Source organism: Abramis brama (genome assembly GCF_963993115.1).
Source record: "Abramis brama genome assembly, chromosome: 20".
NCBI lineage: Eukaryota > Metazoa > Chordata > Actinopteri > Cypriniformes > Leuciscidae > Abramis > Abramis brama.
Genome location: NC_139982.1, coordinates 603,680 through 675,768, shown reverse-complemented (window position 1 = coordinate 675,768; position 72,089 = coordinate 603,680). Strand labels below are relative to the sequence as shown.

The 72,089-nt window shown below is 39.3% G+C and overlaps 3 protein-coding genes across 16 annotated transcripts in view; all 3 read left to right on the top strand.

Annotated features, from left to right (window-relative positions):
- The window catches only part of insc (INSC spindle orientation adaptor protein), a 96,382-nt gene extending 82,039 nt beyond the window's left edge, over positions 1 to 14,343 (top strand). For all 14 annotated transcript variants that reach the window (XM_084094914.1, XM_084094912.1, XM_084094921.1 and 11 more), the window contains 2 exons: positions 4,339 to 4,415; positions 12,035 to 14,343. In XM_084094914.1, coding sequence (XP_083951040.1) covers positions 4,339 to 4,415; positions 12,035 to 12,163 — 206 coding nt within the window. In that variant the 3' untranslated portion in view covers positions 12,164 to 14,343. The remainder of the gene's footprint in view (positions 1 to 4,338; positions 4,416 to 12,034) is intronic.
- A 3,773-nt stretch (positions 14,344 to 18,116) lies between these two features.
- On the top strand, positions 18,117 to 42,644 carry LOC311070541 (uncharacterized protein). Its single transcript, XM_084094452.1, has 3 exons — positions 18,117 to 18,182; positions 18,962 to 19,107; positions 37,363 to 42,644. The coding sequence occupies exons 2-3, from the start codon at positions 19,023 to 19,025 to the stop codon at positions 38,916 to 38,918; spliced, it is 1,641 nt and encodes a 546-aa protein (XP_083950578.1). The 5' UTR covers positions 18,117 to 18,182; positions 18,962 to 19,022; the 3' UTR covers positions 38,919 to 42,644.
- Positions 42,645 to 70,877: 28,233 nt separating this feature from the next.
- LOC311070404 (BEN domain-containing protein 6-like) overlaps positions 70,878 to 72,089 on the top strand; it is a gene marked incomplete at its 5' end in the record, with an annotated part of 10,701 nt that continues 9,489 nt past the window's right edge. The window contains 3 exons of the mRNA XM_084094229.1: positions 70,878 to 71,037; positions 71,412 to 71,551; positions 71,660 to 71,740. Of these exons, the coding sequence (XP_083950355.1) occupies positions 70,878 to 71,037; positions 71,412 to 71,551; positions 71,660 to 71,740 (381 nt within the window). The remainder of the gene's footprint in view (positions 71,038 to 71,411; positions 71,552 to 71,659; positions 71,741 to 72,089) is intronic.

Below are 72,089 nucleotides of genomic sequence, written 5' to 3'. Positions count from 1 at the left end.
CCTAACCACTAGACCATACCTGTACCTGACCACTAGACCATACCTGTACCTGACCACTAGACAACACCTGTACCTGACCACACCTCTACCTGACCACCAGACAACACCTGTAACTGACCACTAGACAACACCTGTACCTGACCACTAGACCATACCTCTACCTGACCACCAGACCATACCTGTACCTAACCACTAGACCATACCTGTACCTAACCACTAGACAACACTTGTACCTGACCACCAGACAACACCTGTTCCTGACCACTAGACCATACCTCTACCTGACCACCAGACCATACCTGTACCTAACCACTAGACAACACCTGTACCAGACCACCAGACAACACCTGTTCCTGACCACTAGACCATACTTCTACCTGACCACTAGACCATACCTGTACCTGACCACCACACAACGTCTGTACCTGACTACTATACAACACCTATACCTGACCATACCTTTACCTAACCACTAGACAACACCTGTACCTGACCACTAGACAACACCTGTACCTGACCACCACACAACGTCTGTACCTGACCACTAGACAACACCTGTACATGACCACACCTGTACCTGACCACCAGACAACACCTGTACCTGACCACTAGACAACACCTGTACCTGACCATACCTGTACCTGATCACCAGACAACACCTGTTCCTGACCACTAGACAACACCTGTACCTGACCATACCTGTACCTGACCACCAGACAACACCTGTTCCTGACCACTAGACAACACCTGTACCTGACCACTAGGCAACACCTGTACCTGACCACAGCTGTACCTGACCACTAGGCAACACCTGTACATGACCACACCTCTTCATTTATATAGCGCTTTTAACAATTTAGATTGTTTCAAAGCAGCTTTACAGAGATAAACGTATAATTTAAGGTAATTGTACAATAGAGATTGTTTTTGCTTTATAGTGGTTCTTTAGTAAAGTTATTTTTCCAGCTAAACCTGAACCTAAATTTTTCCACCTATACCTGACCAGCAGACAACACCAGTACCTGATCACAAGACAACACCTGTACCTGACCATCAGACAACACCTGTACCTGACCACAAGACAATACTTGTACCTTACCACCAGACAACACATGTACATGACCACACCTGACCACCAGACAACACCTGCACCTGACCACAAGACAACACCTGTACCTGACCAGAAGACAACACCTGTACCTGACCATCAGACAACACATGTACATGACCACACCTGACCACCAGACAACACCTGCACCTGACCACAAGACAACACCTGTACCTGACCATCAGACAACACCTGTACCTGACCACAAGACAACACTTGTACCTTACCACCAGACAACACTTGTACATGACCACACCTGACCACCAGACAACACCTGTACCTGACCATCAGACAACACCTGTACCTGACCACACCTGTACCTGACCACTAGACAACACCTGTACCTGACCACACCTGTACCTGACCACTAGACAACACCTGCACCTGACCACTAGACAACACCTGCACCTGACCACAAGACAACACCTGTACCTGACCAGAAGACAACACCTGTACCTGACCATCAGACAACACCTGTACCTGACCAGACCTGTACCTGACCATCAGACAACACCTGTACCTGACCATCAGACAACACCTGTACCTGACCAGACCTGTACCTGACCACAAGACAACACCTGTACCTGACCACAAGACAACACCTGTACCTGACCACTAGACAACACCTGCACCTGACCACAAGACAACACCTGTACCTGACCACAAGACAACACCTGCACCTGACCACAAGACAACACCTGTACCTGACCACACCTGTACCTGACCACAAGACAACACCTGTACCTGACCACTAGACAACACCTGCACCTGACCACAAGACAACACCTGCACCTGACCACAAGACAACACCTGTACATGACCACTAGATAACACCTGTACCTGACCATCAGACAACACCTGTACCTGACCAGACCTGTACCTGACCACAAGACAACACCTGTACCTGACCACACCTGTACCTGACCACAAGACAACACCTGTACCTGACCACTAGACAACACCTGCACCTGACCACAAGACAACACCTGTACCTGACCACTAGACAACACCTGCACCTGACCACAAGACAACACCTGTACATGACCACTAGATAACACCTGTACCTGACCATCAGACAACACCTGTACATGACCACACCTGTACCTGACCACCAGATAAAACCTGTACCTGACCACTAGACAACACCTGTACCTGACCACACCTGTACCTGACCACAAGACAACACCTGTACCTGACCACTAGACAACACCTGCACCTGACCACAAGACAACACCTGTACCTGACCACTAGACAACACCTGCACCTGACCACAAGACAACACCTGTACATGACCACTAGATAACACCTGTACCTGACCACCAGACAACACCTGTACATGACCACACCTGTACCTGACCACCAGATAAAACCTGTACCTGACCACTAGACAACACATGTACCTGACCATCAGACAACACCTGTACCTGACCTCACCTATACCTGACCACAAGACAACATTTGCATTTATTGATTACATTGTTGATAACAAGTGACTGTTACACAATTTATTTGATATTGAATAATTTATTCAAGAGAATGTAGTACTGTATGATGCTTCTGAAATAAAAGTCAGAAAGATGTGATGAATTGTTTTTGTAAATAGGACTCATCTTATACATCATGTACAGTCTATATGGGCCCTATTTTAACGATCTGAAATGCAAGTATCAAGTGCGAAACGCAAGTAACTTTGTGGGCGGGTCTTGGGCGCTGTTGCTATTATACCGGCGGGATAAATGACTCTTGCGCCCGACGCAAATCTAAAATGTGTTGGTCTGAAGTCTCTTCATTACTCATAGGTGTGGTTTGGACGTAACGTGAAATAAACCAATCAGAGCGACATCTCACATTCCCTTTAAGAGCAGGCGCGCTTGTTCCATGGCGGATCGCTATTATAACGGCGGATTTGCCAGACGCGCGCCAGGAGCGGTTCACAGCCGAGGAGACCGACGTTCTCGTCAGGGCCGTAAAACACAGAGAAGTGACATTGGGGATGGAGAAACACACCCAGATTAGCTTCGGTTAAACAGGCGTATAATAATTTGGGTAAATGTGTAAGCTAGATATATGCCTATTTTTTCACATCTTCATGGACACAACAATGATTTCCCTCATGTGGTAATATTGTTCCTTGTAATTATGTATGGTTTTCTAAAAATGAAAACTGCTGCGTCTGTGTGTAGATGAGAGAATCAAAGTGTGTGTGTGTTGTGCACACGCTACATTGATTATGGCCAAGCATGCGCCCTTAAAATAGCATATGAATAACATGTGCAACGTGCCACTGACTTTAGACGAGGTTTCTCCTGGTCTGTGGCGGAATTGTTTTCTAAACCTGCAAAATAGCACCAGGGAACGTTTGCGCTGGAACACGCCTCCTCTTTTCGCTGAACCGCCCCGGGGAGCACAAGTTAATTTCCTAATTTACCGATGTGCGTCTGTGGAGGGAAAAGTCCGCTGTGCGTGGGTGCAAAATAGGAATGATACATGCGTCGGTGTACAAAGTCAATTGCGCTGGGTGCAAGATAGGGCCCTATAAGTGTATTATTTAACTTTTCCCTATAGTTTAGAGTTTAAAAAAATAAAAATAAAAAAAATAAATAAATAGCAATACATATCGTATCAGCACCCAAGTATCATGATTGTATCGAATCGGGAGATAGGTGTATCGTCTCAGCCCTACTGACCACTGTCACTCACTCAACCTCAGTTTGAGACCGAGGACCGAGACTAGACACGCATCAGACACTGCACACGCTTACCTTAGGGACAAACTCTCACACAACCACATGTGTAGATCAGATTCTGTGCATGCGAGACAACTCAGTCAATAGTGCAATCAGTGAACTTATGATTTAAAGCAGCGGTGTGATATTTAGGTGTATTGGTAACACTTTACAATAAGGTTTCATTAGTTAACAATATTAATTGTTAATAAATAATGAACTAATAATGAACTCCACTTATATTGCATTTATAAATCTTTGTTAATGTTAATTTTAACTGTGAACTAACATGAACAAACAATGAACAGCTGGATTTTTATTAACTAACATTAACAAAGATTAATAAATACAGTAACAAATGTACTGCTCATGATTAGTTCATGTTAGTTAATACATTAACTAATGTTAGCTAATGAACCTTATTGTAAAGTGTTACCGGTGTATTTTTGAAGCTGGTTGGACTACACAGATTGTCAGCATTGAAACCCTTGTATTTTCCCTCAGCTGTTCCTCGTCTCATTGAGTTGTGTCGGTCGCCAGCGGAAAGGAACAACAGTGATTCAGTACTGGTGGCCTGTCTGGTAAATAAAGCTGTTGTTGTTTTTTAATGCATGTGTAAAATTGTGCTATATGAGCTAATATTCATACTGAGCAGAATGTGTTCTCTTTTGATATTTAAATATACAAGTATACTTGAGTATTCCTGCATGGACTACAGGTCATAGAGTTAAGCAGACGATCAAATTCAACTAAACACAACTATCCTTAAAGTGATAGTTCACCCAAAAATTAAAATTAACCCCAGGTTTTTCTCACCCTCAAACCATCTCAGGTGTGTTTGACATTCTTCTTTCAGACGAATAAAATCGGAGGTATATTAAAAAATGTCCTGGCTCTTCCAAGCTTTATAATGGCAGTGAATGGCCATATATTTTTTGAAGTCCACCAAAGTGCATCTATCGGTTGTTTCTGTTGTTTTTAATGTTGTTCTATCCTTTATTTTTTGCTGCTTTTAAATGTCTTATGTATCCCTGTACGGTGTCCTTGAGTGCCGAGAAAGGCGCCTTTAAATAAAATGTATTATTATTATGATTATTATTATTATTATTAAAAAATAAATATAAATGCAAGAGACAGTATACAAGACATACAATTATCACACACAATGTCATGGGATGCATGTTCATTTATAGATCAGTTTATCTATAAATTAATGCAGGAAAGTCTGTTTTAAGGGTTCTGCTGTCTTGCCTCTTTTGGGGGGATATTTCATTCCTAAGAGTGGGCTTTAAAGGGGTGGTTGATTATGATTTCCCTTTTCTAACTTTAGTTAGTGCAGGGTTCACCAATCTCGGTCCTGGAGGGCCGCTGTCCCTGCAGAGTTTAGCTCCAACCAGCTCCAACACACCTGTTTGAAAGTTTCTAGTATGCCTAGTGAGACCTTGATTAGCTGGTTCAGGTGTGTTTAATTGGGGTTGGAGCTAAACTCTGCAGGACAGCGGCCCTCCAGGACCGAGATTGGTGAACCCTGAGTTAGTGTGTAATGTTGCTGTTTGAGCATAAACAACATCTGCAAAGTTACAATGCTCAAAGTTCAAAGCAAAGGGAGATATTTGCTATTAAAAGTCCTTTTTAAGGACTACAACAAACGGCTGGTAGAGACTACACCACATTCCTCCCGGGGTTAGTGACATCACTAACCCTAACATTTACATAAACCCTGACCCTGGGAACGCGATTTATAGATTATCAAGACAGAATATTCAAATCAGTGGCTAGAAGATAACTACACATCAGCTGCATAAATTCACCAACTAACCATTCAGAAATGTCCTGTTGCTTCTACATGTTGTCACTTCTTCTTGAGTCTCTCCATCATTGTCTGACTTTTCAGTGCATGTCTTTGTGAGGTAAAAGGACACAAGCTGTTTGTGTACACACAGTTTTGTGTCTGTTCCTTAAATGCAAATGAGCTGCTGCTCTCGGCACAGGGGGCGGAGCTACAACACAATTTTTTTGGTCACCCTCAAAAAGTGACAATTTTAACATGCGATATAAAAATATCTGTGGGGTATTTTGATCTAAAACTTCACACACACACTCTGGGGACATCAGAGATGTATTTAACATCTTGTGAAAAGGGCATTATACCACCCCTTAAAAGCTTATTTGTTAAATGTAACAAATAGTTATATGTCTGATTGTCTCAGTCATTACACCAGTATGGTTTAAAAACATACATTAAAACAGATAAGAGGAATAAAATGGACTAAAATGACTAAGACAACATGTAAACCTATTAAAACTCTAATATACATATAATCATAATATATAGAGTGGTTAAAACATGTCATACGTGACAGTGTCACAATTTTAGTCGATACAGTTTTAAATATGGATATTTTTCTTACACAAACCCATCGCTGCACTTCAGAAGGCCTTTATTAACCCGCCAGAGCGTTTTTTTATGATGAACAGATGCACTTTTATCATCGATTGATGCACTTTTATGATGAACAGATGCACTTTTATCATCGATTGATGCACTTTTATGATGGACAGATGCACTTTTATGATGTACAGATGCACTTTTATGATGGACAGATGCACTTTTATCATGGACAGATGCACTTTTTATGATGGACAGATGCACTTATGATGGACAGATGCACTTTTATGATGGACAGATGCACTTTTATGATGGATAGATGCACTTTTATGATGGACATATGCACTTTTATGATGGACAGATGCACTTTTATGATGGACAAATGCACTTTTATGATGGACAGATCAGAGCATGTGAGCGGAGTGGAGCGGGAGCGAGCGGGGAGCGCGAGCGGGCGGGTCTTAGACTGAGCGCAGAGCGGCATTTTTAAAAGGACGGAGCGTCGCTCTATTTCCCGCTCCAATTTCGCTCCAATTTCGCTCCGCTCACCACGAGTCTGAAGCATGCTCAGTCAAGCCTGATCCAGAATCCATCTGTCTTTCACTGTCATCAACAGACTATTTTCATTCAAAACTCGGCTCAATAATGGAGCTCAAAAAGCACTTCAAAAAAGAAAACGAGAAATCATACAGGTGTACTATTAAAAAACTAACTAACAGTGACAATGTGGTACAAGAAAACGAATGTGGAGACATCGTTTCAGTAAGTAAAGGTTCCTTTTGGAATCTAAAAAGGCACATTTCCCGAAAGCATGAAAGTGTGCTACGTGAACACGCTGGGAAGGAAGCCAAAGCTTCCAAAGAAGGAAGACACGCTCATGCCACATGCTCTGGAAGAGATGGAAGCCAAACTGCGAGACCTACTGCAAAATGGTGATGGGCTCGTTCTGTCAGCGGACATTTGGACCAGTAGAAGAGGGCACAGCTTCCTTGGCATCGTGGCCAGTTTCATTGATGGGACGTTCCGGGGGCACACGGTTTTGTTGGGCTGTGAGCACATACAAGGGCACCACACCGCAGATCGTATTTATCAAAAGTATGAAAGTGTACTGAAATATTGGAACGTGCAACGACGTGTGATTCGTGTCGTCACTGACAGTGGCAGCAACATGATCAAGGCGTTTAACCTCCTCCCTGGCACTGAAGAGGAGGCGGAGGGTGAAGTGACCACGGATGCCAGCAGCAGCGCTGAACATGAAGAGGAGGATGAGGAACCACCGGCGCCCTCGCAAGTCCATGTGGAAGTGATAACAACTAATGTAGACACTATGATAAATCAGTACTTTACTGTGTCAAATTTACATCTGAGATGCCCCATTCACATGCTTCAGCTGGCGATCAAAGATAACGTTAACGAGCACGACAACATTAATAGGCTGTTAGTGAAAGTCGGCAAGCTGGTGAAAAGTGTACGCAAGAGCACCCTGAACACAGAGGAAACAGACCAATTAGGGGACCCACTCGATGGAGCAGCCAGCTTCGGATGATTCAGTCGGTCATCCGGCTGTTCCAAAAAGACCCGTTATGGCAAAACAAACTCAAGTCTAATGTTGCTAACATCACCCTGAATCAAGTACGCCAGCTGACGCACCTTGTCAGTGTGCTGACACCTCTGGCAGACCTCACAGAAAAAATGCAGAGGGAGCTGGGGAACCTGGGGATGATCCTCCCTGCTGTCACAGAAATAAAATCCCTGCTCACCGATGACACTCACGCTGCACTTCCAATGGGAATCGCTGCTTTTGCAGAAACATTGGCAAACAACGTGTCAACTCGCTATGGAATATACTATACTGATAAACATCTCATTTTAGCATCAGTGTTAGATCCCCGTTTCAAGACAGAATGGATAATCCGAGATGAGTCTGTATGCAACAAACTCGGGGAGATCCGTGACCTCCTCATAAAAGAAGCGGAGGAAATTAATGCTCCCAGTGGGACACCCGAGACCGACACACCACCCGCCGCTGACCTGAATCCCGAGCCTGAACCAAAAAGAGCTCGCCTCTTCGGGTCATACTTCAACGAGCAGCAACGCATTACCGGAGACGCCAAAGGTGAAGTTGAAAATTACCTCTCATCCCCGAGACAGAACCCGGACGCAGATGTCATTCGATTTTGGAAAGAAAACTCAACGTCTTTTCCCCGCCTGTCTAAAGTGGCTCGCATTGTGTTCAGCATCCCAAGCGGGTCTGCGAGCGCAGAGAGGGTTTTCTCCGCTGCTGGCTTGCTCTCAAGAAACCACCGCATGAGTCTGAAGCCTCAGACATTGTCCAAACTTGTGTTCTTGAAGGTGAACTCAAAAGAACTGTAGATAAGGAAAGCAATTCATTTTTTTATTTTTTTTTTAAGTTTGACAACAAAGCCAATTTAAATTGAAATCCACGTGCACTCTGCGCAAAAGTTCAGTTAAGAATTTTGGCCTAATAGTTCATTTTAAAACTTTGATGTAGGCCTATAGCCTGTATATTTTTATTTATATAATTAGGCCCATTAATTCGTTTAATTTTACAGCAGTTTTTTTGTACAATTGATATAAGCCAATTTAAATTTTAATCCTGCGTGCTGCGCAAAAGTTAGGGTTATAAGAATGTTGGCCTAATAGTTAATTTACTTTTAAAACGTTTATGTATATTTTTGTTTATATAATTTTTATTTATATTATTAGGCCCATTTATTCGTTTAATTTTACAGGAATTTTTGTGACTAATTTGTCATTTGTAATTTGAAATAAAACATTTCTATTTGAAAAATGTTGTTGTTGTTGCTCATTAGTTCTTTAGGAGGTAAGGCTGTGGTCTAAGCTAAAAGTCATATATAGATTTTTTTCTTTTTTGGAGCGAGCGGGGGGCGATTTGAGTGGAGCGCGAAGCAAACTGCGTTGAGCGCTGAGCGATAATGAGCGGAGCGGCCTGATGTAGCTTTGAGCGGGGGAGCGGAGGGGTGAACAGTTCCGTGAGTGATGAGCGGAGATTCTCACCGCTCCACTCCGCTCACATGCTCTGGTACAGATGCACTTTTATGATGTACAGATGCACTTTTATGATGGATAGATGCACTTTTATGACTGACAGATGCACTTTTATGATGGATAGATGCACTTTTATGATGGATAGATGCACTTTTATGACTGACAGATGCACTTTTATGATGGATAGATGCACTTTTATGATGGACAGATGCACTTTTATGATGGACAGATGCACTTTTATGATGGACAGATGCACTTTTATGATGGACAGATGCACTTTTATGATGGATAGATGCACATTTATGATGGACAGATGCATTTTTTATGATGGACAGATGCACTTTTTATGATGGACAGATGCACTTTTATGATGGATAGATGCACTTTTATGATGGATAGATGCACATTTATGATGGACAGATGCACTTTTTATGATGGATAGATGCACTTTTATGATGGATAGATGCACTTTTATGATGGATAGATGCACTTTTATGACTGACAGATGTACTTTTATGATGGACAGATGCACTTTTATGATGGACAGATGGACAGATGCACTTTTATGATGGATAGATGCACATTTATGATGGACAGATGCACTTTTTATGATGGACAGATGCACTTTTTATGATGGACAGATGCACTTTTATGATGGATAGATGCACTTTTATGATGGATAGATGCACTTTTATGATGGATAGATGCACATTTATGATGGACAGATGCACTTTTATGATGGACAGATGCACTTTTATGATGGACAGATGCACATTTATGATGGACAGATGCACTTTTATGATGGACAGATGCACTTTTATGATGGACAGATGCACTTTTATGATGGATAGATGCACTTTATGATGGATAGATGCACAGATGCACTTTTATGATGGACAGATGCACTTTTATGATGGACAGATGCACTTTTATGATGGATAGATGCACTTTATGATGGATAGATGCACAGATGCACTTTTATGATGGACAGATGCACTTTTATCATGGACATGCATTTTTATGATGGACAGATGCAGTTTTATGTTTGGTTAGATGCACATTTATGATGGACAGATGCACTTTTTATGATGGATAGATGCATTTTTATGCTGGACAGATGCACTTTTATGATGGATAGATGCACTTTTATGATGGACAGATGCACTTTTATGATGGATAGATGCAGTTTTATGTTTGGTTAGATGCACTTTTATGATGGACAGATGCACTTTTATCATGACATGCATTTTTATGATGGATAGATGCACTTTTTATGCTGGAGAGATGCAGTTTTATGTTTGGTTAGATGCACTTTTATGATGGACAGATGCACTTTTATCATGACATGCACTTTTATGATGGACAGATGCACTTTTATGATGGACAGATGCACTTTTATGATGGACAGATGCACTTTTTATGATGGACAGATGCACTTTTATGATGGATAGATGCACTTTTATGATGGATAGATGCACTTTTATGATGGATAGATGCACATTTATGATGGACAGATGCACTTTTATGATGGACAGATGCACTTTTATGATGGATAGATGCACTTTTATGATGGACAGATGCACTTTATGATGGATAGATGCACAGATGCACTTTTATGATGGACAGATGCACTTTTATGATGGACAGATGCACTTTTATGATGGATAGATGCACTTTATGATGGATAGATGCACAGATGCACTTTTATGATGGACAGATGCACTTTTATCATGGACATGCATTTTTATGATGGACAGATGCAGTTTTATGTTTGGTTAGATGCACATTTATGATGGACAGATGCACTTTTTATGATGGATAGATGCATTTTTATGCTGGACAGATGCACTTTTATGATGGATAGATGCACTTTTATGATGGACAGATGCACTTTTATGATGGATAGATGCAGTTTTATGTTTGGTTAGATGCACTTTTATGATGGACAGATGCACTTTTATCATGACATGCATTTTTATGATGGATAGATGCACTTTTTATGCTGGAGAGATGCAGTTTTATGTTTGGTTAGATGCACTTTTATGATGGACAGATGCACTTTTATCATGACATGCACTTTTATGATGGATAGATGCACTTTTATGATGGACAGATGCACTTTTATCATGACATGCACTTTTATGATGGATAGATGCACTTTTATGATGGACAGATGCACTTTTATCATGACATGCATTTTTATGATGGATAGATGCACTTTTTATGCTGGAGAGATGCAGTTTTATGTTTTGTTAGATGCACTTTTATGTTTGGTTAGATGCACTTTTATGATGGACAGATGCACTTTTATGATGGACAGATGCAGTTTTATGTTTGGTTAGATGCACTTTTATGATGGATAGATGCACTTTTATGATGGACAGATGCACTTTTATCATGACATGCATTTTTATGATGGACAGATGCACTTTTATGATGGACAGATGCACTTTTATGATGGACAGATGCACTTTTATGGACTTAAAGCTCGGAAGAGCCAGGACATTTTTTAATATAACTCATTTGTCTGAAAGAAAAGGATGACTTCAGGGTGAGTAAATCATGGGCTAATTTTAATTTTGGGTTAAACTATCCTATTAAAATTAATATTTTCATGTAAACTGTACTGCTTTAATATGTATGTAGAAAGATACATTTCATAATTTTGACATTTCTTAGTGCCCATAATATTAGTTTTTTCAAAGCTATAAAAGTGCACTTTCTGTTTGAGTGTAAGTGTAGAGTGTGTGTTGATGACCTTTGACCCCTGACCCCTGCCAGGCTGCACTGAGAAGGCTCGCGTCTGAGTGTCCGGACAGCATCGGGGTCTCGGACCATCAGCAGCTGATCAAGCCCAGACTGGTGGACTCGTTCCTGCTGTGTTCCAACATGGAGGAAAGCTTCGTCTGAATCACAACAACCTGTGACTTTCTCTCAAAGTATTTATTTGTTACGAAAGAACCAGCTTGGCTGAGCTGTACGTCTATATTCAACCTCCAGCCGTCTGGAAGAACATTAACATCAATCATGCATGACTGACATTTACTGACTGATGTAAAAAGCATTATTACAAGGATTTAGAAAAATGTAAAGTATCAACTAAGTTTAAACTCATATTCAGCTGCAGTTGTGCTTGAAGAGTCAAACAGACATTCAGATTTATCATGTGTATATTTCCTATTCAGATTAATGTAAATTGATGTTTGATACCACAGCCTATATAGTGCTGAAAATTAGCATGTCCTGAATAAAGCAAAACTCTATTGTGTCTGTGCTGAATGCTACTGTCGACGGACATGCCGAATGACGGTGTAAAACCTCTCTCTGACAGTAGGTGGCGCTAATGGAGCAGCAGAAATAGAGCTGTTTCCCTGGTGACCGCTGTAAACACAGCAGCGCTGCGCTCATAAACTACTTCATTAGGGCCTGTTCACATATCGCGTCTTTTGCGCGCTCAAGTTCGTTATTTCAAATGTAGTGCGGTATGCGACGCGCTCGTTTTTTCCAAGCGCGTCCGCGCCGCATCGAGATAAAAACATCTCAACTTTTCAGAATGCCGCAAGCGCACCGTAGGTCACGTGACAAGAACCACGCTTAGCGTTTTCTACGCGTTTTTAGGAGCGATATGTGAACGGCGCCTTAGGGGCCGATCACACCTGACGCGTTTTTTGCAGTGAGAGGCGCCTATTTTCAGTTGGTTTCCTATGGCAGCGAGCGTTCTGCGCGCTGTTTATGCGCCTCGCGTTTTTGAAGTTGAAAAAAAAGCAACTCCGAGCGGGAAAAGCGCCCGACGTCATCGCGTTTTTTTCCACTGTCCAATCAAATGAAGTGAGAGGCGGGCCTTCCGTTGGAGTGATGAAAGCTAGTTGCTTGAACGCCAGGAGAGTGCAATGATAGAGGATAAACTTGTGGTGCTCTCGCGGGTTACCAGGAGCTTAACGACTTCACGAACCGTAACTACCACAATGTTAACAGAAAGTAAATAAAGGTAATAAAAGGCTGATTTGACGTTTACCAGCACAGCTGTTTCATTGGTTGCCTAGAAACATAAAAAAACGCAGCGCACTGCTCGTTCTGTGTAATGTAAAGTGCTGTGCACCTGTCAGGTGTGATCGGCCCCTTAGGCAGTACACGGAGGGAAGAGGACTAAAGAAAGTACCATTGTGTGTATAATATGTGTGTGCGTATGTATAATATATGTGTGCATGTTTAATGTGTGTGCGTGTGTGAGTATATAATGTGTGTGAGTGTGATGGGTCGGGTTAGTGTGTGTGTGTGTGTTAGAGCATTTAACATTGTGCATGTTTCTGTGATTTTTATGACAAGTTATCGGTTTTATAGTCTTGTCCATTCATTTCCCATGGGTTCAAAAAGACCCCGAACATCCTGAGTGTGTCTTTTACAACATAAAGCCAGATATTTAATTTTTATTGAATTTTATTTTTAAATTTACAGTCATCCTTCAGCCGCTCTATTAGAAACACTGGACTGTTGCTTTATTTTTTCATTTAATGTGGGGGTACAATAACGCAAGGTATATTAGATGTATACATAACATTATTTTAATGGCTATAATTCATTATAAGCATGGTCTTCATAGAAAGTGTTACCATAAATGCCAATATCTAACCATTTATGCTGGGTTTCCAAAACTGTATAAGAAACACACAATTACATGAATGAACAGTGCAGGGTGGGGACAAAATAAAATAGTGTTTGAAGAAAATGAGTGGAGTTGCTGAGAGGGTTAAGATAAAAGGAACATTTGAATAGATTTATGGGTTAACTAAAAATAAGATTTTTAAAAAGGTTTGGGTTAGTGAAAAAATGGTTTGTGAGATGTTTTTATAAGTGGAGGAGGAGCTGATCCAGCTCTGGCTTTCAGACTGCAGTTCCACAGTCCAGGAGCTGGTCTCTAAAACTAAAGATCTAGGGGTCTGTAACTCTGCAGTGAATACCCCTGAGCCACACTGATGCTGCTCCGCTCATCACAGTTTAAAGGTGGCTTCCTTTCTCAAGCAAACATAGCAACTTAATTATATTTAAATTCTCCCCACATGCACCTTGACATTTACAGTTCATTGATTAAGACGCCCTACTGTACACACATGAAAATATGATAAAATCATTTTTGTATTAAATGTTTTTGTATTCAGCCTTTCATTTACATCATCGTTAACCAGATCATTCAGGGCTTAGTAGATATCAGAAGACTTTGTTTGTTTAATCTTGGACTTCTGCCCCCACACACACACCCACACACCCACACCCACACACCCACCCACCCACCCACACACACACCCACCCACCCACACACACACCCACCCACACACACACCCACCCACACACACACCCACCCACACACACACACACCCGCACACACGCACACCCGCACACACGCACACCCGCACACACGCACCCACGCACCCACGCATGCACGCACGCACGCACGCACGCACGCACGCACGCACGCACGCACGCACGCACGCACACACACCTATAACACACACACACACACACACACACACACCTATAACAAACTGATCAAACGTCTATCCGAACGTCTTGTGCTTTTGAGTGTCTTACAGTGTGGGTCACCCGTGACGTCAGCGTCTTGAAATTAGCAGTTTTTTAAGTATCCAAGCTGATGTGTAAAGACTATAAATGGACATTAAAGGCAATACATATAGATATTGTACACCTAGAACAACACTAAATGTTTTTTTCCTGAATCCTGTGCTTGTGAGTAGTGTTTTACTTTCAAAGATCAGACATACAGACATTCCATACGTCACGATCACACACACGGAAAGGTAAGATTTAAACGCAGTATTTAATAGGGTAATCCGTACTCACAATCCAGTCCAGGCAAAGGTCAAAATCCAAACAAGTCAATCCAAAAAACAAGACACAAACAGGCAAAAACAGACTTCCAGAAGTGTAGTGACGAAAAACAAGGACTCCATGACAATGACTAAACAGACAGGGTATATATACACACAGATACTAACAAGGTGACGGGAAACAGCTGAGTGCAATGATCAACGAGTGACAGAACAGGATGATGGGAAATGTAGTTATGAGTGAAAGACACCGTGGGGGAAGAGGACCTCTAGTGGTTACCCAGGGAACACAAACCACACACTGTGACACCATAGTCTTAATTTGACCAATATAATCATTTTAACTAGTTTTTATTGTTAATTTTATTGCCTACTGTACAATGTTCACACACTCTATAAAAACACTCCAAATTAATAAATATGTTATTATTTTGTGCTTTTTTTGCAATAATCTTTTTTAAAAATCATATAAAAATGTAATGTGTTCTATGTAGCGTTTAATACGTACGTGATGATGTAAACTGTGATGCGTGATGATGTAAACTGTGATGCGTGATGATGACGTAACGTGTACGAGAGAAGCACAGGGATAAAAGTAAGCATGGAGTTCAGAAGCAGCCTGCGTGTCGTCTGATTTGTTTAAGTAAAACAAACGATAATACTGTTATTACAATAATCTGTCATTCAGTTCTTATAGTAGTGTCACATAAATCATTTTATTATTACTATCAAAATTACCTTTTAGTGAAAATATCACACACAGGATTCATTCAAATGTGTTATTCAATAAAATATTTTGCCATTTAAAATGGATTAATAAAATGTAATTTTATTAATAAATGTAAAATATATACTCAGATCATCTAAAACAACAACAAGGATTGAGTCAAATCATCATCAGCTAATCCAGTGTTAGCTGTGAAACTAGCAAACGGTGAAATCATCATGTTACTCACGTCATGTGCTCGTCTCTCAGTGCTGTAATCAACTTCAGTGCTTCACTTTCATCAGAGCAAAGTGTGATGTGTCAATAGAGGATGTCAAACACTCACGAGTTTCATGAGCGACCCATGTGATCTACACCAGCGTACATTTTTACATTTTCAAAAAATATAATTTAGTATGTTTATTAACCCATTTCCCTCGTGGGGACCCTAACCCTAACCACTGGCTGGTCCCACAATGGAGGAGATCTCAGGTTTTACTATCCCTGTGGGGACATTTGGTTCCCACAATGTAATATAAACCAAACGCACACACACACACGCACACACACTTACTCAGTTGAAAAGGCCGGGCTAACTTTCAGTGGGAAACCTGAGCCTGAGATGATTCACATGTTTGTGTTCAGAGATGCGAGTTTTGAACACCATTACACGTCTGTGATTAACTCTGCATATCTTGAACTTTCCTGGTTGAGGAACATGTTTGAACTCTTCCCTCACTTCTTCTACACGAGGATGAAGTTGTCGCTCCAGAAATCTGTCCATGTTCTGCTGCACTACACACTGATGATTAAGGATAAAACACATCCGTTACGCACACTGGCGGTTTTCTGTCTGTGTCTTATTTATTACTTCAGACATCAGATATTTATCATATGAAATCTTTTATACACATTTTAGAAATGTTTGAAGGATTTTTGCCCGGCAACCCGATTGAGAAACACTGATCTTTACGATGACCTTTGACCTTCCTGAAAGCTGAGCCAATCACACTCGATTATGACCTCAGTATTCCCACATGTTAAGGAAACATGAAACTGGTGACGCGACGAAAAGCCGCTGTGGGTCATTGTGCCACGGGAACTCTCATCGTCGTTCAGGGAGAACTGGACAGTAATGCACTTCTCCGCCTGTTCTCCGGGTAATAACATCGGTTGAGGAGGTGACGGGGAAAAGCAGATCTAGTAATAATGTCACGGATTAAACCCACTGCCTATCACTCGATAAAATAATTACATTGCTCAGTGCTTTTGAAGGATCTGTATTTTGTTTGGTTTAAATAATTAACATGAGTATGACTCTCAATCGGTTTATGAATTAGCAGAACTTGCCACTTCAGAACTGTTCACGAGCTTCAGTGGATTTGATTTTGGTTGTCATTTCATTTGTTGAAATAAAAACAAAAAAACACAGCGTGTCGGTGTGTGTGACCCTCTCCGATTCTCCTCCGTATGGGAAAGGGAATATTTACAATGACAACAAAGAAATAGATCGACTTCTGTCAGCTTGAACATATCTTTACTATGACATTTTCACCATATGATGCCCAGCACCTCACACTGTTTCCACGGTAACCAGATCAACTGTTTCCACGGTAACCAGATCAACTGTTTCCACGGTAACCAGATCAACGTTGTGAACGCAATTCTACAAAACTTCAGTGAAAACATGAACATGCGATAAATGATCTTCTCTTCCCTGCAAACGATACCAAGAAGAATGTCAATATTTAACCTAGTCAAAAGCAAAACAAACGGTATTATGGTATGCGTATTAAGTTCAGTAAGCAGACTCAAAACGCCATTAAAGGCGATAACTTTTAATGTTAAAAAGTGATAAATGTTACGTAAACGATAAAAGCTCCTTGTGGTTTCTCGATTTGAGCTACAATAAAGAATGCTAAACAGGCATTTTGAGTTTGAAGAATGTAGAATTCCTTTGTAGAAAATCCCTTTGCTCATCTCTGCTAAATTAATTTAACATGTTTGTGATTTTTTTTTTTTATTGTTGTGTTTCAAGTTATACTTACAAAATGTGAAAATGTGTAAAAGAAATGTGTCAAGAACTTGATATTGAATTCTGTAATTTTGAAAATGCATTTCTTTTTAAAATCTGCATTTTGCACAACTTAAGTGACGTCATGTGCAAACATCCTATATGAACTCTGCTTTATTAAGTCATACACTTTTTCATACACTTTTTTTACAATGTATTGTTAACTTGTAAACCACATTTGCATCAAATGTACAGTATGTCATATAAAATACAGCAGTTAGTGAACGGGACTTTTATTTTGGTCTGGTGCGGTGACGTCATAAGGATGCGCCGCTCCTGCGTCTGTTGTGATTCTGCTGAAGAAAGGTTTGTGTTTTAAGCATTTAAAGTGTCTCAATCAATGCAAAATGTTCAGTCAATTCAATCGTTTTTACAATAAATTAACCATTCTTGAAAGTAACGTTGCAATGCTTTATTTAACATTAATGAACGTTATTTGTTTGGAGTGAATCGCCTCCACTCACGAGTAACCGAGAGGAGCGCCCCAGTTCCGTCTCTGTAACAGGGTTCACTCTGCATTCAGCGCGAGACTCGCGCGCAACTGACACTTTTTGCAACACATCCAATCCTTGTGTTAAGCAATAATACAAACAGTAGCCTAGCAGTCGTTGAACCATGTAAACATTTTAACACGTTGTCTCTAAACGTAATAAAATTCTGTTTAGTTACCAAATTTTTTGACAGTCATAATTACACTTATTGTGATGCAAGTTGTTTTTCTTTTTTCTTCCCCCCAATCCCCCAAAACACTCATTCATGTAGTGGAAAGAGGTGATGAGAGAAACTGAGCTTGTTGAAACTCCGAGTCAATTGAATCAAATGTTTCGTGAAATGATTCAGTGATTCGAATCTCCGCGCGCTGACGTCACCAGCTGCTTAAACAGCGTAAATAAACGAGAACAACAACCATTAATGTGTGATGACAACTTTTACAAACTAACTGCACACGTTTTAATGAAAGTGTTACATACTTGAATATGACATAAATCGTAAATATATGAACTTTCTGTGTTGTTTGTATTTTCTTTTAATCAGGTAATTAACTCTCACTCTGATTCTCTGTTAATCATTCTCATCTTAAACAGGACAAACACAGAACATCTCCCGGTGAAGCGACTGAGATCCACGTGACGCACTATTACAAAGATGGTGTTTATTAAAGAGGAGATTGAAGACATAAAGATTGAAGAAACATTCAGAGTGAAACATGAAGAAACGGAGGAACAAACAGGTTGGTTTCATTCTCAGAGCTGAACTCAGTCGCTTGATCCTTATTATAATGTCCCGCTCTACAGAAATGAATGATGTTGTTGAAGAATGTCATTGAGTGTCCTAATAAAACCGGATTTATTTGACATGGAGCGGGTCGCCTCATGTGGGCAGACGTTTTCCCAGCTGACAAACAAATGTCCCCTGGACGTCTTTAGGGGCTTCGCACCGGCAACTCAGTTATAGGCAGTGGTTAAAGGAGCATTTCACCCATGGGAGCATTGATTACTTTACATTATTGAAAGTGGGTCATATATGTAGTCGAAATGTAAAATAAATTTTGAATTTGGTGCCTTCTTGACCGAGGAAAGACAGAAAGTAACTTCAGGACGCATTTGTATGAAAGACAACAACTCCCACAATGCACCACAATGCACAGCTCCGCAAGCCACTCCCACATGAGGTATCCGCCTATCGGAGAAATCACTCCTCCGTCTACAAGGCTAGCTACCGCCCGAGCTTGAAATTCATTTCACACCAAGTGTCTAGTAGGGCTGTGTATCACCAACAATGTCACGATACGATACGCATCACGATACTAAAGCCACAATACGATACGCATCACGATACTAAAGCCACGATACGATACGCATCACGATACTAAAGCCACGATACGATACGCATCACGATACTAAAGCCACGATACGATACGCATCACGATACTAAAGCCACGATACGATACGCATCACGATACTAAAGCCACGATACGATACGCATCACGATACTAAAGCCACGATACGATACGTATCACGATACTAAAGCCACGATACGATACGCATCACGATACTAAAGCCACGATACGATACGCATCACGATACTAAAGCCACGATACGATACGTATCACGATACTAAAGCCACGATACGATACGCATCACGATACTAAAGCCACAATACGATACGCATCACGATACTAAAGCCACGATACGATACGCATCACGATACTAAAGCCACGATACGATACGCATCACGATACTAAAGCCACGATACGATACATATCACGATATGGATCAATTTGGAATTTCAGAGTTTAGTAACATTAATATGTTTATTGTATAACCAGTGTTATAACAGTTGTGATCACTGAAAAACTATTTCGTTTTTGTCATAAAAAAACGAAGAGTTAAATGAAATAAAAAACTTGTCACAAAAAAGCTTAAAATGGCTCTTCCTTCAGTAGCGCAAATAAATACAATAGAATAAAGATAGCCTACCAGAAAAGAGAAAACTTTTTGAATAGGTCTAGCACTAATATTCAGAAACTAGAAACTGAATAAAGTAGTCAAATGCAAAATAACACTGGGTAGTATTTTAGTCCTGACTAAATTAAATACATAGGCTATTAATCCAAATTCTTCAAATTAAAACTATCTTTTGTTGTTTTGACAACAATATTAATGACAGACACATTATGGCTTCTGTCCCTTTAAGAGCTAACGCTAGTGCACGGATCCTGATTTCATTATACTGTCCCATCATGCGTTTTATGCTGAAGACATAACCGACTGTGTTTAGAGGATACTCAACAAGACCGAAATGTTTGACATAATTTTGCGTGTTTTTGTTTGTTAAACTGATATAATCCGCGAAAAATAACTTTTGTTACTCGCGAGCTGTTTGTGAGCGCGTCGAGTATAAACACCTCGTCCGTTTGGGGAGGTGCGCGCGCAGGCAGCGGAGACTCGCGCTGTGGAGCCAGGCGGAAGTACAAACAAGGCTTCACGCTCTTTGTGAAATTGCGTCTCGCAGAAAGTTTTAAAATGACTGATCTGATTGTCTGTTGTGTCTGTCTGTCTGATTGTCTGAAATGATAGTCTGTGTGGATTAATTTACTCATACAATACATGCTAAAGTGCAGGAATGATTAAAATTATGCGCAATACCCGCGCCGAAATTCGAGCCCTGAATTGGCTACATAAGCACAACAGTATCGATACGGAAGCTGCTGTATCGATACGCGCATCGTCAGGAGTTCATGACGATGTATCGTTGTATCGATATTCTGAGCACAGCCCTAGTGTCTAGTTAGTTGGCGAACTCATTAGTGCATTACTCCTCGTTTGTATTTCTTTCGAAATGGTGAATTATTGCACGGTACCGGCCGGGATGTTCAATCAGAGCATATGCGGTGCGAAACTAGGAGTGTCCTCGTCTGATTCAGAGATTTCGTCCAGGAGAAATTGTCATCGTTGAAATTCTTTGCAGCAGACGAACTCTATCTCTGTGTCCGGAGTCGCACAGTGAGATCACCGGCGCCACCAGTCCGCCCTAACTCGAGCCAGTCCGGGCTCCTCGTCCGCCACAGTCTTCTTCCTCCTGTTCCTCCATCAGCCTCCGCTGCTCTTCGCTATATTGCGGCTCGTAAAGGTAGCCACTAACACCTGATTCGAGCATCAGACTTTCGAAATCCTCTTCTTCCATATCATATTGAGTACCTTCCGCCATTGTCGTAACTTCACATCTGGCTCCACAGCGCCTGTTAGCTTAGCTTCAAACAAGATGGTGGATATTGCTTTCAGTTTCAGAAAGTGAAGTCCCACCCCCTGATCTGTGATAGGTCTGTAGCGTGAGTGGGTCCCGCCCCCTGATCTGTGATAGGTCTGTAGCGTGAGTGGGTCCCGCCCCCTGATCTGTGATAGGTCTGTAGCGTGAGTGGGTCCCGCCCCCTGATCTGTGATAGGTCTGTAGCGTGAGTGGGTCCCGCCCCCTGATCTGTGATAGGTCTGTAGCATGAGTGGGACGATTTTTAGATCATTGTAAGCAGTAGGGCTGGGCAGTATGACGGTATATATCGTTACCGCGGAAGAAAATGTCAACCGTAACAGATTTTTTTATTCCGTGTATACCGCGACATGCAAAAAAGTGGGTGTGGTTAACTCACGTGCAGCGTGCGTGAGACTGAGCGAGACGCTGCACATGAGACTGATCAAGAAGCTGCGAGTTTGCACGTGAACGAGCAGCACATGAGGAGAACCCACAAAGCAATCCCGTGCAGGAGGAGGAACTTGTTATTAAAAGAGGTGCGACATCTGTGGTGTGGACATGGTTTGGGTTTGCAAAATCTGACAAAGACCAGAAAAGCGTGATTTGCAAACTATGTAGAGCTAATGTGCCCACTAGCAGCGGTAGCACAAGTAATTTGTTTCATCACCTCAAAATGAAACACGCACGTGAATATCATGAAAGCCAAAAGATGCGCCAAACATCAAGCGGTCCGTCAACCTCCGATGCTAAAACCAAAACAATGCAGTCACCTCAGATTCAAACTAGTTTGGCCGAATCTTTTACTAAAGGCATCGCGTATGAAAAAAGCTCAAAGAGATGGAAAGAAATAACACAGGCCATTACGATGTATATCTGTAAAGACATGATACCAGTTTACACTGTGGAAAAGAAGGGGTTCCGAGACTTGATCTAAACCCTTGATCCGAGATATGCGATACCGAGCCGCAAGCACTTTAGCGAAGTTGAGTTGCCGCGATTGTACGGAGAATGCCGAGGGAAACTTGAACAGGAACTTGGCAATGTTTTATACTTCGCAACGACAACCGATTTGTGGACGAGCCGAACTACACAGCCGTATATGAGCTTAACAATCCACTTCATCAGTGACTGGACATTGTGCAGTAGATGTCTGCAGACTTCTTACTTCCCCGAAGATCTCACTGGAGAGATGATAGCGCAAAGCTTAAAGGAAGCGCTTCAGTCATGGGGATTGCTAGAGGAGCGTCAGGTCTGTGTCACCGCTGATAATGCCACAAACAACATCAAAGCGCTGCAACTAAATGACTGGACGAGGTTACAGTGAGATTCTCAAAGCACATTACAACTTACAAATCATGACGAAGTAAAAATTATTATTTCCTTATAAATAAATATTTCCTTATTTATTTATTGAAGTGTTTATTTATTTATTTTGCTGCAAAAAGATTTTACATTTTTATACTTTCAGCAAGAAGTGATTACTTTGTTTTAATATTTTATACAAGACGTGTTTATGTTTGTTATTTTTTTGGGGAAAATATCGTTTTCTTTACAAGTCTTTACATATTTATATTTTCTGCAGTATTTTTTCCCCGTTACTTAAGTGTTATTTATTTTATAGCTGTGAGAAGATTACTTGAGGAAAGTTATAGTAATAAGATCTGTCCACATCAAACTGTGAAATTTGTTATATTATGGTTCATCTAAATGTTGAGTTTTTCATTTACTATATTTATCAAGTTCCAAATAAAAGAAAGTAATCAAACAAGGTGAAGTTTTTTTCATTTAAGTTTACTTAATATATAAAGCTCTATTTGTCGAATTTTCAGAAAAACAACAAATAAATAACTATATCGTGATATATATCGTTACCGTGAAATAAAATCACTCATACCGTGAAATAGAATTTTGGTCATACCGCCCACCCCTAGTAAGCAGGAACTGCAACACTAAAATCCTTATTTCTCCCGTCTCTGGGGAAAATGAGGGAATAATACACGACCATTCAAAAATATGACTGGGTTTCTAACGATACAAGGCTTGATGCAAATGGGTAAAGTGTCCCTTTAAAGTTTTGTGTAGGTGCAACAGGGAAAAATGACTCACGTGGGACAACATATTGAGTATTGTGGTATAGCAATACGTTTTGGGACAAGATTGTCACTGTGGCACAATACTTATTTAATACTTATTTTAATGTTTTTATTTTATTCCATCTACATCTACACTGATATGATGAAGGTACTATGTTAAAATTGCTGAACACCACGAAATGGAACAAAACCTTGTTTTTCACAATGTAAATTTAAACATAAAAATGGGAAGTCAAAACTGACTCAAATGTGCGGTAGTTAGGGGGGTTTGGGGGAAAACTTGGATTTCTCTGACCTACAAATGTGCAATTTAGGGCTTTTGAAGGCCAAAAAATAAAAAGTAAGAAATAGCTTTAAAACTTTGTCATTAGATATTTGTCAACACCTGCTCTCTCCTCATCTTCATCTTTCTTATTCTCTCAGTCTCCTTATCCTGCCCTGTTTCTTCCCCTCCTAAAGCTGAACTTTGACTGATAGTCTTTTCATTTTCGTCTGTGTCAGTGAAGAAAGTAAACATAGGCTCAAATTATGTTTTATGAATCATTTTCTGAGACAAGTTAATTTACTCAAGGCTACTAGCTGTAGCCTAAGTCAGTATTGCCAATAGGAACCTTCTACAAGCTGTGTAATTTGAAAACGTCTGTTTTTAAATGTTAAAAGTAATTTTAAATAATACAAATGATAGTCTACGTTTACCGCAGTTGGTGTAATTGGCAGACGTTCCCTTAGGCATCATGCGCTGTGGAAATGCGTCAAAGCATTCTCTCAGGTATAAATATAATATAATATATATATATATAATAATAAATAATAAAATATATTACAAGGGATAACAAATGTCCAGCGAATATCGAACCTAAAACTAACTGTAGCGCGCTCAACCACCGTGAGTGCATTCACGCATTAGTAATCGCTGGCGTTCAGCGGGGAGGGGAGGCGTGAACCGGTGCAGATGCACTCAAAGCAGACAGGAGAACCGTGGCTGAGAACGTAACGTCGGGAAGCGTGTTTGTGAAGGCGGGGCCAGGAGGTGATATTACGTTTTGATTTGATGAATGATGAGAATCATTGAATTTGATGAGAATGATTTGATTTGATTTGATTTGAATCTATTTATTTATTAACCCTCAGACGGTCCTCGGTCATTTCTGACCGAAACATTTTCTGTTTTGAATTTCTAAAAATCACATCTTCATCGGAATGTTCAAGTATATATTTGTATAGCGCTTTTCACAATACAGATTGTATCAAAGCAGCTTCACAGTATTAAAATAAAATAATACAACAAAGTTTGTTTCTAGTGGAATTTATTGATTGATAGAATAAAATTAAATATCCCCAAAATATCCCCAACTGAGCAAGCCAAAGGCAACAGTGGCAAGGAACCGAAAAAACTCCATCAAGCGGCCTAATGGTGTCCTAAAACTCCATCAGGTGACCCAATGGAGAAAAAAAAAAACCTTGGGAGAACCCAGGCTCAGTCGGGGGCCAGTTCTCCTCTGGCATTTATGAACTAGAGGCCGGATTGTAGTTTGAAACTGTGAGATTAACAATATTATATGAATGCCTGGCTGAAAAGATGCGTCTTTAATCTAGTTTTAAACTGGGAGAGTGAGTCCGAGCAACGAACAGTATCAGGAAGGCTATTCCAGAGTTTTGGAGCCAAATGTGAAAATGCTCTCCCTCCTTTGGTGGATCTGGATATCCTAGGTATGACCAAAAGCCTCGAATTTATTGATCTTAAGGAGCGCGATGGATTATAGGGTGATAGAAGATCCGCTAAATAGACGGGAGCTAAGCCGTTTAGGGCTTTATAAGTCAGTAGCAATACCTTATAATTAATACGGAACTTTATAGGTAGCCAATGTAGTGATGATAAAATCGGTGTTATATGATCATATTTTCTTGATCTAGTAAGAACTCTAGCGGCTGCATTTTGGACTAACTGTAGCTTGTTTATTGAGGATGCAGGACAACCGGCTAATAAAGCATTACAGTAATCTAGTCTCGAGGTCATGAATGCATGAACTAACTTTTCTGCATCAGAAACTGATAGCATATTACGTAGCTTAGCAATGTTTCTAAGGTGGAAAAAGGCTGTTTTTGTAACATACGAAATATGATTTTCAAAAGACAGGTTACAATCGAGTATAACACCCAGGTCTTTTACTGTAGAGGATAAAGTAACAGGACATCCTACGATGTCAAAGTTGTATTGTGAGAGGTTCTGTGGGCGGTTTTTTGAACCGATAAGTATTACCTCTGTCTTGTCTGGATTTAATAATAGAAAATTACGCGTCATCCAATCTTTTATATCTTTAACACACTCTGTCAATTTGGATAATTTAGCGTTTTCATCCGGCCGTGACGAAATATATATTTGAGTGTCATCAGCATAACAATGGAAACTAATTCCATGTTTCCTTATAATATTTCCAAGTGGCAGCATATATATTGAGAATAATAGAGGGCCCAACACAGATCCCTGCGGCACTCCATAGTTTACTGGAGTTATGATCGATTTTTCTCCATTTAAATAGACAAAATGGTAGCGGTCAGATAAGTATGATCTAAACCAGCTTAATGCTTGTCCTTGAACACCAGTATAATTTTGTAGTCGATCTAAGAGTATTGTATGATCTATAGTATCGAACGCAGCACTTAGATCAAGTAAAACTAGTATTGAGATGCAGCCTTGGTCAGAAGCTAAGAGTAAATCATTTGTGATTTTAACGAGCTTAAATGTTGTGAAACTTGGTGACTTTTATGGCATTAGGTATGTGAATACAAAAAAAAAAATTGGGGTCATGATCCAAGCATGCTAAGTGGTCGTAAAAAAAATAGTAACGATTTTGGTCTTCGGTCAAAAATGACCGACCCATAGGAAATGAATGGGAAATCGACAAAAAAATAAAAATTCTCCGAATTTTTGTGTGTACAATCTACAAATCGGCCACAATCCTAAAAAAAAGTACACAGCTGTAACGGGGTGACACTCTTCAACATCAAGAGTGCAAAAAAGACACACCCACCCACAAACACACTTTTATACACATACACACCAATACATTTTGATTACAAAAAATCTGTTTTGAATTTTTAAAAATCACAGCTTCATCGGAATGTTACGAAACTTGGTGACTTTTATGGCATTAGACATACATATCATATCACAGACAGACACAACATATCAAAGGTTGGCTTGCTCATCCTAAAGTTTAGGACCAAAAAGTCATGGTGATGTTTGGCGAACTTCGCATAGGCTATATCACAAAGCTAGCATCAAGCATATTTCATGTTCGTCCGTCTGTGCAAGAACCCCCTTGAAGCATGCGCGATGTTTCAGATAGTATGGCAAGTGTAAACGCATGAGTCGGATATGGGTCACAGTTGAAAGAACGTGTAAACGGACGGTCAAAAAAATCGGATAAAGGTAACCAGTCAGAATTGGGCATCAAGACCTGCAGTGCGAACGAGGCCTAACAGTCCTGTCTAATATGTTATTAGATAAAACTGTTATAGAAAGTAGACAGTAATAAAAAGTTATTAGCATATGGCGTGTGGTTTATATCTAGTGTTGCTGAGCATTAATACATAATCATGTTTCTTTCAGTCTCAAAGTTGCGTTGGGTTTTCTCCTCAGTGTGAAGGTTAGGAGCTTCATCTATCACAGTTTTTCATGTTCGTAGAGTTAGTTTGTGGAGTAAATATATAGGCTATAACGTGTGTGTTTACACAGCTTTTTTATTAATGGCGTGTGCTTGTGTTTCGCGTGTGTTCGGCCAATCAGAGAACACTAACGACTCTTGAGGAGGAGTAAATTAGTGAATTATTGAAAAGGTTCCTCCGGTGCGAACGCCCCTTCAGTGTAGGGTTCTCAGGCATGAAAACTCCTCACCTTTCGGCGAAATTCGCCGTTTTAAAACCTAAAAGGGTCACCTACGTGATTTGTGCAGATCCGATGAGAAAATATTTATTGGGGGGGGGGGGGGGGAAGTTAGTTTACAATGTTAACTGTCCTGTCAGATACAGACAGCGATGTTGCCAATGTCATTATTTTTAATTTTGACAGAAGTGGGCGAGATGATAGCGGGCGCGGGCGCCGTGAGCGCTGAGCGAGCAGGAACAACAGTTAGTGCAGTGTTATTCATTGCGCGGCTCGCGAGGCGGTAAATAATATGGTGATATGATAATGCATTCACTAGAGATATTTCATAAAAACATTAATAACAAGTACATAACCCGTTAAAAACTTAAAGTGTCAGCTCTATTACAAATAATTTCGATTGGATTGAAAGGGGTGGTTTATAGAGAGAACGTGAAAAAACTTGATCGATTGAAAACCGAAACTGAAAGGACGACGTATGACGCGCGGAACGAGCTGTTCTCCTGATGAATAAAGTGTCATATAAATGAGTATCCTTTCATTCTATAATTCTCCTTTCACTCAGCATCTGTGAAGTGAAGCAGGACAACGGCTCACCAGTCCTTGTTTCAGATTATCATACAGACGACTGGTTTGGGGCATTTTTAATGCGTGATAAATAGTAGTAGTAAATAGTTTTTTTTCTCTGACACCCGAAGAAACACGTAGATCAGCGGCCCATTGGTTCTTTTCTTGATTTACACTGGGCTAGCCCAATCACATCTTTAATGTGAAGTATAGAAATATACTCTTTCAAGTATAGAAATTAGTACAAAACTAATTATGAAAGTTTCCTCTTTTTCAGTGCATTTGTTTTACAATATATGGCTATTACTATCATGGGATTAATATTATAACTATTATTGTAGCAGTAATGTAGACAGACACTGAAACTAAGTAAGTATTTGCACTAGATTGATGAATTTAACATTAAAAAGCACAACATTTTCTTACAGGGGAGCATGCCCCCGAACCCCCCTAGAGTGGCAAAGGTCCACTCATCACAGTGATCCAAAAATCCTGTGAGAAACACTGGTAATACTATGCCAATGCAGCTTACAGGGGTTTGGGGGGCATTCATCACTGTGGAGTATAGTTAAATTATATTAATAAGTGAGAATTTCATCTGTTCGTGTTAACTCTTACGCGTTACTCACTCATTACATTTTTTGAGTGGGGGGGGAATTATATATGCCGCATCCTTCTCACCTTTTTTACCCCTGACCTGTTTTCATGCCTGGGTTCTTTAAGCGTTCGCTGGTCCTGAACGCCCCTTCAGTGTAGGGTTCTTTAAGCGTTCGCTGGTCCTGAACGCCCCTTCAGTGTAGGGTTCTTTAAGCGTTCTGTGTCCCGAACGCCCCTTCAGTGTAGGGTTCTTTAAGCGTTCGCTGGTCCTGAACGCCCCTTCAGTGTAGGGTTCTTTAAGCGTTCTGTGTCCCGAACGCCCCTTCAGTGTAGGGTTCTTTAAGCGTTCGCTGGTCCTGAACGCCCCTTCAGTGTAGGGTTCTTTAAGCGTTCGCTGGTCCCGAACGCCCCTTCAGTGTAGGGTTCTTTAAGCGTTCGCTGGTCCTGAACGCCCCTTCAGTGTAGGGTTCTTTAAGCATTCTGGGTCCCGAACGACCCTTCAGTGTAGGGTTCTTTAAGCGTTCTGGGTCCCGAACGCCCCTTCAGTGTAGGGTTCTTTAAGCGTTCGCTGGTCCTGAACGCCCCTTCAGTGTAGGGTTCTTTAAGCGTTCGCTGGTCCTGAACGCCCCTTCAGTGTAGGGTTCTTTAAGCGTTCGCTGGTCCTGAACGCCCCTTCAGTGTAGGGTTCTTTAAGCGTTCTGTGTCCCGAACGCCCCTTCAGTGTAGGGTTCTTTAAGCGTTCGCTGGTCCTGAACGCCCCTTCAGTGTAGGGTTCTTTAAGCGTTCGCTGGTCCCGAACGCCCCTTCAGTGTAGGGTTCTTTAAGCGTTCGCTGGTCCTGAACGCCCCTTCAGTGTAGGGTTCTTTAAGCGTTCGCTGGTCCTGAACGCCCCTTCAGTGTAGGGTTCTTTAAGCATTCTGGGTCCCGAACACCCCTTCAGTGTAGGGTTCTTTAAGCGTTCTGGGTCCCGAACGCCCCTTCAGTGTAGGGTTCTTTAAGCGTTCGCTGGTCCTGAACGCCCCTTCAGTGTAGGGTTCTTTAAGCGTTCGCTGGTCCTGAACGCCCCTTCAGTGTAGGGTTCTTTACCCATTCACCCATTGCAACGCTCTCAATCTTCACAGCCTCTGGATTATTTTACGGCTGGAGCGGCGCTACTGAACTGCAGGTCCGTGTCTAACAAGTCCTTCATCTTAAATTACTTTTTTATCAAACGTGATCTGGACATGTTATTTTTAACGGAGACATGGATTGGCTCCGGTGCTGATGAAACATCTGTTTTTGGCGAACTTTGCCCTACAAACTGTTCATTCATAAGTACGCCAAGGAGATCGGGGAGAGGAGGAGGAGTGGCTTTGATTTTTAAAAATCGACTCAAGGTACAAACACTCCCTGCTGATAGTTTTACCTCCTTTGAAGTACAATGTGTAAAAATGGAATCTGCTACTACTCCATTGATATGTGCACTTGTTTACAGGCCTCCTAAATCAGACAAACATTTCATAAAAGAATTCTCAGACTTCTTATCTCATTATGCAACATCTTATGACCGTTTGTTGATTCTGGGTGATTTTAACATTCATGTCTGTTGCCCGGGTAAACCCTTGGTTAATGAACTCTGTCATTTAATGGAGTCATTTGGCCTTATCCAGCACATAGATCAAGTAACCCATGTTCAGGGGCACACTCTAGATCTGATTATGTCGCATGGGTTCTCTATTGAGAACATAAGCTTTGAGGATGCATCCTTCTCTGACCATATGCCTGTTATGTTCAATGTTAAACTATTTAACTCACTATATTCAGCCAGATCTTCTGGCCACTACTTCCATCATATTAACTCCTCTACTGCTATTGAGTTTTCTGAATGTTATTTGAGAGATGCAGGCAATGCCTCTATCACTGCACATGAACACCTCTTGAGCCCTGATGAGCTAATATCCTCTTTCAATGCTTCTTGCTCAGCTATCCTTGATATTGTGGCCCCTCTGAAATTTAAACGCCCTAATTTCAAATCCCAACCGTGGATGGATGATTCCACTCGCCACCTCAGGCAGATTTCTCGAAGAGCGGAGCGTAAATGGAAAAAAGACCAAATCAAATCAAATCAAGTATATTTGTATAGCGCTTTTCACGATACAGATTGTATCAAAGCAGCTTCACAGTATTAAATTAAAATAAAATAATACAACAAAGATTGTTTCTAGTGGAATTTATTGATTGATAGAATAAAATTAAATATCCCCAAAATATCCCCAACTGAGCAAGCCAAAGGCAACATGACCACCTCCAAGTCTCTTTAGAAATATTTAAAAACTCTCTGGCCAATTACCAAAGTGCAGCAAAAAAAGCCAGGGCTAAGCATTTTTCGTATATTATCACTAGACATTCTCATCACCCTAGAATTTTATTTAATACTATTAACTCAATAGTTAACCCACAAGTCTATCCAGAAATTGAGGCATCTATTAATAATTGTGAAGAGTTCGTGAAGTTTTTTACTCTGAAAATTGACCACATCAGAGCACAGTTTGCTCATGTTGTTTCTGACACCATACCACTCCACCCTATAACTACAGCTACACTTGATCAATTTCAAAGAGTGTCCTACAATGAGCTATGGAACATTGTTAAACACATGAAAATATCAACAACCCCACACGATCCCATTCCACCACAGATCATCAAGGATGCCTTTGATGTTGTTGGTCCCTCTATTCTAGTTATCCTTAATTCTAGCCTTGCCTCAGGCACTGTTCCCACATATCTTAAGCATGCGGTTGTCCAGCCCATGCTAAAGAAACATAATCTAGATGCAAAATGTCACAATAATTTCCGGCCCATATCCAAACTGCCATTTATTTCAAAAATCTTGGAGAAAGTGGTGTTAACGCAGCTGCTCTCATATCTCAATTCCACAGAGACCCTTGAGCCATTTCAGTCCGGGTTCAGAACTCGCCATAGCACAGAGACAGCCCTGCTAAAGGTGACAAATGACCTCTTGCTCACCCTTGACTCAGGTAATAATGCCATCTTAGTCTTGTTGGATCTTAGTGCTGCATTTGACACTGTAGACCATGGTACACTACTAGAGCGTCTTGAACAGTGGGTTGGCATCAAGGGTACTGCTCTAAACTGGTTTCACTCTTATCTCCATCAAAGAACTTACTCAGTTAACATAGGCCAGTATTCTTCATCCCCTGCACCTGTGCTTCATGGTGTCCCCCAGGGATCCAATTTGGGTCCAGTACTCTTCTGCCTCTACATGCTCCCCCTTGGAAAAATTATTAGAAAATGTAATATCGCTTTCCATTTTATGCAGATGATTCACAACTGTACATCCCACTAAAATCAAGCAACTCAATGCAACCTCTTTTAGACTGCTTAAAAGAAATCAAAATCTGGATGAGTAATAATTTTCTTCAGTTGAATGAGAACAAAACTGAAGTTATCATCTTTGGCCCCTCAAGATCCAAAACTGCCACCACCGCTGACCTTGGTCCCCTTGCACCGTACGTTAAAACTCACGTACGTAACTTAGGCGTTATTTTTGATTTTTGAACTCAATTTGGAAAAACAAGTATCGTCTGTAGTGAAATCCAGTTTTTATCAGTTGAGAATAATTTCCAAACTCAAGCCTGTCCTGTCATTCAAAGATTTGGAAAAAGTCATCCATGCCTTCATAACCTCCCGTTTAGACTATTGTAATTCTCTATACTTTGGTCTCCCTCTGACTCTAGTGGCACGGCTTCAGATGGTTCAAAACGCAGCGGCCAGACTGCTCACAAACGTGAACATATTACACCCGTCCTAGCCTCCTTGCACTGGCTTCCTGTCCAGTCTAGGATACAATTTAAAATACTGCTAATGGTTTTTAAATCTCTACACGCACTGGCCCCAAGCTACTTAGCAGATACCATTCAGCCCCAAGCAGCTCCCAGAGCCCTCAGATCTTCCAGTCAGGGCCTGCTGCATGTCCCACGGTCCTGGCTTAAGCGAAAAGGTGACAGAGCCTTCTCTGTTGCTGGCCCTCAGCTGTGGAACCGATTGCCACCTGACATCAGAAATGCCCCTCATATTGATATTTTAAAGTTAGACTTAAAACCCACCTTTTTACATTGGCCTTTTAGGCATCTTAAATGTTTTTCCTGCTTAGTGTGTTTTCAACCTGCCGTTTCTCTGTAAATGTTGTTTTAGCCTAAACTAAATTTATTTGTAAATGTATTTCTATTACATGTGTTTTTATTACCCTGTGGTCAATACAATTATGTACAGCACTTTGGTCAGCGCAAACTGTTTTAAATGTGCTATAGAAATAAACTTTACTTACTTACTTGCTTACTTTAAGCGTTCGCTGGTCCCGGACGCCCTTTCAGTGTAGGGTTCTTTAAGTGTTCGCTGGTCCCGAACGCCCCTTCAGTGTAGGGTTCTTTAAGCGTTCGCTGGTCCCAAACGCCCCTTCAGTGTAGGGTTCTTTAAGCGTTCGCTGGTCCCGGACGCCCCTTCAGTGTAGGGTTCTTTAAGCGTTCTGTGTCCCGAACGCCCCTTCATTGTAGGGTTCTTTAAGCGTTCGCTGGTCCCGGACGCCCCTTCAGTGTAGGGTTCTTTAAGCGTTCGCTGGTCCCGAATGCCCATTCTGTGTAGGGTTCTTTAAGCGTTCTGTGTCCCGAACGCCCCTTCAGTGTAGGGTTCTTTAACCCTCTGAGGTCTGAGCTGTTTTCTGGGCCCTGGAGGTGTTCTGACATGCTCTGACATTTCTGGTTATTTCTGTTACTTGTGACATTTTCATGGCTAAAGTCTAATTACACTGTATTCAGCACAAACTCTGCTACAATAATATATCAGCAGCATGTATGTAAAAGTTTGTAGTTGTGACATTTATGCGTGGTTTGTGAAAATACAAAAAACAATTCTCACTGAAATAAGGCCATGAAACCCATACTGATTATTTATTCACAAGACTTTTGAAAATTGTATGACGTAGCCTAGAATATTTGCTCTAAAACTATGTGAAAATCACCCTGACTGCTCATTCAGATAAGACAATATATTGATTTAAAAATTTTACGATGGGTTTTGTGTGAGAAAGCTCTATGCGGAAGGTCATTAATATGTAAGCTTTTCACACCTGAGAAAGACAAAGACCCTCCCCTAACGGCCCTATTAGGAGCTATCAGGCCCTGTCATTCTGAGCAACCTTGCACAATACTGTAAATGAGGAGATTTAAAAAAGAATGGCTTTTAAATCGTTTGGATTTATTTACAACACAACATAATCCAAAGATACACAACAAATGCCAAAAAAGCACTTATTGAAAACAATGATCCAAAGACAGAGACCTTTGTGCCATTCCTAAAATGGAATTCCTTGTACATACCTTTCATTTCCAAGGTGTTTGATTTTCACTTTACCATGTTCATGTACAGAGACTCATGTGAATGTTGAAGTCCTCAGTGGCATCTGGGCCCTGAAAAAAAAAAGTGAACATCCTGATATCAAGAGAAAGGCCTGCACGATTTTGGAAATAAATATTAGATTTTTCTGGTTAAAATTGCTTTTTAAAATTCACAGAATACACACACACACAAATGTTTCCAACAATATATAATATAATGAACACCAGGTTTGTTGTGCCTTGTAGGCATAAGCTATGCGCTGTGCTGGATAAAATAATAATAACAATAACCTATAGCAGTATAAATCTTCCAAAAGATTTCAGTAACAACTAAGCTAGAGAAAAATATATTGATTATCATGTTACTTCAAATGTTTCCATTCGTTATGATGATATGAAATGAGATAATAGTAAAAACATGAAGCCGTTTGGTGCGTTTTGCTTTCATCCAAAATATGATACATTCAAACGCGATCGCGCTGCAAAATATGATACATTCAAACGCGATCACGATCCAAAATATGATACATTCAAACGCGATCGCGCTCAAATATAAAACATTATGGTTACCATATACATATCTATGTTTCAGCAGATATCCACAAACACAGTAACAGTAAACACGGGTCTAAATATTACAATATTCCCCATATATCTAGCAACAGTTCAACTGCAACGTGACATTTATGCAACAATAACAAACTAATATGTGAGAATTTCTTACCTTACATCTTTCTTGTCTTCAAATCGCGTTCTTCTTCTGAGGTAAATCCAATGTAAGCTCAGGCGCGTCTTTCAAACTCGACGAAAAGTGAAGTGAAGTGTTTTGGTGTTTTGTTGTTGAGGTAATGAGCGAGTTCCATGTGGAGATTTGCATGTGAATATCTTCTGTGCGAGTGGGCGTGGCCAAATTAAATATAATGAGCAAGCGTTTGAGAAGCTGGACATCTTGTTGGTTTTATACAAATTACTTAAACAGAGAATATTTGTTTTCGTTTTGAATCCGATCATTTAAAAGTACACACTTAAATGTTTATAAAGGTATATGGCTCATAAATGTGTGACAAGTATTCGCTGAGTTTTGTTTCAGTTTATAGACGTGCTCAAGAAAAAAAAGTTCACCGCGACGGAGAGGCAGAACGCACACCCTGTTTATTTTCTTTATTTTACAAAAGCACAATGTTTTGATTTGATTGTAAGTGGACACATACAAAAGTAGAAATATCACAGATTCTTTTTTTATATTTCTTTTTTCTGTATGACCATAAATGACGGAGTAATTTAAGTTTATAGTGCTACAATGTGGAGAAAATCCAGCAATACGCGCCCGCGCGTTTGCCGACCTCAGAGGGTTAAGTGTTCGCTGGTCCCGAACGCCCCTTCAGTGTAGGGTTCTTTAAGCGTTCTGGGTCCCGAACGCCCCTTCAGTGTAGGGTTCTTTAAGCGTAGGGTTCTTTAAGCGTTCTGGGTCCCGAACGCCCCTTCAGTGTAGGGTTCTTTAAGCGTTCTGTGTCCCGAACGCCCCTTCAGTGTAGGGTTCTTTAAGCGTTCGCTGGTCCTGAACGTAGGGTTCTTTAAGCGTTCTGTGTCCCGAACGCCCCTTCAGTGTAGGGTTCTTTAAGTGTTCGCTGGTCCCGAACGCCCCTTCAGTGTAGGGTTCTTTAAACGTTCTGTGTCCCGAACGCCCCTTCAGTGTAGGGTTCTTTAAGCGTTCGCTGGTCCTGAACGTAGGGTTCTTTAAGCGTTCTGTGTCCCGAACGCCCCTTCAGTGTAGGGTTCTTTAAGCGTTCTGTGTCCCGAACGCCCCTTCAGTGTAGGGTTCTTTAAGTGTTCGCTGGTCCCGAACGCCCCTTCAGTGTAGGGTTCTTTAAGCGTTCTGTGTCCCGAACGCCCCTTCAGTGTAGGGTTCTTTAAGCGTTCGCTGGTCCTGAACGTAGGGTTCTTTAAGCGTTCTGTGTCCCGAACGCCCCTTCAGTGTAGGGTTCTTTAAGCGTTCTGTGTCCCGAACGCCCCTTCAGTGTAGGGTTCTTTAAGTGTTCGCTGGTCCCGAACGCCCCTTCAGTGTAGGGTTCTTTAAGCGTTCTGTGTCCCGAACGCCCCTTCAGTGTAGGGTTCTTTAAGCGTTCGCTGGTCCTGAACGTAGGGTTCTTTAAGCGTTCTGTGTCCCGAACGCCCCTTCAGTGTAGGGTTCTTTAAGCGTTCTGTGTCCCGAACGCCCCTTCAGTGTAGGGTTCTTTAAGTGTTCGCTGGTCCCGAACGCCCCTTCAGTGTAGGGTTCTTTAAGCGTTCTGTGTCCCGAACGCCCCTTCAGTGTAGGGTTCTTTAAGCGTTCGCTGGTCCCGGATGCCCCTTCAGTGTAGGGTTCTTTACCTACCCAAATTTGAACCACTGAATTTGAAAAGCGAAATATAATAGACAAAAAATTGCCTGTTGGATATTATTATATATGATATTATTAATAAATCATTGCACAAATTAATATTTTGCTAATTAATTCTGTCAAGTTAATATGGATTATTTAAAAAAAAAAATGTAATTAAATTGCGTGTGAAATGTTTAACAGATTACATACACAACCATGTCCAACTTCAGCCCCCCAAAATGCAAGCACCTATAATACAATGCTTTTTTTTTGTGCAAATCAACATGCTCAACATTCTTTTGTGTTTCAAAGACGTCATTATTTTACTTTGTTACACAATCAGATGGTAAAAGCAGGTAATTTCTAACTTCAACAAGCAGTTTCTTTGCAATGATGGGGCTTTAATCCTGATTGAAATTCTTCACAAATACTGTTTCTCTGGTTCAGAAGACACTATTGTTCTGATATTTAGACATTAAATTGTATTACAAAGATTGTTTCGTTTTTCTCGTTTTGATCTGCTGTGGTCTCTCGCTTGCATCTGTGAGTGTTTTGGTTTCAGGTTTGGTCGATTGGGGAGTTGTAACTCCACTTGGCAGCAATGGGTTATTCCAAAATTATAACAAACATATTCTGCGTGCTCCCTGACAAAAGTAAAGTATGAGATTGAGATCAGTCTGTAATTTTTTAATTAAGGGTTTAACTGCCAACTGGGTTTAAGATGGCTTTGATGGTTAAATGGGTTTTGATACTTTACATGTATAAATTATTGGATGTCTGTTGCTTTGTGCCATTAAACTGGGGTTAACTATTTTTTTTTCCTCTTTTTTCGCCTTAGACCTGATGGCACTGAAAGAGGAGAGTGAAGTACTGAAGGAAATGGAAGAGAAAGATCAATATAACAATCATCATTATTTCATTGCTGGAGAAAATTCCTCACGAAATATAGCGCAAAAGACAGGTCCTATAAGTCCTTTCAGCTACAAACTGTGTGGAAACAGATTCAATCAAAAAGGACACCTTGAAGACCACATGAAAATTCACACTGAGAAGCCTTACACATGTCCTCAGTGTGGAAAGTGTTTCAATCAGAAAGGACACCTTGAAGACCACATGAGAATTCACACTGGAGAGAAGCCTTTCACCTGCCAACAATGTGGGAAAAGTTTCAACCAAAAAGGAATCCTTAACAGGCACATGAGAATTCACAATAAAGAGAAACCTTACACTTGCCAAATGTGTGTAAAAAGTTTCAACCAAAAAGGAGTCCTTAACAGGCACATGAAAATTCACACTGGAGAGAAGCCTTATACATACTCTCAGTGTGGAAAGACTATTGCTCAAGACAGGAACCTTAAAGTTCACAAGAGAGTTAACACTGGAGAGAGCCCTTACACTTGCCCACAGTTTGGGAAGAGTTTTGATCAACATGTACACCTTAAAGTCCACATGAAAATCCTCACTGGAGAGAAGCCTAACACCTGCCAACAGTGTGGAAAAAGTTTCACCCGAAAAGGAAACCTTAATTACCACATGAAAATTCACACTGGAGAGAAGCCTTTCACCTGCCTAAGGTGTGGAAAAGGTTTCAACCAAAAAGGAATCCTTAACAGGCATATGAGAATTCACTCTGGAGAGAAGCCTTATACATGCCCTCAGTGTGGGAAGAGTTTTGATCAACATGTACACCTTAAAGTCCACATGAAAATCCACTCTGGAGAGAAGCCTTACACCTGCCAACAGTGTGGAAAAAGTTTCACCCGTAAAGGAAACCTTAATTACCACATGAAAATTCACACTGGAGAGAAGCCTTTCACCTGCCTAAGGTGTGGAAAAGGTTTCAACCAAAAAGGAATCCTTAACAGGCATATGAGAATTCACTCTGGAGAGAAGCCTTATACATGCCCTCAGTGTGGGAAGAGTTTTGATCAACATGTACACCTTAAAGTCCACATGAGAATCCACACTGGAGAGAAGCCTAACACCTGCCAACAGTGTGGAAAAAGTTTCACCCGAAAAAGAAACCTTAAATACCACATGAGAATTCACACTGGAGAGAGTACTTTCACCTGCCAACAGTGTGGAAAAAGTTTCAACCAAAAAGGAAACCTTAATTACCACATGAGAATTCACACTGGAGAGAAGCCTTTCACCTGCCAACAGTGTGGAAAAAGTTTCAATCATAAAGGAATCCTAAACAGGCACATGAGAATTCACACTGGAGAGAAGCCTTATACATGCCCTCAGTGTGGAAAAAGTTTTTATCAACATGTACACCTTAAAGTCCACATGAGAATCCACACTGGAGAGAAGCCTTACACCTGTCAACAGTGTGGAAAAAGTTTCACTCGGCAAAGAAACCTTAATTACCACATGAGAATTCACACTGAATGATTTTTACGATATTTACACTTAACAGATATTAAATATGTCAGGCTAGAAACATTACATACATAATCTTTCAATGTCAACATCAACATTGAGCTTTAACTAGTAGTAAAGAGGAAGAAATTATCGGTTCACGTGCTGCTTGAAATGTTGCGCTACAGCGAACTGTCACCACACATTAAAGAGCCACACTTTTTTTTAAATTAGTGATAAAATTGATAGAATTTGAAAGCTGGGATTTTGATTACATTTAATCATTTAGCAGATGCTTTTATCCAAAGCGACTTACAAATGAGGAGAGCAATAGAAGCAATCAAATTAACAATAGGGCAACAATATGCAATAGGATTTTTTTCATAATAGATCTGTAATAGAAAGTGATTAGTATTGAGTCAAATGTTGGCAAAAAATATGCATCTTTAGCAGTTTCTTGATAATTGCTAGAGACTCAGCAGCTCGGGTTGAGTTAGGCAGGTCATTCCACCAGCACCGGTCCGTGAAAGTGATTTTGTGCCTCTTTGAGATGGTACCACAAGGCACCGTTCACTTGCAGAGCGCAAGCTTCTGGAAGGGACCTAGGTCTAGGTAATGCGTTTAGGTATAGAGGTGCAGAGCCAGTGGTTGTTCTGTAGGCAAACATCAGTGCCTTGAATTTGATGCAAGCGGCAACTGGCAACCAGTGCAATTTTATGAGGAGAGGTGTGATGTACGCTCTCTTCAACTCATTAAAACCCACTCTTGCTGTAGCATACTGGATCAGTTGCAGAAGATTGACAGTACATGCTGGAAGGCCTGCAAAGAGAGCATTACAATAGGCCTGGTCTGGATATAACAAGAGCTTGGACTTGTGTAGTTGTGTAGCATGCTCCGATAGGAAGGGCCTGATCCTCCTAATGTTGTATAAGGCAAATCTACAGGACCGGGCAGTTCTAGCAATGTGGTCTTTGAAGTTCAACTGATCATCGATCACAACTCCAAGGTTCCTGGGTGTCCTGGATAGAGTTATGGTTGATGAACCGAGCTGAATGGAGAAATTGTGGTGTAGTGTTGGGTTGGCCGAGACCACAAGCAGCTCTGTCTTCGCAAGGTTTAGTTGAAGGTGGTGGTCCTTCATCCAGCAAGAAATGTCTGTCAGGCAGGCTGAGATGTGAGCAGCAACTGTCGGATCCCCTAGTTGGAATGAGAGGTAGAGTTGTGTGTCATCAGCACAGCAGTTATAGGAAAAACCAGCAACTAAAAAACATTTCTAAATGACAGATCCTAGTGATGACATGTAGATGGAGAGGAGAAGTGGTCCCAGCACTGAGCCCTGAGGCACCCCAGTAGATAGAAGTTACGACTTAGACAGATCATCTGAGAGGTAAGACTTGAACCATTGGAGTGGGGCTCCTGCGATGCCCTTTGTCTTGAGGGTTGACAGGAGGATCTGGTGGTTAACTGTGTCAATAGCAGGAGACAGATCCAGCAGGAGGAGCACTGAAGATTTGGAAGTTGCCCTTGCCAGTCTCAGAACTTCAGTAACCGAGAGCAGGGCAGTCTTAGTTGAGTGTCTGCTTTTGGGACCAGACTGGTTGTTGTCCAGGAGGTTGTTCTGTGCAAGAAAGGAAGAGACTTGGTTGAAAACGACTCGTTCAAGACTTTTAGCAAGGAATGGAAGAAGGGATAAAGTGCTGGATTTAGAGGGAGTTTCTTAAGCAGTGGGATTACCCTAGCCTCTTAAATGCTGTGGGAAAGGTAGCAGTGTGAAGAGGGTTGTTGATGATCTGAGTGAGTGCGGGTACAACTGAGGAAGAAATGGCTTGAAAGAGATGAGTGGGGATAGGATCAAGCGGGCAGGTAGCAGGGTGATTGGAAATAGTTTGGAGACCTCTGCCTCTGAGAGTCGCGAGAATGTGTGTGTTAGCTGTTAAGATGTGCATGTCAAATTGTGGTGTGGAAAATTGGCTGCTTAAGGTGGTGGTTTTATTTATGAAGAATGTGGCAAAGTCATCATCTGTAAGGGTTGATGGAGTAGGAGGAGGAGGGTTAAAAAGAGAGAAGGTTTTGAAAAGCATGCGATAATCAGAACAATTGTTAATTTTAAGATAGTAAGTAATTTTAGCAGTAGAGATATTAGCAGAGAAGGAAGAGAGGAGGGATTTATAAAGACCAAGGTCAGTAGGATCTTTCGATTTGCGCCACTTCCTTTCTGCACCCCTGAGTTTAGAACGATGTTCACGGAGAACATCAGATAACCAGGGGGCAGAGGGTGTGGGGCGGGCTGGCCTGGAGGAAAGGGGGCAGACGTTGTCCAAGCAGGATGTTAGAGTGGAGAAAAGAGTATCAGTTGCACTGTTAGTCTCTAGTGTTGAGAGCTGATTAGGGGGAGGAAGTGTGGATGAGACCAGAGAGGATAGGTGAGAGGGTGAGAGTGAGCGTAGGTTTCGCCGAAAGGTGACCCGTGGAGGGGTGTGTGTTGTGTTCTGAGGCAGATGACCCATGGAGGAGTGTGTGTTGTGTTCTGAGGCAGGTTGAGGTTGAGAGTGAGGAGGAAGTGATCTGAGGTGTGCAGTGGAGTGGCCAGTGTATGGTCAGTGGAGCAGTAGCATGTGTGAATATGGTCCAGTTGGTTACCTGATTTGTCAGTAGCCTCAGTAGATACTAGCTTGAGGTCGAATGAGGTAAGCAGAGTATGGAAATCAGAAGCCTGAGGATTTTCTAGGTGGATGTTGAAGTCTCCAAGAATTACCAGAGGAGTACCATCCTCAGGGAAGAAATTGTCAAGCTGACTTGGAGGACGATAAACAACTACAAAATGGATTTTAATAGGACTGGTAATAGTAATTGCATGCAATTCAAATAAGCTCTTGTCACACAGAGATGGTAAAGGATTACATTTCCATTCATTGGAGAAGAGCAGACCAGTACCCCCATCCCTCCCAGTCAGGCGAGGGGTGTGTGAGAAAGGGAAGTTAGTGGAGAGGGCAGCCGGTGGGGCAGTGTCCTCTGGTCTGATCCAGGTCTCAGTCAGGACCAATAGGCTGAGACCTGAATGACTAGAAATAGATGTAATGAAGTCTGCTTTGTTTACAGCAGACTGGCAATTGCAGAGGCCAACAGGAAAAATAAAGTAATGTACTAGAAGACACAGGGAAAGTATGCTTTTTGTTAGGTTGTTAGTTTTGTGCTGGCTCTTACGTGAGACGTGATTTACGAGTGTTAATAATAGTAGGGATTTGGAAGCACGTAGTGAAAACAGGTAACTAAAACAAACAGATGATACCATGCTGTATAAAAGTAAAGAAAACAATACTCAAGAGCCTTGTCCTTGCTCGGTGGAGTTGGGCAGGTAGAGTCGCCGGTCTTTACACTCTTCGGTCTTCACACGAAGGCTGCTGCAGTATACTAATCGATTATATACTGGCCAACAAAAATGTTGTTATTGAATTCAACTGGCCACACCACACTACTGGAGCTGTTTACAAACGAGAGCAAACGCGACTACAGCACGTGGACACAGTAAACAAACAATTTTTCCTAGTAACGACAACTGCACTAAAATCAAATAAGATTAAGACAAACCACTAACCGTTCATGTCTCCTCCTGTTGATCAGACTGTTGGACTGTTCTTTACGAAGTTCTTAATTAAGTTCACATCTCCCTCAGTTTAAATGTAAACGTCTGTGTCATGTAAACATTGTTTTTTTAAACATAGTTATGTATTTTATTGCAATAGATTCTTGACCTATGTAGCTGCCTTTGCATACTTTGATGTCATATGTAAATGTTATGAATTTGCAGTATATTTGTAAAAAGAATGGTTTTCATAATCTTACTGTCTTCAGAATATGATTTGCAAATTAATGGTAGTGTACATAATTCACTTGACAACTTGAAATACATTTGAAAGTGGTATTATACATATGTATATGTATTATATTAATCTTTTTTTAAACTACCAAGACAAAATATATTTACTGTTCGTATAAAACATATTAAAAAAAAAGGTTGCTGTTTGAATTTAAATAGGTAAATACTTAGCTGTCTATGATTTTATCATTGTTGCAGTGATTATTATGTTTCTAGCATGTTAGATGTTTGGCAACAGTTATTTTAACCCTTACTGATGTGAGCTTTTCATTTCTTAAACAACCATATAAGAAGACGTTTCATGGCCAAATTTCCAGATGACAATGCCAAGATTAATCAGGCTCAAATATTTGAAGAGTGGTTCAGGGAGCATAAAGAATGCTGAGTCCTGACCTTAGCCTCAGTGAAAGTCTTCTGGAGGAGACTTTACAGAGTGCTCGACTCTTGCATTGTCAATTCAAGATCTTGAACAAAAATTGATGCACCTCTTGATGGAAATAAATGTTGTGATGTTGCATAAGGCAGTACAATGAAATATTAGTGTGTGCAACATGTATACATATACAGGACTGGAAATGGCTGAGATTCACTGGGGGTTCTCTATTCTGGAAGATCATTTTATTATTTCAGTCAGTACCACATTTGAGAATAATACATTTATTGGCAATTATTGGATTTGGCGAAAGGTTTAGGATCTAAGGAGCTCAGCTGCCATATTAGACAGTTTGATGTATACATCCTTGAGACATAAATCCTCCTAGCCTGACAATATCCAAATGTTTCTGAGCTACATACACAGTGCAGAAAGAGATACAATAATTGCAAATAAAGATAGTGAACAATAGTAGTCCAGTCAAAATACGCTCTATTATGGAGATGTTAGGAGGTGAAGGGGTGGAGGTGGTGCAGATGTCTGAGTACACACTGAGAGGCATGCGTTTTGAGTAGGCTTAAATACTGTAGTTGACTAGAGTAGGTGGAGGAACGGATCAGCTGATAGTGTTAGTGATCTGCGGTCTGCCTGATATATGTTTTAATTCCATTAGATCACTGAAGCTTTTTTTTTTTTTTTTTACTTTCAATGACTTCTCAGATGTATATAAATATAAAATGTTCTTTAATCTATAATAACATTAAACATATTTCATGTATCTTCCAAACAATGTTTTCTTCAGTAACAAGACAGGCACATGAAAGGTCAACGAACAACATGAATTGAATTGTGCATGGCACAAAAAAAGTTCATTCAACAGAATCTCTGCTTTGGGATAATTATCTTTTTAATTTTGGCCAAATTAAAGATACATCATGTAGGAATCTGCATATGTGGTGCATGCAGAATATAACAGGTCACAAACCTTTAAATGTATTTGTCCTCAGGTTATAGAAAACTGCAGAATGTTTTATATGGTTCCTCTCAGTTTACTGCTTTGAAAATTAACAAGTATTAACCCTCTGGGGTCTTCTGTGTTTTTGGGGTCCTTGAGATGTTTTGACATATAAACATATTAATGGCAAAGGTGTCATTACACTCTATTCAGCACAAACAGGGCTACCATAATATATGAGCAACATGTTTTTTTTTTTGAGAGAATAATGTTTATGCATGGTTATTGAAAAAAACAAGGCCACAAAACATACTAAATATGTGTCCACAATACTTTTCACTAATGGATGTTGTTGCCTAGAGTTTTTGCTTCAAAATGATCTGAAAATCATCCTGCCTAATCATAAAAAAAAATCTGATTTAAATTTTGCAAAACACTTTTTGTTTGGAAAGGCAATATGCGTGTGGGCGTCAATGATCAGGTTCACACCTGAGAAGACAATGACCTGCATTATGAGCTGCATAATGAGCCTTTCATTCAAGTGTGTCACACAAGAAAGAATGCTCCTCACATTATAATTTTGATGATTATGGCTTACAGCTTATGAAACCCACGAAATCAAAATCCCAGAAAATTAGAATATTACATGAAATCATACAGTGATACCATGGTCATTGAACCAGGTTTTGGTTATTTTGGCAGTGTGGGCAGGTGCAAATCCTGCTGGAAAATGAAGGAAGCCTCTCCATAAAGCTTGTCTGCTGAAGGAAGCATGAAGTGCTCTGGAAATGTCCTGGTAGACGGCTGCATTGACTCTGGATTTAATAAAGCACAGTGGACTCTTTTCTGATGAGAGCAAATTTTGCATCTCATTTGGAAACCAAGGTCCCAGAGTCTGGAGGAAGAGAGGCACACAATCCAAGATGATTGAAGTCCAGTGTGAATTTTCCACAGTCTGTGTTGGTTTGGGGAGCCATGTCATCGGCTGGTGCTGGTCCACTGTGCTGTCCACTCAATGCAGCCGTCTACCAGGACATGTTCAGAGCACTTCATGCTTCCTTCATTTTCTAGCAGGATTTGCACCTGCCCACACTGCCAAAAGAACCAAAACCTGGTTCAATGACCATAGTATCACTGTGTAATTACTGTGTGATTTCATGTAATATTCGAATTTTCTGGGATTTTGATTTCGTGGGTTTCATAAGCTGTAAGCCATAATCATCAAAATTATAACAAATAAAGGCTTGAAATATCTCACTTTGCATGTAATGAGTCTATATAATATATTAGTTTCACCTGTTAAGTTGAATTCTTGAAATAAATCAACTTTTTGATGATATTCTAATTTTATGACCAGCACCTGTATATATATGTGTGTGTCAAGTCAAGTATATTTGTATAGCGCTTTTCACAATACAGATTGTATCAAAGCAGCTTCACAGTATTAAATTAAAATAATACAACAAGGTTTGTTTCTAGTGGAATTTATTGATGATAAAATTAAATTAAATATCCCCAAAATATCCCCAACTGAGCAAGCCAAAGGCAACAGTGGCAAGGAACCGAAAAACTCCATCAAGTGACCTAATGGTGTCCTAAAACTCCACCAACTCGTGTGTGTGTGTGTATATAAAATCAAAATATAAATGAAAGTCAAAAGCAGATTTTTAGTACATAGTCATACCTGGAAACAAATCCTGTTAAAATAGGCTATATGGGCCAGTCTACAGAATTGGTTCAAAGTTAGAGTTGGAAACATCTTGATTTTTTTTTTAGGGGTTCAAGCACGAAGTGCTGAAACCCTATTGTAATTGTACTGATTTTTATTATTATTATTATTATTATTATTATTATTCTGCCGTAAAACGCATCTTGCAGCCCAAACCGTAAGTGCTGGAACCTTGAAACTTTGCCAGATGGTAGTACAAAAATCGAGGAGAGGTTATCAAAATATGACCCCGATTGGCCCATAGGTGGCTCTATAATGACCAAATTTACTAAATTGCTCATAACTCCTAGACAGTTTGTCCTAGAGTCTCAATTTTAGCATCACTGTGATCCCTGGCTCCAGATGGAAAAAATGTCTATCCAAATTCACATTGGGGCCAAAAATTGTATGGGCAATTTTGTTCCAAACCTACTTTGGCCAACTAGTCCCTGGTTTTTCGCCCAATCGGAACCAGACCAGTCTAGGACAATTCTTTGGACTCTAGATCAATAATTATTGAAAAAAAGTTGAACTTTTGCATTTGCCTGGCTGTAACAGGGTCATTTAGGAATGGGGCGGGACAAAAAAAACATTCAAAAGCCTAAGATAGGTTAATCTTCTAGACATGCGGTATGATATAGGCATGCGTTGGAATCTGCCCTTTCCTTTGACTCCCTACTTCAAACTTCTCTAGATGGGTTCTAGGTTGGGGAGCTGTTGTAATTTTCCCAAACCTAACCTAACAGTCTAACACTAATATTCTAAAGAGAGTTAGTTGACATGTAGTTACCAATTAATGAGATTAAGTTGACGAGAGTAAGTTGACATGCAGATGCAAGTTACTTTAGTAGAATGTCTAAAGTGGACTACTGAATTAAAGTAACCCATCAGTTTATACATAATTTTATGACATTTTGCATATGTATATGACGTCACTTCCATTTCATGAATGCCAGAGTATGAGCTATTTGAAATCTTCTTTAACATATCCATTGAGGCTTTTTCTGAAAGTAAGGGCTGATAAAGAGCCTGAAGTCTGTTATTACGCTAATGGCAGTTTTTCGTGATGTTGGCAGGGCCTCCACAGGCAGGTTTTTCACTATGCTAGAATGATACTATGACATATTATAGCTGAAGGGCAGAGGTGCATGATAAATGAGCAATGTATCTGCCTTTAAAAAACTAAATAAATGAACACATTAGTCATTGCAGAGATTTAAAGGTCAAACAGAGTATTGATTAAGTGCTTGCAACTTCATTTTAATTGAAAAGATTCTGTATTTTAGAAACTGACACTATTCTTACAGTTTATTTTGCAATGAAAAAAAAAAGGACTTCAGTTAACCCCCTGGGGTCGGCGGTATCGCCGGCGATACCAGCTCACTTTTGTTCTTATTGACTCAAATAACTCCGTCGATTTTTGTCATACAGGCAAGTGTTGTACATCATTTAAAACTGTTAAATGTCTTCTTTTATTTGTGTACACTCATAATAAAAACAAAATGTTGTGTTAATAAACATAAACAGTAAAAAAGTAAAGAAAATAAACATGATGCGCGTTCTGCCGTCTCTCTCAATGTGAAACTCATTCTGAAACGCGGCAGAAAATGACCTGTAACTCAGCGAATGTTTGTCACACAGACTTGAAACACATGTCTATACAACGCTTGGAGTCTCTATTTTTAAAGTATGTATATTATATAAAAAACAAATATTCTCTTTTTAAAGGGACAATATGTATCTTTTTAGGTATTTTATTATCTAAAATCAATATTTTTATTCATAAATATGTCCTCAATGGTGTCCAAATACCTCTGCCAATGATCTGACTTATCCTCGTAAACGAAGAATTTATTATCTTTATATACATGGGACGGGTAGGTACACGGAGGCTTCCCAAGGGGGCAGGGATTTGTATTATTTTGAAGGTACCCCCGGACGCCGACATTGGCTAACGGAACCCCACCTGCAGTTAGCATCCCATTGACTCCCATTCATTTTGGCGTCACTTTGACAGCGAATAACTTCACATCTGAGGCGTTTAAAGACTCCATTTGTCCATTATTTATTTCTAAAGAAACACGACAATGTATAAAATGCTCCATTACCTTGTAGCTTATGTTATGGCCCTGTAGAAGCAGTTTTTGTAAAAGTAGGCTAATAATTGCGTCATAGCCACGCGACTCTCTGTCGCACAGTAAGAAATTACCGTATGGACAGGAGGAGAAGCTCGCGCGCAATCGGGAGGACCTGGAGGCAAAATGACAAAGTAATTAATCAGAACACCTACTAAAAGTTTTTCCTGCTCCTCGCTTATGGACAGCTCCTACTCACGCTCTCCGTCTCTGCAAGTTTCGGAAGGGAATGATTCAGATTTCCTTTGGCACAGCTACTAGAAGACAGACGGTTTGCTCACGTCACATCTACGTCGTCAAGCTCAGTTTGAGTCTGCGCAGTACGCTGGACCCCCAGGAAGTAAGAGTTTCTAATGGGCTTCACTTTGTCTCCGTTGAATCCAATGGGGTCGCTGTGTCCATTTCTTTTACTGTCTATGAGGCTTCCATGTAGTTCCGCCATCTTGAAAAACTATAATAGCAGAGAGGGACAAAAAGTACTACAAGGCCAACGCGTTTCCACAACGCGTTTTCGTTCAGAGCCCGCGTCACGTGACTGAAACCAGCAGAAACGGAGCAGAGCAGTGAGAGGCGCTTGTCACTGCCCCGGCAAGTTTAAAAGGCTGCACTGCACGGTTAAGTCACAGGATAACGAGTCCTCTTCGTCGAAAAAGTCCAAAATAAGACCGTAAAAGGAAACGTGACCGGAGATTACAAAAACAAGGGTTAATGTCGGGATAGCTAATGTAGGAGAAAGCTTTCAAAAGAGACGCTGGAGTTGCCTGCTTTCTTCTCGACAGGTAAGTCAATGTTACCCCAGTCAGCAAATTACCTTTGGCAAAGATGTGGGCCAGATAAACAGCTGAGCTGTGGCCCAGATTAGTTTGTGTTTGCCGGCCCAGATATGGCCCACATCTCCTTTGCCAGAACTGAACCAAAGGACTGCCATAACTCCACCAAGCATGAGCCAAATACTACAATTTCATGTGGCCCATATGTGGGCCTGGTATGCAACTTTAGTATGGTTGAGTTCTGTTAAAATCTAACGGCCCTTATGTGGCCCACATGCAGCTGACAGTATTTAAAGTCTTATTAACTCACAGGTAAATTAAACACTCAACAACAAATGTACTCAAAACTATTTATTTTGACAAGCATTTAAATAATTACAGCTAAAGTGTTGTACTTAATTACAGTAGTATTCAGTTGAAAACATTTCATAAAAATAAATATAATTACAGCAAAAGTTGAATAATAATTACAGTAGTATTCAGTTGAAAACATTTATCAAAATAAATATAATTACAGCAACAGAGTTGAATTTAATAATTACAGTAGTATTCAGTTGAAAACATTTAAGAATACATAATTACAGCTACTCAGTTGTACTTATTTTAAGTAGAATTCAGTTGAAAACATTTAAGAATACAAATTAATAATATAAATAGCATTCAAAGCTAATTTTTTACACCAAAGTTCAAAACACTCGATCAAAGCGTGTATTAATGTTATGTTTAATTAGTCTAATGAGAGTAATACAAATAAATCACAGTTGGTAAAGAGAACTTTAAAGAGAAATTGAGAAAGTTAAAGCAAACTTGAAAGGTAAAGAGTTGTTGATGAGAAGTGTGTTGATGTGCAGAGAAGTCTCCAATGAGGGTCGGCATCGGCAATGTGTTGACCTTTTCCAGTAAGGGGATTCTGCCTGACTGCACCTGCAATAAAGAAGAATTTAAATAATGTTAGCAGCAATACAACCTGGAAGCTAGAGCTGCAGTAGAATGAAGAAAAAAATCGTTAATGTAAATATCCTTTAATATTTTAATTGCAATTATTAACAAATTAAACACCTCTGAATTACCAGTGTATGAAAGTTTTTTTCCAGTAAATTTTCAAAAGGAATTGCAAATTGTATTTTTCAATATGTGGGCAAGAATTATACCGTAATTCCTTATGACAAATTATTTCAATTTTTAGAATACTTTTGCACCAACAACCGGTTAAAATTTACAGCACTGCATGCATTCTGCTTCTTTTTTAAAAAAAAGACATGCACACTCTAATGTAAAAACACACCAACACAGATAGCATTAATGTCATGTTTTAGTCCAAAGACAGAGTCTAAAATAAGTGTTTTTACTAACACAAAATAAACTCAAGATAATCTGCAATGAATGCGAGACAATTTGGAAGCAGAAACACACAAACAATAATGGGCCAAGTACTGAATGCAAGGAGGAACATAAAGGGTTAGTTCACCCAAAAATGAAAATTCTATCTGTAATTACCCTCAAGTTTTTCCAACTTCTGGGTTGTACGTCAGAGCGTAGACTCACTATTGGCCGACGCTGGTCATGTGTGGGATGCTGGCCAATCGTGAGCCTACGTTCTGACGTACAACACAGAAGCGCTGTGCTGTTACACTACGTTGAATAAAGTCTTTATTTTAGCTTATTTTGCGCACAAAAAACCCATAAGAAAATTTTTAAATAAATAATTTATTTTCGACACTTGATAAACTTAAGGTTCAGCCATTGTATTCTTGGACTATTTTAACAATGTCTTTACTAACTTTCTGGGCTGGCAAGTTTCAATAACAGAGAAGCCTATGGAGGAGTGAGGCAGCTCTCAGATTTCATCATATATATCTTAATTTGTGTTCCGAAGATGAACGAAGGTCTTACGGGGGTGGAACAACATGGGTGAGTAATTACTGACAGAATTTTCATTTTTGGGTAAACTAACCTTTTAAATACACAGTGATAATGAACTAAATACAGATAGTTGTAGGCATGCGCTGGTATGAGACTTTGACAGAATGATAATCTTATATTGTGATTACAGCTTTAAAATGTATAATTGAAACGATATGATTCGCAATATATAAAAAATAACTTTCTTTAAAAACAAAACATAAAACTTCTAAATAAAAAATGCAGTCACTTAAATGAGCCACGGATGTGATCAGGTAATGACAAAAAAAAGTTGTTTGGTTCGATACTGAGATAACAGAAATAAAAATACAATGTTCTAAAGCGGTTTTGAAAAGTTGTGTATTGTGCAAAGTGCTATACAAATAAAAGTGACTTCTAAAAAAGGTCTCACCAATGACAACTTCCTTTACGACCAGGCGTTGGACACCAATCTTCCCATTGACTTCTCTCCAATTCATAACGTGCTGCAGCAGTTGTAAAAGTGGCTTTCAGCACTCTCCACACGGTGTCTTTCAGGTCAAAGCCACCAACCAGACCCAGACAGGTAATCTGATAGGAAAAAAAAACATTGTGTAAGTGGTTGAAATATGCATTTAAATAGACCACCCTAAAATGAAAGTGCTTTTATATTAAAAAATGAACTATAAACTATTACTTACTCCATCTGAAACCATATTTTCTATTTTAATATGGAAATTATTGTCATTGCCCCACCCATACCGCACATTAGGGCTGGGTGGTATGACAGTATACCATAGCATGGTATATAATCTCTATCGTTAGAAATCAGAGTAATTATAAAAATGTCCTGCCTCTTCCAAGCTTTATAATGCCAGTGAATGGCTGCTCAATTAATTGATAGTTAACAGAAATACAGCAATTCATTGTTTGTTCATGTTAGTTCACAGTGCATACTAAAGTTAACAAGTACAATTTTTTTATATTGAATGTGTTAGTAAATGTTGAAATTAACATTAACACATTAATAAATGCAGTAGAAGTGCAGTTCATTATTAGTTCATGTTAATGTTCAGGTTTTGTATCGAAAGTCATAATTTTGGTATTGTGACTTGACACTAATTATAGCCTAACGTTAACATTAAAACTTTAATTTTAAAGAGGGAAAAGTCATGAGAAAAAGTCTTGGTTGAATATCATTTCAGAGTTAAATAAAGATACATACAATAATGCACACATATTAATGTGTTTATTCTTGGCATTTTTATATTATTATGATTAGTTGAATGATTGTGAACACAAATTAGGATTTAGGTTTTTTGACAAACAGTAACACCGACATTGGACCGCGTCACCTGCACGTTAATTCACAAATAGGCTACTACACAATGACAAACTACGGTATACTATTTTATTGTGTACGACAGTGAGCTGTTGATTTATAAACAAAAACATCTTAATTTAAAACGACAAACCAGCGAACTGCTATAGCCTAAGTTAACGGTTAAGTTACATTAAACTTTATTGTAAGTTATAGCAGTAAACTGAGGGAAATATTAGCTAGTTCAACCCCTTCCTCGATGGAACGAATAACTAAACGCATAATAACATGCAATATTGACAAATAATGCTGCATATTTCATTTATATGACTTTAAAATGCCAAAACATCACTTACCTAACCTGAATGTACACAGTCGTGAGGAAAGCAGAGTAAATGGCGTCAGCTGCCCAGCGTCTCAGTCAAACTCGCGCCGTAGTAAAAAAAAAAAAAACTCGCGCCGTAGTCTCTCCACCAATAGGAGGGAAGATGCAGAGCAACCTGAGGTGTGGAACGGCGGATGTTTGCCGCACTTGATTTCAGGATTCCTGTGTTTTTCCACGTATAAGCCAAATGTTTACCACAAGTCGGTGTTTCTCACTGTGTGCCATAGCTCAACCACATATGGTCCTCATGTGTTCGTTGTTATCTGGGCCATATACCTCAAAATAAGTTGTGAACCAAGACAGCATTTCCCGCAGATTTTAAAGTTATGGCAAAACAAATATGGCTACGATTTGGCCCATATCTGTTCAGCCATGCCACATCTAGGCCATATGTGCCAGATAATACCCACATGTGGCCCAAATGTAATTGCTATCTGGGACGGTCTTAATTACAGGCTTTTTATTTTTTTTATTAGCCTATATAGACCAGCGTTTCCCAGCGGGGTGACGCGGCACCCTGGGGTGCTTCTGGCGAGAGCAGGGGTGCTGTGTAAAAAAACAATTTTTTACCATCAATCTCGGATCGTCGGAAGTCTCTAATAACAACAAATAATGCGCACAAATTTATAATAAAAATGCAAATCATAAGTTTTCGGCGTTGAATTGCGGAGGTTGCGCTTGCGTGTGATTTTATTCCCGTGCCTTATTCCCAGTGCGTCCACATAAAGCTGCCTATTTTTCATTGATGCGCTTACAGTCAAATACACACGAAAACATTGTCACAACGTCCGTCTTGCCGCGTATTCACATAAACACATCGGTTATGTCCGTGCTGCTGTCAACGCAACGCGTGCGATTAATGTTATTCAGTTTAACACGTTAAAAATATTTAACGCAATTAAAGCAGCATTTTTTTCTGTCATCCTTTGGCTAGCGTTACATTATATAATCACGTTCTTCTTCATGCAAATGCTTCTAACCATGCAAGCAAGAAAATACAAAAGAGAATGCGCTGTCTGTGATGCTGACACGACGCGCGCCATACTCGACTTCTCTTTCGCGCTTTCGCTTTGAGTATCCTCATCAGAGCAGTCTTAAATTAGTTAAATAAAGTCTTAAATGAACGTTAAGAGTTGTGAGAAAATGGGACGCGTGTGGGATCCACATGTGACAGTGCAGCAGTGACATCAGAATCAAATAACTCTTCATTCATAAAAATATGCCATTAAACAATTATTTGAAATATACTGTCTTTATGATGTTTCCACATTAATTTGGAGATTTACTGTGAAATTATTAGGCTACATAAAATATAGTAAAAACAAGCTATCTTGTGCAATTATAACAAAATTATCCCAATAATTATCACATTATCCCAATGATTATCCCAATAATTATCCCATACACTGAGTGAGCAAACATTTAGGTGAGATTTGCAATGGTAATTGAGCAATGTTTATATATGAATAAAAAGCCTTAATTGAATATGTCATTATGTAAAGTGATCTCTTCAGAAGAAAGTAATGATTTCCTAGATTTTAAATGAATGGACAAAAAAAATAAAAGATAAAAATATCTATATGACAGTAGGCCTATAAGTTCTTCCCTGTGGTATTGAAAATTGATACATTTATTTATTTATTGCTCAAGTCATACATAAATGTTTCATTCATTCATTCATTTGTAACATGCATGAACGAAGAAAAAAAAAAGGAACAGGAAGAAGAAAATCTTATGGTACCTGTCATTTATTTGTGCACATCAAAAATAAAATAAAAAACCCCCAGCACATTTCAAGGTATAGTATCAAAGCAGTATCGTGACAACACTAGTGTGGGGTGCCACACATTTTTTTTTTAAATTTCAAAGGGTGCCTTGACTGAAAAAAGGTTGGGAAACACTGATATAGACAGTAGAACATAGTTAAAAGTTAAACAGGCTCTTTGATGAATAGCAGCTATTGAGTAAAGTAGAGAAGGCCCTATAAACAAGGTTGTAAGTTTTGTTTGTTCAAAACTGTAACATTCGTTTGTTCGTTGTGTCAAGTTGTAGTTTGTTTGAAATAACAAACCAGTTCACCCGAAGGAAAACTCGATGAAGTGCTATTAGAGGACATCCTGTCATAGCTTTTTGGTACATAATGGCTACCGTAGATGCAACACACATTTGAAAAAGCGAGGCGCTAGAGAGCATTATTCATTTGATTGCAAAATACAATTTCACCACTAGATGGGAGAAAATCCCACTTAGTGTCCCTTTAAGTAATCCGTATGAAAGCAGCGGCATGTACAGTTTCTCAAACGAGTCCTAATTAACTTTAATGTGACCATGCCCACGCGCGCACGAGCGATTGACATGCAAATGATCCATGTGGAGAAAAGCAGACCTGCAAACGCCCTCATCACCTCAAAACAAAGATTCAGAGACTTCGGTAACTTACTCCTCTCTGCTTTTCATCGAGTTTGGAAGACTGTGTTTGTGCTGTGCTGTGCTGTTTCACTCGGATTTACCTCAGAAGAACGCGATCAATGATGATTAGATTTTTAAGGTAAGACATGTTAAACGACCAGTTTAAAATGTATGTTATGAAATGAGTTTGGAGTAAAAACATGAACTAAGCCAAATATCGTACATGTGTGTATCTATAAATAGAAACATGTTGAAATGTGAACTAGACTGGTAGGCAACCTTTCAGTGCTAAATGTAAATACTTCATTGCACTCAGTTTTGATTAGCTTATGACACTGATTATAATGCTAAAATACTTCCTTATGCGTAATGTAGCTTGTTTGCGAATATCTGCTTAGACAAATATAATGTGATTTAGTGCAAATATCCCATAAGAAATTTTACCATGATGTACTATAGTACATACCATGGTATACCATAGTAGTACCATGGTAGTACCATGGTAGTACCATGGTACCTTACATATAACCATGGTACATACTATATAGTACTTCAGATATTATCATGGTACCATGGTACATTGCATGGTACCGTAGATGTTACTATGGTACATAGTATGGTACATCAGAATTACCATGGTACCTACCATGGTACATACCATAGTACCTCAGATATAACCATGGTACATACTTTATAGTACTTCAGATATATCATGGTACCATGATAATATCTGAAGTACTATACTGTAGATACTGTACTGTAGATGCTACTATGGTACATAGTATGGTACCGTGATACTTACCATGGTACAAATACCATAGTACCTCAGATATAACCATGGTACATACTTTATAGTACTTCAGATATTATCATGGTACCATGATAATATCTGAAGTACTATACTGTAGATACTGTACTGTAGATGCTACTATGGTACATAGTATGGTACCTCAGATTTACCATGGTACATATGTACCATGGTAAATCTGAGGTACCATACCATACCATGGTACCAGTGGCGGAGCCAGAGGGGGGTCCGGGGTGGCACTGGACACCCCTGACATGCGATTGGCCACCCCGGGTGCCACCCCAACATTTTATTTGCTACTGGCAGTTGCTGATGCTGATTAAAAAAAAAAAAAAAAAAAATTACGTTCGCCGGCAACGCGGCGCGCGCGCAGTTTTCAAACGGACGAGCAGAGGACGAGAGATAGTTGCAAGATACCGAACTTCACCGAATAAGAAAACATCATATTTAAAGTAAGTTTTTAAGGTTTAGCATCAGGGGGGTTTGCTCCGAATACATTCGGCCTAATACACGCATATACAGTAGGCTACCTTGCCGTGTGTAGCCTACGTTACAGTATAGGCCTACAAATGTTCTAGCTAATGTGAGGATAGGAGATCAAAACGCAGGCAAAGAAGAGCAGAAACAAGCGATATCATAATGCGATTACTATAGGACTGTGAAGCTTTATGAGTGTAGGGTGTTGATGGACTCGAGCTGTGTTTTGATCATCATTAAATCTGATCTAGATGTAGTCTTTGATAAAAATGCGATTTTCTCAGCTTTTTGCTCATGTTGCTTTTTATGAAACTTGCCAACATTCAAGTGTTGATAAACAAGTAATAAAAACTCAGTGAGTGTTTTAGCGCAATTTTCTCACCTCATGGGATCACAACACTAAGAGATAGTAAATCTTTTCCTGGATTTTTTTTGTGCGTTCCCGAGATTAGACCTTCCTTAACATAATGCCGAAAACCCGAAGTCTCTAGGTGGTCTGGTTGAGGAGTAGATAGAAGTGCAAGATTGGTGCGCACAGACGCACAGAACAGAAATCATGAGTTAACAATCGCAATTTGTCCGGTGGAAAATTGCGCTAAAAAGACGCACGAAGCTAGAATTTTTTTTTTTAAAGCACAGGGTCTGTTCTTTCTTATGTTCAGATATTCATACAACAAAATATTCTGGGGTGCCATGAAATTGTGAAAATTACCAAAAACGCAATTTTTTTTATACTGGAAAGAGTTAAGATAAAAATATTTTTAATAAGCACAAACATAGTCCAGTCATTTTATGAAAAAAGGTTTAACAAATTGCAACAGAAGCAAACTCAAATCATTTTGTATCCTCAATATGTCCTGAGTAAGGAAAAAAAGTCCAGAAGAATCCCATTAGGGGAAAGTTTTGAAAACTGTTTCTGGGGATTCACTTTTTATTTTACCTACCTTTTGTCATCAGCATTTTCCTTAACATTGTCTCCTGTTCTTCCCTCAGACTCGTCCCCCAGAAACAGTCCCACAGACCCAGCCCCAAACCCAATCTCTTAATAATTAATAAAGGCTGGTTTCTAAAGTACTTCTTCCTGCCTCTATGTATTAATGTTCATGGGTAGCCGTAATGTGTTCCATTCAGACCTTAACATTAAGTATTTTACTGTTATATGTCAACAAGATTCAACAAGACATTTTCTCCTGGCTATATCCAATGTTTAGATCTGTTGTGGTATTTATGCAAATTATCACATACATAATTAGATTATGCACCATTTGTCCATGTTAACAAACAATTTAAAAAAAAAACTTGTAATACATTTTTTGTTTGTCTTGATGCAAGTAATCAACTCAGTAATTTTCATGGTGATATCTAAAGGTTACAATTTTTACCCTATTCACGTAAGAAAAAGAATGAATAGGCGTATGAATAGGCTATATTTGGGTCTTTTTCAGAATGGGATTCTTCGGGACTTGTTTTTCCTTACTTAGGACATATTGAGGATACAAAATCAGTTGAGTTTGCTTCTGTTGCAATTTGTTCAAGGTTGACCCCCATTTTGGCTTAAAATGACTGGACTAACAGGCAGATCAGACCCCAGCCCTTGCATCACCACTGGCTAGTCAGAGTCAGTGTGGTCAGACTTCAGGACCAGCAACAGCTCAGAGCATCTACCAGACACAGGCAGTCAATCACATACCAAATTCAGGAATTTAAGTTGAGAAGATTTTGCCAGATTAAAAGGATAGTTCACCAAAAAATGAACACAAAAAAATAATTATAAATTAAATAATTATAATTAGAAAGATGTTCAACACTTATAGACACAAACAGAGTGACCCAATTCCTTCCATAAGCTTTTCCACTGTCTGTCTGTCTGTCTGTCTGTGTGTGTGTGTGTGTGTGTGTGTGTGTGTGTGTGTGTGTGTGTGTGTACTGTGTACCCCCGCAAGTAGCAGTGGCCACCCCCTGGCCACCCCATGTATAAAACTCTAGTTCCGCCACTGCATGGTACATTCTGCCATACAGATATGACCATGGTACATACTACCTCAGATATAACCATAGTACCTCAAATATTACCATGGTACTTTGCACGGTACTGCAGACATAACTATAGTATACCCAGTATTACCATGCAGGGCTCGCAAAATTTCTAAATTGCTGGTAGCCCTTCGGGCAGGCACTCTTCAGATTTTGGTAGCCCGAAATTAATTTTACTAGCCCATATAAAAAGACTACAATTTTTAATGTAGAATATTGGTTAGGAGTCAAAACAATGAATCAAAAACTTTTTCAAAACACAAATATCAACAAATATGCATCTGGTTCTAACTGAACTGAAATGTGTGTGACCAGTATGGAACATGAATCAGTCTGTGTCGGTGGCTCAGCCCCCAATGAGGGTATGATAAAAAATAAGTAACTCTTTAGTTTAGGGTCTAATACTCACTATTAACTTGTTTCATTAATATGCAGATGGCAGGGTTTTTTCATCACTGAGGTCCCGAATGTGAGATATGCTAGTCAGGGGGGTCGGGGGCACCCCCGAGAAATTTTTTATTTCTCTGATCTACATATGTGCATTTTAAGAGGTTTTGAAGGCCAAAAAAAAAAGGATAACAACAGCTTTAAAACCATGTAAGTGGGCAGCTGATTATTTTTCTCTCCTCATCAGCATCACACTCCTATTCTCTGTTTTTATCTTGCTCTGTCTCTTCCCCTCCTAAAGCTGAGCTTTGACTGATATAGGCTTTTCATTTCTGTCTGTCAGTGAAGTAAACAAAGGGTCAACTGATTGATTTATGAATCATTTTCTCAGATGCATTAATTTACTGAAAGCTACCAGGAAAGCTAGGTACACTGAGAAAAACAATAAGTAGAATTTACTCAATTTTTATAAGGCAAGTTTTTGCACAAATTTTTTTCAAGTAAATTTCACATTGATGGAAATTAAGTAAATCTACTTAACTAAGCCGAGTAAAATTCACAAAGTGAATAAGTACATATAACTTGGCCTGTTAAATTATATTGAGTAATTTTTACTTACAAATCTGATATAATTAATATAATTAAGTAAAACCACTTGATATTTTAAATACATTTTACTTGTTTTATGCAGTGCTGGTAATTATTTTAAATTAAATTAAATGTTACTCTTATAATGTGACAAAATAATACTGTGACAATGTGCAGTTAAGAGTAATTTATTAAGAAATAAGCATATACAGAAACCTATAATGACAATAATAACAATTCAGTGTGTTCGGTCTCTCTCTTTGTCCCTCTCAACCGGTTTACAGCAACGGAGGCACAAAGGGCTGAATGCATTTGAGAAATATCCTGAAATTAAGAAAAGAGAGAGAGAAAAAAACAATAATCAGTAAACAGCTAATACTTTTAAATTAAAAGTTAATTAATTTGCATTCACATTATTAATTTCATTTAAACCAAATCATTAAAAACATCCTGCATGACCTTACTCTCATAGTCAATTTACACACATTAATGCTAACATGTGACACACAGCAGATATCAAGGCTACGAATTAGGAATTTGGGAGTACGAATTATTGTCATTTACAACGTGGTTACGATTTAGTAAAAGCAGGGACCATTTAATAGATAGTATGCACGATTTAGCAAATGAATGAGGAAATGAATTATATTGTGCACGATGAGGGAACGAGAACCTTCTCACTTAGGCCTATTGTTAATTCGTGGCCAATATTTGTCATCTATAAAGAAAATTGCACACAAAATAAATATTAAACAAAAAGATCATGATTTAAGTGACATATTCATGGTTTTTAGGCGTAATTACTGATAAATCGTGTAAAACGTAAAGTTTAAAACTGAGAAAAAAATATGGCTAACGTCTACAAAGTTAACTCGTCATTAACCCTCTTGAGTCGGCAAAAGCGCCCGCGCGTAGCAGCAAATTAGACTAACCCCCAATTTCCACCGGCTGCGTTACGGCTCCGGCACGGCGGCGGAGTCAATAGGTTTCCATTAAAGTCAATGAGTGTATTTCCACTGAATGCGGTACAGCTGCGTTCCGACTCCGGCGATCCGCAGCCCTCCGGAGCAGATACGCAGAGCTTCTATTTTTGCCGGATGCCGGAGAGCTCCGCAGCACTACAGGGCAGAGTGCGCAGGACAGGAAGTCGATCAAAAAAACAGAACAAACCAAAACAAAATAAAAGATCCGGTTAATTTTCTAAATAAAATACACCGTGATCATGGCGGATCATATTTCCCTACACTACACCTTGAAAACGTCATAATATACCATTCCTCATAACGTTCTGTTTATAGAAACTATATATCGCGCGATCATACGTGAATTAGCGAGATCTCGTGGGTCCTCGTGACGTCAGCTGTCAGTCATGACCGCAGCCGTTCCGCAACAAATCCGGACCTGGTGGGTATTGACGGACGACGGAACACGGAGCTGTCACGCAGCGGAGCCGTTCCGCAGCCGTTACGCATCTGGTGGAAATTGGGGGTTATACTCCGTCATTTTTGGTCATAAAGATTACAGACTTAAGAAATATGAAAAAATAAACTGTTAAATGTCTACTTTTTCCACTTTCAATCGAAATAAAACATTGTGCTTTTGTAAAATAAAGAAAATAAACAGGGTGCTTTCTGCCTCTGCCTCTCCCTTAACTTTTTTCTGGAGCACGTCTCTAAACTTAAGAACACTAAACTTTTCAAATGTATAGCATGAAGTGATGACAAGACAATCGTTGAATTAATCAAAAAATCATTATAAATCCGTAATATAATGCAGTTTTTTAATGTTGCTTACCTGTCGAGAGCCGTTGGAGTGGAGATTCGAAATCCCTCAATCATCGCGTGTTTTCTTCTTTCTGCGCATGCGCAGATTCCTTTCTTCAAGGACTAAATTTTACTTGATTTTTTTAAATTTGCTTCAAGTACTTAATTAATGCATGTAAATATGCCAGAGAGTCAGAAGTCAATTTCACTTGTCTGTTGGATGTCTAATATTTACAAGTAAAAAATTAGTATATAATTAGGATTTACTTAATATACTAAAGTTTTCATTTTTACAAAATTATTCTTAGCAAAAGATACATGATTTTTCCTGTTTTATTTACTTTGACATAAAATCATTTTTTACAGTGTAGCCTAACTAAGTTTATTAAATTCATTCACAATATGTTCACATTCATTATTGATCTTATTCCTAATACAGGGCTGTAGACAGGGCTTTATAATCAAAGAGGTCCTACATTTAAGGTTATTAGGGGGTTCAAATTTTTTATTTCTCTGATATGTGCATTTCAAGACGTTTGAAGGCCAAAAAAGGATAAGAAATAGCTTTAAAACCATGTCAGCAGGCAGTAGATGATACCTGCTCTCACTTCTTCCATCACTCTCTCTTTTTCTCTCAGTCTCCTCATCTTGCCCTGTCTCTTCCCCACCTAAAGCTGAACTTTTTTAATTTACTGAAGGCTACAAATTGTATATTAATTCTCAAAGTGTACACATTCATTATTCATCTTGTGCCTAACATGAAAACGGCTTTGTTAATGCTCTGTTAATGTCCCCTCACAATGACAGTAAACTAATTGTCACATTACAGGCCTATTTTCAGTTCAAAATGGCGAAATTCGACAAAAGTATATTCATTTGCCTGATTATTTTTGTCATTCGTTTCACATTTATGACCTAAAAAAGCTGTCAAATATGAAATGTTTAGTTTAGCTACTTGCATCTTACCTCGCACTTGACCGTAAACTGAAGCGTCGAGTCGCTCTGATCAAATTCGCGCTCAGCAGCTTCTTGTGAACATAAAGCCCGCCTACTTTGATTTGAGTGGTCATCTAAAATTTTCTGACATTGACGAGCACCACAGACCAATGAGTGACAGACCAATGAGACTCAGGTGAACACACACACACACACACACCCTGTCCTCTGTTTCTGACGTTCACTCTGCTCGGCGCCGCTGCGGATTGAAGATGAAGAACGCGCTGAATCTGATTATAACAAGACTGAAGCGAACACTATTTCAGATAGCCCGTCGGGCAGGCCGGTTATGCTTTTTGGTAGCCCGACTGGAAAACACAATAGCCCCGGGACGTCGGGCAGGCGATTTTGCGAGCCCTGCCATGGTACATCTTGAGCAAATAAATAAATAAATAATATAAAACAAACCATACTTGAGTATTTTGAAAAACAAAAACACCCACACAAGTACTAGAAACTGATTGATGAGGGCTCAAGCAACATCTAGCATGACCCATTGTCCTCCTACCCATTGTCCTACTTAACAAGTAGTTGCACAAGTAGTTTTACTTTTGATACTTTAACTACTGTTTTACTAACAAAGCTTGTGAGCTTATGTAAAATTTTGAAAGAAGGCCATATAGCTTTAGGTTAGTATTTTGCAACTTTTAGTAGTTTTAGTTAGTTTCACTTCTAGTCAAATATTGTATTTCTTTCTCAACACATGTTTGCAAAAGAAAATCCTCAAAGAATTACACTTGATATTATCATATGACATAAATATGTTCTCAATGTTTTTGAATGAGACAACTCAGTTCATACAGCACTACATTGTGGTGTTTAGGCTTTTATTTAGCAATATCCATACAGAAACACCCAAACCCCAAACTTGCATGCACAAATTCATTAGTAATACAGTGTAAAATAAATTAACACAACAATCATAAAAAAGAACAATATTGCAATAAAAAAGTCCTGCTTATCAATTTTCATTGGTTTAATTTACCCAGAGATTATATGGTGTAGAGCCACTACAAGCCATTAGAGGGCGCTCACCTGTATGGCATATAAGGAAAAAAACTGAGGAACCGTTTGGTTTTAAGCTGTTCATTTACTCACGTCTTAGGGTGAATTGGGAAGACGATATAAGTTAGAATGGGTTCAAAAGGAGGCTGTGGTGAAGTGGATCTGTTTGTTTTGTTATCTCCTGCCTTAATGGACAATTTTAAAGAAGAGAAATAAATTGCAACCTACTCAATGTTTTTTCTTAATGGTAACGGATTTCAACGCACTCAGTGTTTTTCTTAATGGTCGGATTTCAACGCACTCAATGTTTTTCTTCAGGTCAAAATTATTTTAACTCTGCTCAAACACAGGCATTTTCATCACATATGGCCCTCATGTTCAATTGTAATAGACTTAGCTACTATGTCCTCACATGTCATTGCACACAATTCATTTGAGATCCTTACTTTCACAAGAAATTTTGCAATGTTTGTATTGATATCTGCATTATAGATAGCTGGTTGTCTGTGTTCCCGTTTTAGTTGCTTATAGAAAATAAGAAGTTCTCTACAAGAGCAGTTAGGCACTCTTTCACAGTTACAGGGTTTTGGTACAACAACCAAGGATTCTACCATACCAAAGCAATTAGCGGTTTCTATTACAGAATTGTTTCTTTTGAAATTGACACTGTAATCTCTGGTGGTGACTAACATACCATTATACACGCAACGCTTATATACAGTTGAACTGTTGTCATGCTGGTACTCTGTGAGTGTAGAACTGTTTTGCAGTGCAGCAATTTCTCTGGTAGTTAACAGTCTGTGAGAGCCACACCCCAAAGTCACTAAATGTTCTCTAATGTAACATGAAGACCTCGTAACAATGTTGCCACTTGTCATGAAAGAGAAAAAATCTTGCATTTCTCTGCTTGAATCATGATGTACAGCATTTCCTTTCCTTACAACCTTCTGATATGAAAAGAAATTCTTAAAGATCTGTGACGAAACTGACTGTGTGCCAGAATACAGCTGCAAGAGTTTGCCATTCATGTCTTCAAAAACAAATGCTGAATTGGTCCATAGAAGACCCCAGTCCCTGGCACTCTGGGTAAGATGCGTCAACAAATGGCAGTTATATGAACAATGCTCAAGACCATAAAGAGCTGGCACTTTTGCTACAAACTGAACTAGACATAACTCTGCACAATTGAGCTCATCCTGTGTGGCAAACTGGGAGAGAAGGATGTGAAATGCACATGCAAGAAGCATCCAGTGTTTGTAGTACAGCCCTGGTAAAACATTCCTTAGTATTACAGGAGAATAGAGGAGAGCAAATGCCCTCCACTCAGAAGCTTTCCAATATACTCTCTCACTTAAGCGCCTAGGATTTCTTCTCATTTCATTTGGTGGCTGAATTTTACACAAATCTTTGTCTAGGTCATTCAACTGGCGAGAAGTCAAGTGGAAGTCCTTGTTGGCATAATGAGGGTCAAACCAAAGATTGACAAATTGACGGACTACACCAAGACAAAAACAATGCATGTAATCTGGAATAAACCCCTTGATAATGTCAAATGATGGCAACAGGATCAGTGGACTTGGACCTTTAACACCCCTTTGAGATTGGTCATTACCATTTTCCATCACTAACTCAGCAAGTTGTACTGTTTCAGCCATATGTCTCAGGTCGCACCCAACAATCTGTACCGGATAAACTCTAGTAAAGCCTCTGCCTTTTTGTACCATCTCCCCTTTGTGGTAGCAAAAACCACATCCAAATTCTCCATTGAACTGTTTAAAGTTCTGCACCATAGCCCTTGCAACTGCATCACAAATACATATTTTGGCTGTTACTTTGGTGTGATGTTCTGACCCAGTTTCATCTTTCCAACAGAATCCTGTGTCCCCTAGTTTTTGCAATTCACGGATGAATGGGGTGAAGAAACTTTGAACCTGGGGTTTTCCTTTGCCGAACCATAATGAATGCAATAGGACATTTTTACATCGATCCACAAATGGAAGTTCATTGATAGTACACAGAATGGGCCAAATTGAAGTCTTTGATGAGTTGAACACAGGGGAGCCATCACAGTTGAAGGTTAGCGTAATACTGTCAGTGTGTACTCCCTGTGTCTCGCGTCTGTATTCCGTTCCAGTGTTGATATCAGAAACACATGCATCTCTTGTGAAATGTTTCCGTAGCTTTGAATGTACATGGGCCAGGGTATTTCTTAGCTGAACCTTAAGTGGCATGACAAGGAAATAGTATGCCTTCTCAAGTAGACCTTTTTTGTTGAAGCTCTGCTGGCATTCTCTACACTTATCACCAGGTTCAACACCAAGGTAGTTTGAACAGCTAGGACAGTAAAAATGAAGCTCTGTCTTGTTATTGTAATCTAGAAAGTGTTTATTTAAAAACCAAACTGACTTTGGTACACATCCAGGCACCACAAAGTTTAGGAGCTCCAGGAGGTCTTTGGTCGCTGCTTTTGACAGGCCATGCTTCAACATGAATGCCAAGAGAAGAAGAAGAAGAGCCCCCATTGTAATTGAAGAACCAGCATAAATTTTCTTTTCGTCATTGAAGTTAGGTTCAAAAACATGCTCCTAATAAAGGATTACAAAGGAAAATATATGTATTACAATCAAACCTGAATACAGAGAAAGCATTTTGTAACATTACAATTCAATAAAAAAATAAATAAATAATGTTTTATCAAATCTTATTATTTATATTATTATTAATATTTTTTCAACATTATATTAATTATTATTTTAATAACGGTCGGTCATTTTTTGACCGAAGAACAAAAGTATGACAAATTTTTGTACGACCACTTAGCCTGCTCAAATCATGCCTTCAATTTTATTGTGTGTTCACTAGGGATGTACACCATCATCATGACTATAAGTTTGCGTTTGCATTCGCAGCCTTTTGTTTTGTGCAAATGTAAGTTGTAATGTTGTGTTTAATTTGTGTATGCCTAACGTATCTATATCTGATTTATCTCATATAGGATGTATTTGGTTAAGAATTAATGTAGTAAAGCTTATGGTGATCCTCTTCAGTTTCAGCGCGCGCAGCTCAAACGGCAATGCACGACTAATAATCTATTGGACTGTCATTACATAACATTATAAAGAGAACAACATTGTAATAAAATATTGTGAATTATTTGGGTTTAGTTGCCATAGTCGCGTTGCTCCAGAAATTGCGCATCCACAACATGAGTCATTCTGCATGGCACGTAACTTCGTTCAAGTTCACTTGAGCATTCGCTTCATTTTGTGCAGATATAATTTGTACTATTATGTTTATTTTGTAGGCCTATATAGCCTATATGATTAATCTCATATATAGGATGCGTTCAGTTAAAGGGTAACTAAACCCTAAACCAACTTTTTTCTTTAGTTAATGCTCTGTAAGAATGGGGCTTTATTAGTGCTGTTCATTGATTCAAGTAACTTTTTTGACATTTGCGTATAAAGTGTTTAATTCTACAATATATGGTGTAAAAACGTCTGAGTGCTGCCCTTCTCAGGTTGAACGATGGCTACTGCAGTTGAATTTTCCTATTGGATGTTTGCGGTGGCAGGTGACGTAAGCGGTAGCAGGTGACGTAGAGGTTCCAGGCAGCTCACCACGCCCTCCCTTGGTACGAGCTTGGTACCACCCGTATTGCATCAGTTAGGATAGCTTCAAGTTAGCGTAGAGAATTATCTCTATTTAGTACAGTGGTCAGTGGACTGCTTTCCAGCAGACTTGGGAATTAGGCGCCAGTGGAGCTCAAGTGTGCAACTTGAATTTTACGCGGGATTGCTTCTGCAACGCATATATATTTATGAACGCAATATAGGTGGACATGGGCTTCCCCACACAGCTCGCGCTGATAAGCGACGCAGTGCCAAACGCGGCTCCTCCTGCATGGACTCCACCACCGCAGCGGCGTCTTGATGTGAGTGATCATATATACAATCACAATTTATGGTTAGGCTAAAGTTAATCCACTGGGGTCGACAAACGCGCTGGCGCATTTTGCTGGATTTTTTCACATAGCGGCATGAATATGCCTACAGAGAGCGCGCTATTGACATCAGCTCGATAAAAACTCAGATGCATGTACGTGCATCCAGTTTAACGGTATTCATTCAGCTCAAACAGCAATGCACAGTTAATAATAACTATGATTAGGACTGTAATGTTACATAACACGAGAACACTGTTTTATTAAATCGTTGTGAATTCATTGGGTTTAGTTGCCATTTTCAGCGCGTTGTTCCAGGAAGAGCACGTCCACAACAGTCACATATACCAAGCACACAACTGAGGCGTTTACCAGCCTGGGGTGCGTTTCCCGAAAGCATCGTTGGCCAACTATGGTCGCAAGTTCCCTCGTTACCAATAGAGTTCAATGGACATTGCGATGAACTTGCGACCATAGTTGGCCAACGATGCTTTCGGGAAACGCACCCCAGATTATTATATGTAGGCTAAGCCTACCCATATAGATTTTTAGTTAAAATGTATTTTATGTTGCTTAATTTTTCACATGCAACAGTTGAGCAAGTACACAATTTTGTATGTATTTTAATTTTCTGTGCATAATTTATTTTGTTAAACAAAATAAATGCCATTATCTGTACCATATCCCAACTGTTGCAATAAAACATCATTTGAGCAATATAACATGCATTTGTATTCAGTATAAGCAATATTTAGTTTTTTATGTTAAAGACACTATTGATACCGTGAGAAATTTACATTCTCAGGAAAATAGCCGCTTATCAGTTAATCGATCGACAAGGTCAATCAACCAATGATTAATGAATTAATCGATAATTTGCATCCCTAGTGTTCACATACCTAATGCCATACAAGTCACCAAGTTTCGTAACATTCAGATGAAGCTTTTTAAAAATTTAAAACAGATTTTTTAAATAAAACTTTCAATATTTACACAAAATAAGCACATTAGGCTATATGGTAAAACGAAAACAAAACACACCGTTGGATCTTCTGAAGTATCGTCGTCAGATGGAACAGAGTTAGTCTGTTCTTCGTGCTATAATACAGAAGTTGCAAAATACAGAAAGGTAGTTATGACCATATCCAGTCCTATATTAAGGCCAGGTGCAAAAGAACACTTTCATTGCATTTTCGGAACATGAAAGACTCATAAATATGCAGGAAGTTTGAACAAAGATAAACTTATTTAATTAATTTGGGATTTTTGATTCAGGAGCTGACTGGGCCAAAATAACAAACAAAACAACCTTGTATTAAAACCTCTTTCCTAAACCCTAACCCAAAAGAAAAGAAGGATACAATCTGTAAACCTAACTCACCTTACCAAAACAAAGATCAAACAGTTTACAATAAACAAAAATGGCATCAGACTCCCTACTTTCCCAAAAATCTGTATTTACAATATATTTACAATCAGACAAACAAACTGAAAAGGACAGTCCAAATCAGTGTCAGAAACAGGCAAAGGGTCAAATATACCAACAAAGATATTCAGATGCAAACATCTTTCAATTCAAACAAACAAACAATACTCAGTCTCAAATACTCTTAACACTCAAAATACTCAGCACTTTATAATCACAAACTCTCTGTTCAAAGACAAGATCTCTCTCTAGAGGAAGTGATGACGTGTCTTTTAAAGTACAAGGCATCAATCAGCCTGCAGGAACCAATCATACACACCATTACATCTTCGTCTGCACTCTCATCTGAAGTGTTTGTGCCTCCCTCAACGTGCTGTAATAGAAGAGCACAAGAAGTCACAGGTAAGTTTGTCTGTCCTAAGTGGAGCAATTACTGCATGAGACAGGAAAAGGCTGAATGACATATCATGATAAGATGATTTTATTATTTGTAACATGACTTTTTTGTCTCTGTAATACATGACAGGCTCACACACCATTGGATCTTCATCTGAGGCTTCATCATCAGGTGAGTCTGTATTCTCATCATCGTAGGAAACAGTGTTATTGTCCCTCACAGCAATCTGCAGCACAACTCATACATTTTAAAAGGAGAACAAAGCAACTCATTTGTCCTATGTGAACAACAACAACAACAACAACAATCACTGTGCATGTTGTACCGTTTCATGGTGTTGATCTATTCCTGTGGGGTCTGCTGGCCTCCCCAGTTGATAATCGCCCTAAGAAACAGAAACGGTGCTTCAACTTATGCTACAGGATTTCTGTTTTTAATAATAATAGTAATAATAATAATGATGAGACAATCATACACACCATTACATCTTCGTCTGCACTCTCATCTGAAGTGTTTGTGCCTCCCTCAACATGCTGTAATAGAAGAGCACAAGAAGTCACAGGTAAGCCAAACACCAGTGAGTTCAGTTTGTCTGTCCTAAGTAGAACAATTACTGCATGACAAAAAGAAAACCTGTACCATTTCATGCAGTGGATCCTCCTCTCTGTCATCTGATGGCCCAATTGATAGGTGATCAGCCTGAGAGACAGGAAAAGGCTGAATGACATATCGTGATAAGATGATTTTATTATTTGTAACATGACTTTTTTATCTCTGTAATACACACCATTGGATCTTCATCTGAGGCTTCATCATCAGGTGAGTCTGTAGACATTTGGTCACAGCTGTTAGACATTTAAACCAATTGCTTGCTTAATAACTAATTTGTCATGTTTACGTTTTGGTAAAATGTACTTTTTATAAAAATGATAATACACTTAAAAGGATATAGAATACTTGTTGGATTGCTTAGCAGTCTCAAATTGCTATCACTTGATAAGCTTACAGTTATGCAGGGCTGCCAACTTTTGAGTTTAGCTTTGGAGTGAGGGGGGGGGGTGGTATGTAAAAACAAATATTGCATCACAATAAGTGTAATTGTGATTGTCAAAACATTTGGTAACTAAATAGAATTTTATGAAGTTTAGTGACAACATGTTACAATGTTTACATTGTACAATGACTGGTATAGGATACAGTTTTTATTATTGCTTGACAAAAATTTCAAGATTTCAATTATATTCTTGTGATTTGATTCCGATTTTGATTCAATGTTGACTAATTTAGATACATGTTTATTTTAAATTTTATTTTAAAAAAATAATCTCACCTAATGCTGTAAACATAGAGGGCCCAATCTGCTGGTATTATTAAAAGTTAAAAATAAATTAAATTAAATATAATGCAGTTTTTGTTATAATAACAATTATTTAATGACATAAGTAAAAATATAATAAATATGTAATATAGTGCTCAGCAAAATATCTCTAGCTATTTTTTTATTCAATTAACATGCTATGGTCATTAAATGACTTTCCTGAGTTAGGCCTAAATGTAACGTTATGTGACATAATTGTTCTCCTGCTGTTATATTGACCTCTTTCCGTGGTTGAAAAACTCTAATTGGTCGATATTATGTATACTTTTGGTAAGTTGTAGCTACTGCATCTTTAAATATAAAAGTAACAGATGATCCGTTCACGTGCACTTGAACTGCCACGTCATATTTACAAGCGTCAAACGTATTTTTGTCTGAATTTCGTAATAAAATTGACGGAATCTAAGAGCTGAGAATTAGTTTAATATTAAAAGCACCTCTGCAATTTTTCTGTGCGTGAGAAAATGGATGTGTGGCGTGAGAGTGAAAAGTGTCAATTGTCTCACGCTCAATGCGTGAGTTGGCAGCCCTGACAGTTATGACACAAATAAGACCAAATGAAACCTGGTTTTGAACCAATTGATGCATTACTATTTACTATATAAGCTAATGTAACGTTAAGCTAACATTATAACTTTATTAGCAAATTCCTAATATATGCTCACTGAAGAGATAATCAAATTAACCTCACCTGGCGCACACTGTGCTTCATTATGGGTATTCCGATATCGTTTTGTGGTCCTTGGAATATCTACATTTAAGTCTGACAAAAATCTTTTGTACATCTTAATCAAGTTAAGGGGTTAGTGATCTGAGGACGTTAGTGCGGATGTGTGTTGACAAACTTTGCACTCGCGCTTCCCGCTTCTCTTGTTGCCTAGGATACAGACCGCAGTGGTACTCGCGCTTCCCGCTTCTCTTGTTGCCTAGGATACAGACCGCTGTGGTAATTGTACACAAACAGATTTGTGGAAATATGTACGCTCTTTATGAATTTAGCAACTGTACAATTGAAGTTGGCCGGTTAAACCTTATTGAGGGTGATTACGAACCCGACGTGGACAAAGAATATGTGGTATGGTGGTCCAAAAACGGAAAAACTACTGCTTGGACTGCCAAGATATTGTCAACTAACGGTAAGCTAATGTTAAGTTAACGTTAACGTTATAGTTTCACTCACAGCTAGCATAACGTTATTCAATTCGCCACCTTTACTGTGGATGCTTAATGGTAACATAGTTAACGTTAACGCTAGAAAGCAGTTATCCTGCTCGCAGAGCCGTGAACACTGAAAGTGAAATTATATTAGCCTATACGTTATAACGTTACTCGCGCGAGTTTGGTCGACCGCTGGACATTTTAAGTGTTCTCATACACAACGTTACACATGTCACGTCTAACGTTACCTGCATTATGCTGACCTATTTTGAACAATGTAACGTTACTGAACATAAACATGAAGCGTGATTATAGTAGTTTAGTGTAATGAATATCTTGATCCTTTTGATAGAAAACAAAGGTGCACTCATTCAAATGAGGAACCGGCTGGTGGAAGGCAAAGATGGAGATGAACACGAAAAACACATGGGAAAGGGCAAGAGAGTAAAAAAAAAGAAGCCATTTCTTGAGGATGACATGGAACAGTCAGAGGTGAGTTATTCAAATTATTTTAAAATATCCCCCCAAAAAATATCCAAATACCACAAATGTATAGATGTGCACACAGACATTTTTATGTATTTTATTTTATGTTGTCAGGAGAGGCCAAGCAAAAAGAATAAGCCAGCGATGTCCTCTTCTTCCTCTGATATTATACAAAAATACAAGGACCTTCAGAAGGTATCTGTTTTAAGAAATACTAAATCCGATGTACAGTGACCTTGCTTAACATGTTAACAAAGCCAAACTATCCATTTAACAGTACTACTAAAAGTACATATTATGATCATTATATTGTTAACGTACCAGAATAAACACTAGGCTATATAGATTGGCCCATTTCTGAATAAAATACAGTATATTATATCATTGGATAACAAATTATTAATGCATTACTGTGTAATGTGTAATCATCAATTTTAATGTTACAGCTGGTAAAGGTGGGGCTACTTTCAGTTATTTACAAGCAGGTTAATCTGTAATAGCACATAATTATTTAGTTCTGGATTATGTTTTTTAATTAATAATG

Bases quoted from the DNA above. Each gene is read 5' to 3' on its own strand.
- LOC311070541 (XM_084094452.1), top strand. From the start codon at position 19,023: ATGGTGTTTATTAAAGAGGAGATTGAAGACATAAAGATTGAAGAAACA. The intron at 19,108-37,362 runs GTTGGTTTCATT...TTTTCGCCTTAG, and splicing joins AGAAACGGAGGAACAAACAG to ACCTGATGGCACTGAAAGAG.